The 71091-nt window shown below is 50.5% G+C and overlaps 3 protein-coding genes across 5 annotated transcripts in view; all 3 read right to left on the reverse strand.

The window, feature by feature from the left end:
* LOC132835304 (transmembrane protein 272-like) overlaps positions 1–1768 on the reverse strand; it is a 22381-nt gene extending 20613 nt beyond the window's left edge. The window contains exon 1 of one of the 3 annotated variants that reach the window (XM_060854740.1): positions 1485–1768. The gene's annotated coding sequence lies outside the window, so the exon portion shown is untranslated. The remainder of the gene's footprint in view (positions 1–1484) is intronic. The other 2 variants (XM_060854739.1, XM_060854738.1) reach the window with 2 other exon arrangements.
* A 31920-nt stretch (positions 1769–33688) lies between these two features.
* LOC132835232 (transmembrane 4 L6 family member 1-like) lies at positions 33689–59153 on the reverse strand. The gene is made up of 5 exons (XM_060854602.1): positions 58660–59153; positions 40022–40087; positions 39393–39550; positions 36951–37143; positions 33689–33918 (listed from the first exon to the last, which is right to left on the reverse strand). The coding sequence occupies exons 1-5, from the start codon at positions 58837–58839 to the stop codon at positions 33907–33909; spliced, it is 609 nt and encodes a 202-aa protein (XP_060710585.1). The 5' UTR covers positions 58840–59153; the 3' UTR covers positions 33689–33906.
* Positions 59154–67175: 8022 nt separating this feature from the next.
* The window catches only part of mblac1 (metallo-beta-lactamase domain containing 1), a 4528-nt gene continuing 612 nt past the window's right edge, over positions 67176–71091 (reverse strand). The window contains exon 2 of the mRNA XM_060854637.1: positions 67176–69387. Coding sequence (XP_060710620.1) covers positions 68644–69339 — 696 coding nt within the window. The 5' untranslated portion in view covers positions 69340–69387 and the 3' untranslated portion in view covers positions 67176–68643. The remainder of the gene's footprint in view (positions 69388–71091) is intronic.

Below are 71091 nucleotides of genomic sequence, written 5' to 3' on the forward strand. Positions count from 1 at the left end.
CATCTCCCACAATCCCATTCCTCTGCATTTTGTACAATAGCCTACTGTGGGGAATGCCTTGCTGAGATCCATATACACCACATCAACCGGTTTACTCTCATCTACCTGTTTGGTCACCTTCTCAAAGAACCCAATAAGGTTTGTGAGGCACGACCTACCCTTCACAAAACCGTGCTGACTATCCCTAATCAAATTATTCTTTTCTAGATGATTATAAATCCTTTCTCTGAGAACCTTTTCCAACACTTTACCAACAACTGAAGTAAGGCTCACTGGTCTATAATTACCAGGGTTGCGTCTACTCCCCATCTTGAACAGGGGAACCACACTTGCTATCTTTCAGTCTTCTGGCACTATTCCTGTAGACAATGAACTGCTGAGGCTGTGTGAGGGCTCTGGTCAGAATGCATTTGGAAAATTGTGAGCTGTTTCGGGCCCCGTAACTAAGGGAGGGTGTGCTGGCCTTGGAGGGAGGGGTTCTGAGGAGGTTTACAAGAATGGTCCCGGGGGGTGAAGGGCTTGTCATATGGGGAGTGGTTGAGGACTCTGGGTCTGTACACAATGGGGTTTAGAAAGATGACGGGTGCTGAGGGGGGGAGGGGAGTCAGATTGACACTTACAGGAGGAGTATTTGCCAAGCGACCCAACAAGTCCAACTCTCTGAGGAGCATCCCTACCCTATCCCTGTCTCCTCCATGGCTTAGCCACACATCCCTGGACACTATGGGCAATTTAGCACAGCCAATCCAGAAACCAGAGGAAACCCACGCAGACACGGGGAGAATGTGCAAACTCCCCACAGACAGTCGTCCCGAGGTTGGAATCGAATCCAGGTCCCTGCCGCCGTGAGGCAGCAGCGCTAACCACTGAGCCACTGTGCTGCCTATTGAGTGACGTGGATAGAGTGGACATTGAGAAGTTGTTTCCAACGATTGGAGAGACTGGAGCCCGAGGCCACAGCCTCAGGGTGAAGGGATGGACAGAGATGAGGGGGGTTTCTTCAGCTGGAGGGTGGGGAGTCTGTGGAACTGATTGGCCACAGTGGACCGTGGAGGGAAAATCTCTGAGCGTCTTTGAAACAGAGGTAGATAGGTTCTGGATTAGTCGGGGGGGGTTCGAGGGTTACAGGGAGAAGGCAGGAGAATAGGGTTGAGAAACATATCAGCCATGTTCGAATGACTGATGGGCCGAAAGGCCTCATTCTGTTCCTAAACATCATCCTCTTATGGAACAACTAATGCTTACCCTCTCAGAAATAATGTACGGATGGTCTGAGGGGAGAAGAGGGGGTTATTTTCTGTTCAGAGATATCATTGCACACTCCTGGAGCAGGTGGGCTGTTGGCCCAGAGGTGGGGAACACCGGAATTCGAGATGTTAGTCAGATGAGGAACGAAAGGAGAGCAGTGTCACGACAGCCGTGAAAGCAAAGCGGATGACAGCTCGGTCTTAGAGTTGAGACAGAACGCCAGTAAATTAACAAACCTGTCTCCCTCCGCAAAGGCTGGGCCGAAACGAGAAAGGACAGCTGAGGACGGTGGACGTTACCTGCGAGAGTTAATCAGAATCACCAGGCATCTGAAGAGAGGTCCGACTGAACGGAGGTATGCGGTTCAAACAGCTACATTTCCTCTTTCCGTTTATCATGTGGAACGTTGCTTAAAAAGGAAACGGCCTCAGGGCAGTTAGTTATCCTTCGCCAACACCACTTCGATCAGAGACAACACAGGAAAGAAGAGCAAATTCTCAATGATTTATTTTTCACCAAGCCCTAATGTTAAGGACCAGACCTCCCCCTCTCCGCAAAATATTATCAAGAGAAAGCCAGGACCCGAACTTTTATATTTACTTAAAGGCAAGTGTTGTGTTCCAAATCACTGGAAACACTCAGCTGGACTGGCAGCATCTGTGGAGAGGAATCAGAGTTAACGTTTCGGGTCCTTCCTCAGAACTTTCACAATATCCACAGTTCTTTCACTTGTTAATGGGTTGGAGATGTCCACCCCTTAGGCTTTAACCGAAATACAAGGTAACAACAATGACTGCAGATGCTGGAAACCAGATTCTGGATCAGTGGTGCTGGAAGAGCACAGCAGTTCAGGCAGGATCCAAAGTGCAGCGTCCTAAGTACACTCTATTCTGACAATGCTGAGGCTGGCACGGTGGCTCTGTGGGCAATGCTGCCTCATGGCGCCAGGGACCCGGGTTCGATTGCAGCCTCAGGCGATTGTCTGTGTGGGGTTAGCACATTCTCCCCGTGTCAACATGGATTTCCTCCCACAGTCCAAAAATGTGCAGGTTAGGGTGGATTGGCCGTGCTAAATTGTCCCATAGTGCCCAGGGATGTGCAGGTTAGGGTGGATTGGCCGTGCTAAATTGTCCCATAGAGCCCAGGGATGTGCAGGTTAGGGTGGATTGGCCTTGCTAAATTGTCCCATAGTGCCCAGGGATGTGCAGGTTAGGGTGGATTGGCCGTGCTAAATTGTCCCATAGTGCCCAGGGATGTACAGGTTAGGGTGGATTGACCGTGCTAAATTGTCCCATAGTGCCCAGGGATGTGCAGGTTAGGGTGGATTGGCCGTGCTAAATTGTCCCATAGTGCCCAGGGATGTGCAGGTTAGGGTGGATTGGCCGTGCTAAATTGTCCCATAGTGCCCAGGGATGTGCAGGTTAGGGTGGATTGGCCGTGCTAAATTGTCCCATAGTGCCCAGGGATGTGCAGGTTAGAGTGGATTGGCCTTGCTAAATTGTCCCATAGTGCCCAGGGATGTGCGGGTTAGGGTGGATTGGCCCTGCTACATTGTCCCATAGTGTGCGGCACCGCTCTGACTGCGTTTGGAATACTGTAAGCACTTTCGGGCCCCATAATCTACGGAAGGATGTTGGAGGGGGCTCAGAGGATGTTTATGGCAATGATCCCGGGGGTGAAGGGCTTGTCACATGGGGAGCGGTCGAGGACTCTGGGTCTGTACCCGATGGGGTTGAGAACGATGATGGGGGGGTGGGGGAATCGGATTGAAACGTACAGAACACCGAGAGGGCTGGGACAGAGTGGGGAGGGGGGGTGGGGGGAAGGTGTTTCCACCGCTCAGAGAGACGAGGAACCCCAGGGCACAGCCTCAGGGTGAGGGGATGGACTGAGGTGGAGAGGAATCTCTCCAGCCGGGGGGTGGGTTCTCTGTGGGACTCACGGCCCCAGAGTGGGGTGGAGGGGAAGACATGGAGTCTTCAAGGATCGAGAGAGAGAGAGAGAGAGAGAGATAGGTTCCTGATTAGTGAGAGGGATTAAGAGTTATCGGGAGAATACAGAAGAATAAGGTTGAGAAATATACCAGAGCTGAAAATGTGTTGCTGGAAAAGCGCAGCAGGTCAGGCAGCTTCCAAGGAGCAGGAGAATCGACGTTTCGGGCATGAGCCCTTCTTCAGGAATGTGCTGCGCTTTTCCAGCAACACATTTTCAGCTCTGAACTCCAGCATCTGCAGTCCTCACTTTCTCTGAGAAATATACCAGCCAGCATTGAAGGGGAGAACAGACTGGATGGGCTGAATGGCCTGAACTCACCCCTATATCATATGGTCTTCACAATCACATAATCTCAGCATGGACTGGTTGGACTGAAGGGATTTTTTTTTGTGTTTTATGACTCTGTGTCCCAATGCACTGTACAGCTAATCAGATATCTTTTGAAGTCTGGTCAGAATTGAACACAGTATCTCAAAGATTGCCTCATCAATGTCCTGTACAGCCGCAACGGCTACACTCTGGCAGTGGCTGGTCCTAAGGATCAATGTATAGGAGGAGAGAGAGAGATAGGTGGAGAGATTTAAGGAGATAGTGAGGTCTGCAGATGCTGGAGATCAGAGCTGAAAATGTGTTGCTGGAAAAGCGCAGCAGGTCAGGCAGCATCCGAGGAGCAGGAGCATCAACGTTCCGGGCATAAGGTTTCCATCAGGAATCCTGATGAAGGGCTTTTGCCCGAAACCTCAATTCACCTGCTCCTCGGATGCTGCCTGACCTGCTGCGCTTTTCCAGCACCACACCCCCGGCTAAAGACTTGGTCACCAATGGGAGAGATGGGCATTACTGAGGCATGTTCAGGAGGTCAGGGTTGCAGATGTACAGAGATGACGAAGAATCGCAAAGCTGGAACTAGAGGTGACAACAGGGAGAGGCTGTGGAGTTATTTGAAAACGAGAATGAGGAATTTCGAATTGAGTCACGGTTGGATGGACAGACAAGGGAAGTGAGTGAGTCATAAAGCCTACCAGTGAATGCGGTTTGGTGTGAGTTATGGACAGCAAGGTTTAAGACTCAGGCGAGAGTCTTAAGCCCTCAGTGGTTAGTGCTGCTGCCTCCCAGCGCCAGGGATCCGGGTTCGATTCCAGCCTCGGGTGACTGTGCGGAGTTTGCACATTCTCCCCACGTCTGCATGAGTTTCGTCCCACAGTCCAATGATCTGCAGGTCAGATGGATTGGCTATGCTAAAATTGCCCCATAGTGTGCAGGTTAGATGGGGCTAGCCATGGGAAATGCAGGATTACAGTGATAAGGTATGTGTGTGGGTTAGTGTGAGATGCTCTTTGGGACTCAATGGGCTGAATGGCCTACTTCCACATTGTGGGGGACTCTATGAAGAGAGATACATAGTCCGGTATAAAAGGAACTCTTTTGAGTTAAAGCAATCACATCCCCATACTTTAGACTGAACTTTTAAAAATCCATAATTATTGTGAGATAATTTCCAAAGAAATCTTGAAATTACAATGAATAAGTTGCTCAAGATGATGCTAAAACTGTTGGAATATTGTGTGCAATTCTGGTCTCCTTCCTATCGGAAAGATGTTGTGAAACTTGAAAGGGTTCAGAAAAGATTTACAAGGATGTTGCCAGGGTTGGAGGGTTTGAGCTATAGGGAGAGGCTGAACAGGCTGGGGCTGTTTTCCCTGGAGCGTCGGAGGCTGAGGGGTGACCTTATAGAGGTTTACGAAATCACGAGAGGCATGGATAGGGTAAATAGGCAAAGTCTTTTCCCTGGGGTCGGGGAGTCCAGAACTAGAGGGCGTAGGTTTAGGGTGAGAGGGGAAAGATATAAAAGAGACCTAAGGGGCAACTTTTTCACACAGAGGGTGGTACGTGTATGGAATAAGGAAGTGGTGGAGGCTGGTACAATTGCAACATTTAAGAGGCATTTGGATGGGTATATGAATAGGAAGGGTTTGGAGGGATATGGGCCGGGTGCTGGCAGGTGGGACTAGATTGGTTGGGATATCTGGTCGGCATGGACGGGTTGGGCCGAAGGGTCTGTTTCCATGCTGGACATCTCTATGACTCTATAAATCATTGGTAAAAACACCATGTCATTAACCTCCTATGGGGAAAAGGATTTTTAAATGAATTCGATCAGATTATTCATCTTAATATCCAGTTTGGTTGATGGAGGTTATTGTACTGAGGGAAAAAAAACAATGTTTAGTTTTCCTTTTTCGCCTTTGTGGCACAGTTTATAATCCAATCCTTGGAGAGACCCAATAAACATCATTCCAGGGCTTCAGGATTTATCAAGTCCAGGCAACAACTCATCGGGAGGTCTGGAAGCTTTGTCTTCTTAACAACAGCCTCCTCACCCGATAATCCTGCCAGTAACTGCAGAAGGTTATGACCAGATAGACGGCGTATGAAGTAAGGTGGGTGTAGAGCGCGAAAAGGTACAGGGATCTATCACAGAATTCTGGGGAGTCTCGGCTGTCATAGTCTGGCTCGTGTATGGAATAGATGAGGGCATTTCCTGTGTTAAAAATGAAGAGAAGGACATGGTTAAAGATCATTCAAATGCCACCTCCATTGAGTTCAGTAGATGGGGGGGATGTCAGTCCATCCTGTCCAGAGCTCTGTGTACTTTTGGATGCTGTGAAAAATCTTATTGCTTAAAAAAAAAGTGTCAGTGGAGGCTGCACTCCCTCCTCTCGCTAAATTAACAAGATTTTTCACAGCTTTTGACGTAGCCACTGAAGCAGTTTTGAGGCACGTTGCTCTGGCATTGGGAGACTTTCTGTCGGACCAGGTCACACACAATCCTGTCTCAGAACTGCCTTCCCCTCGTCATTTGGTCAACTCCACTTCTTTACTCACCCCACAGGACCTGGGTGTCACTGACTGGGCCCAGCATGATCGCCCCTCCCTTGCTACCCCCTGAGAAGGTGGGGGTGAGCTGCCTTCTTGAACCTCTACGGTCCCAGGTGCTGTAGGGACGCCCACACAGCACCGAACCGCAAGGGATGCTGGGTACACTGGCCAAGTGAAACTCTGTAGTCACTAAAACCCACCCACCCGGACACAGTGCTGTTAGGGAGGGTGCTCCAGGACTCCGGGTCATCATTAGAATGGTGCTGGAAAAGCACAGCAGGTCAGGCAGCATCCGAGGAGCAGGAGAATCCACATTTCAGGCAAAAGCCCTTCATCAGGAAATTCCAGGATTCTGACCCAGCGACACTGAAGGAAGGGCAATATATTTCAAGGCTGGATGGTGAGGGGGGTGGGGGGCACTTGTGGTGTTCCCATCGAATCTTTTGCCCTTGGGCTTCTAGCTTCAAGAGGTTGTGGGTTTGGAAGGTGCTGTTTAAGGAGCCTTGGTGAATTTCTGCAGTGAGTCTTGTGGTTGGTACGCACTGTTGTGACTGAGTGTCGCTCCCTAACCTTGCTGGGCCCTGGGTATCCCTACACCAAATGACTTCAGTGGTGACTCAGGAAGGCCATTGACCACCGCCTTTCTGCAGGGGCTATTAGAGACGGCCAATACACACTAGGCCCAGCTAGCAACACCCTCAACTCAAGAGTGAAGTGACACCAACTCTCGCCCCTTCAGGCAATGCATCCGTGAAGGGAATAATGATAACTCGTTTCTGGGATGTGACCTTTGCTGGAAAATTGGGAAGGGGTTTTTGACTGGGAGAAATGGCAATGTGTTTCTGAGCTTTGTTCATTCAGAGTGGATGTCAGTAGGGTACTGCATACTGAGGGGAGATGGTGGAGTTGTGACGCACGATCTACCCTGATCTTGTTGAATAGAGAACTCTTCCAGCCCCCCCCATTTTCATTCACATATATGTTCCCGTTGCACCTACTCTCACTGTGTTACCATGCTGTGAATGTAGCTCATTTAGGAACTTCATAGAGTCATACAGCACGGATACAGACCCTTCGGTCCAACTCGTCTGTACTGACCGGACATCCCAATCTGACCTAACCATCCAGATGCTATTCAAAACATGGCCTAACCAATAGGAGGCTGCAACATGACCTCCCAACTCCTTTCTCGGGCGACACGGTGGCTCAGTGGTTAGCACAGCTGCCTCACAGCGCCAGGGACCCAGGTTCGATCCCACCCTCGGGAGACTGTCTGTGTGGAGTTTGCACATTCTCCCCGTGTCTGCGTGGGCTTCCTCCGGGTGCTCCGGTTTCCTCCCACAGTCCAAAGATATGCAGGTTAGGGTGAACTGGCCATGCTAAATTGTCCCATAGTGCCCAGGGATGTGCAGGTTAGGGTGGATTGGCCGTGCTAAATTGTCCCATAGTGCCCAGGGATGTGCAGGTTAGAGTGGATTGGCCGTGCTAAACTGTCCCATAGTGCTCAGGGATGTGTAGGTTAGGGTGGATTGGCCGTGCTAAATTGTCCCATAGTGCCCAGGGATGTGCAGGTTAGGGTGGATTGGCCGTGCTAAACTGTCCCATAGTGCCCAGGGATGTGCAGGTTAGAGTGGATTGGCCGTGCTAAACTGTCCCATAGTGCTCAGGGATGTGCAGGTTAGAGTGGATTGGCCGTGCTAAACTGTCCCATAGTGCTCAGGGATGTGCAGGTTAGGGTGGATTGGCCGTGCTAAATTGTCCCATAGTGCCCAGGGATGTGCAGGTTAGGGTGGATTGGCCGTGCTAAATTGTCCCATAGTGCCCAGGGATGTGCAGGTTAGGGTGAATTGGCCGTGCTAAATTGTCCCATAGTGACCAGGGATGTGCAGGTTAGGGTGGATTGGCCGTGCTAAATTGTCCCGTAGTGCCCAGGGATGTGCAGGTTAGGGCAGATTGGCCGTGCTAAACTGTCCCATAATGCTCAGGGATGTGTAGGTTAGGGTGGATTAGTTAGGGGTAATAATAGGGTAGGGGAAAGGTTACTTTTCGGAGGGTGGACCTGTTGGACCGAAGGGTCTGTTTCCATGCTGTACATCTCTATGACTCTATGAATACTCAGTGCACTGACCAATAAAGGAAAGCATACCAAACACCTTCTTCACTATCCTATCTACCTGCAACTCTACTTTCAAGGAGCTATGAACCTGCACTCCAAGGTCTCTTTGTTCAGCAACACTCCCTAGGACCTTACCATTAAATGTGTAAGTCCTGACCTGATTTGCTTTCCCAAAATGCAGCAGCAGCTCACATTTATCTAAATTACACCCCATCTGCTGCTTGTTAGCCCATTGGCCCATCTGGTCCAGATCCTGTTGTACTCTGAGGTAACCTGCTTCGGTGTACACTACACCTCCGATTTTGGTGTCTTCCTCAAACTTACTAACCATACTTCCTCTGTTCATATCCAAATCGTTTCTGTGAATGATAAGCGACAGTTGGCCTCAGCGTGATCCTGAGAGCACTCTGCCCCAAGGTCACAGTCACCCACTCCAAAACGTCCACCATTCGCTGCCTCCTTTTTAACATGCTCCGCCAAACCCTTCTCCAACGGTCCAGCCTTACAATCGATAGCAGAGAACACACACCGCTGTGACATCGAACGGGCAAAGTACCAACCCAACAGACCGCTCTGTTCCGGGAAGTCTCGAGTTCCTCGGGAAGAGCATTCCCTTGCCTTCCTGACGCGTGCCCAGAGCTGGTCGAGACGCTTTCAGGATTGCAAGGGAGAGCCGTCTTTCTTGGATGGGAGCATCAGGGAAGATAACGAAGCTCTCACTTGTTAGGGGTGGTCATGTGCCTGGCATCACGGGGACACGAGTGTAGATCTATTTCTTTATGTGAGAATACTGACTCACAGAATTGTTCCATCTCAAAAAACTGGAAGGATTGGTTAAGTATTGATAGAAATATTTTTTAAAAATGAGCTGGAGGAGGCCCTTCGGCCCTTCAAGCCTGCCCCACCATTCAATATGATCACTGCTGACCATGCAATCTCAGTATCCTATGCCCACTTTCCCTCCCTTGATCCCTTTAGCCAGAAGAGCCACATCTTGTATACTTCGACTGAACTATCCCCGACAGCTTCCTGTGGGAGAGAATTCCGTGGGTTCCCAACTCTCTGGGTGTAGAAATCCTTCCTCATCTCCCGTCCTGAATGGCCTTACCCCCTTATTCTTAGACAGTGACCCCTTCCCCAACATCGGGAACATTCTGCCAGCATCCAACCTGTCCAGTCCCGTCAGGATTTTGCATGTTTCTGTAGGATTCTGCCCCCCCCATCTTTCTAAATTCCAGTGAGTACAAGCCAATCGATCCGGCCTTTCCTCATATGTCAGTCCTGCCATCCCAGGAATCAGTCTGGTATTCCTTTGCTGGATTCCCTCAATAGCAAGAACGTCCTTCCTCCGACTAGGAGACCAAAATGGCGCACAATACTCCGGGTGTGGCCTCACTAAGGCCTTGTATAACTGCAGGAAGGCATCCTTACTCCTTACTGCAGATGCTGGAAACCAGATTCTGGATGAAGGGCTTTTGCCCGAAACGTCGATTTTCCTGCTCCTCGGATGCTGCCTGAACTGCTGTGCTTTTCCAGCACCACTCTAATCCAGAATCCTCACTCCAATACTCAAATCCCCTCACTACATGAGTACGGTAACAGTGTTACTAGAATCTTAATCACCATAGCCTTACCAGCAGAACCCTATCAAACCATAGACCTGTTGTTCTCTTTACAGGGAGATGACTGAAGGTGGTTTAAATCCACTGGACTTGATGCTGGAGATCAGAATCAAGATGAGAGCGGTGCTAGAAAAACATCCGAGGAGCAGGAAAATCGACGTTTCGGGCTCCCCAGGAAGCTTTTTTCCAGCACCACACTCATCCTGAAGGTGGTTTAAGCTGAAGGTCACCTTGCCTCAGGCGAGGGGTGACGTTGGGAAGGTGAATCCTTGGCTGGTGTGGGAGTTGAAGCCTTGCTGCTTACCTCACACACCTGAGCTAACGGTTAGTATAACCAGTCTATTTCGACTGAGTCGACTGTAAAAACAATACAAGTGCTTTTCAGCGGAGGGTCACTTCGAATGTCCTGACAGGGCCTCAACTCACAAGTTCCCCTCTGAGCCATTTCTCCCTCCCATAAAGTTTGTAATATAGCGGCCTTCCCTTCAGTGTCTCGGGATCAAAATCCTGGAATTCCCTCCCTCATGGCACAGCGGGGGCGTCCCTCCAGCACACAGACTGCAGCGGCTCAAGAAGGCAGCTCACCTCACGGGGAAACTAGGGACGAGGAAATAAACGCTGGGTCCAGCCGGTGATGCCCAGGTCCACAAGGACGTGGTTAGTTGCTTCGTCATCGACAGCGATCAGGAAACCTCAAACAGACAATCTCGCTATGATTAATATTCAAACCGTGCAACCCAGTGAAATGTCTACCTGCCGCAAAAAGGAAAAAGTTGACACGATCTGGGACATATTTCCAGGACTCAGCAAATGCGTGCGATAGGCTGAAGGAGAGTATCCCTTTTGATTTGTCCCAACCATCACGGGTCTGTGGGATCAGTGAAACGACGGTGAACATGAGATCACAGCTGCCACAGAAGATCAGATAGTAAGGTAGTGACCGTCCCTTTGTACAGGAGTCGTGGTACTTGATACCTGCAAGAGACAGTACAACTTCATTCGTACAAATTAATGGGAAGATTCTGCAACTTGCTAACTTCACCTCCAAACCCATTCAGTCAGCTCTGAATTCCACTTATAGAGTCATAGACTCTCCACTGAAAAGCATTTGCATTGTTTTTACAGTCGACTCAGTCAAAATAGACTGGTTATACTAACCGTTAGCTCAGGTGTGTGAGGTAAGCAGCAAGGCTTCAACTCCCACACCAGCCAAGGATTCACCTTCCCAACGTCACCCCTCGCCTGAGGCAAGGTGACCTTCAGCTTAAACCACCTTCAGGATGAGAGTGGTGCTGGAAAAAAGCTTCCTGGGGAGCCCGAAACGTCGATTTTCCTGCTCCTCGGATGCTTTTCCAGCACCGCTCTCATCTTGATTCTGATCTCCAGCATCTGCGGTACCCGCTTCGGCCCAGTTGATTTAAACCACCTTTCGGGGTCTGTGCTGACCACAATCCCAAACTAAACTAGGCCCACCTGCCTGCTCCTGGCCCATATCCCTCCAAACCTTTCCCGTTCATGTGCTTATCCAAACGTCTTTTAAACGTTGTAACTGTCCCCACATCCACCACTTCCTCAGGAAGTTCATTCCACCCACAGACCACCCTTTGTGCAAAAACATTGCCCCTCATGTCTTTATTAAATCTCTATCCCCTCACATTTAAAACATGTCCCCTAGTCTTCAAATCCCCCACCCTAGGAAAAACATACCTGTCATTTCCCCTATCCATGCCCCTCATGATATTATAAACCTCTATGAGGTCACCCTTCAACCTCCTACACTCCAGGGAAAACAGCCCCAGCCTATCCAGTCTCTCCTTGTAGCTCAAACCTTCCATTCCCAGCAACATCCCGGTAAATCTCTTCCGGACCCTCTCCAGTTTAATAATATCCTTCCGATAACAGGGAGACCAGAACTGGACACAGTTCTCCAGACGAGGCCTCACCAATGTCCTGTACAACCCCAACATGACGCCCCAACTCCTGTACTCAAAGGGCTGAGCAATGAAGGCAAGCGTGCTCAACACTTTCTTAATCCCCCACCCCGTCCTCATGTGACGCAAACATCTGAGAATCACATACCCGAACCCCTAGGGATTTTCTCTCAGATTTATTTGATAAGGGTTGAGAGTGTGGTGCTGGAGGAGCACAGCAGGTCAGGCAGCATCTGAGGAGCAGGAGAATCAACCGTTTCGGGCTTAAGCCCTTCATCAGGATTGACGGCTGATGCTGGAGATCAGGATTGACGGCTGATGAAGGGCTTAGGCCCGAAATGTCAATTCTTCTGCTCCTCGGATGCTGCCTGACTGCATGTGCTTTTCCAGCAACACACTCTCGACTCCGATCTCCAGAGTCCTCACTTGCTCCCACCATCCCTGCCAAGGCTACTGGAGCCGACTTCGTAGAGCGGAGTGGACCAAATCATCTTCTTTACCCACTCAGCGCCCGTTCCCTCAATTTCTCTCAAACTCTCTCTTCATGGTAACTCATCCTATCCCTTTCTCATTCTCACTTTATTCCTCCTTCCTCTTACTCCACTGCCAACTCTGCCTCAGGGTGGGTACCAAGGTTGACTCGGTGTCTGTATAGAGTGACTCTGACAAAATATCTGGACTGACGCCCCCCTCCCTCCAGCCATTTTGTCTCCAGCTTTATCATTGTTACTCACCAGTGGCGATGTACGCAATATCCACCATCGAGGTAAGGAATCGCAGGAATTCTGTGGAAACGGAAAATCCCAATGAACATCTTTAGCAAGTATGCTCTGCTTCAGAGAAATGTCTACCACCCTGCATTTATTTAGTGTCGCTGGTGGACCAACTGTGATACCCCACAGATTGAGCACTAAGCAGCATTGGAAGAAGTGACCATGCGACGTAGGAGTGGAATTCGGCCCATCGAGTATGGCCCACCATTCGACCGCAGCTGGTATGTTTCTCAACCCCTATTCTCCTGCCTTCTCCCTGTATAGCCCTCGACCCCACCCCCCCCAACCCCCTCCCGTGACTAATCAATTACTCATCTGTCTATGTCTTAATAACGGTAGGGTCCTGGGGAGTGTCGCTGAACAAAGAGGCCTTGGACTGCAGGCTCAGAGTTCCAGCCGCAGGTAGACAGGATAGTGACGAAGGCGTTTGGTGTACCTGGAGACAGTGAGGACTGCAGACAGTGGAGAGTCAGAATTAAGAGTGTGGCGCTGGAAAAGCACAGCAGGTCAGGCAGCATCAGAGGAGCAGGAGAGTCGACGTTTCGGGCATAAGCCCTTCATCAGGAAATGTTTCACTTACTCCTTTGGTCATTGCATTGAGTATAGGAGTTGGGAGGTCATGTTGCGGCTGTACAGGACATTGGTTAGGCCAGTGTTGGAATATTGTGTGCAATTCTGGTCTCCTTCCTATCAGAAAGGTGTTGTGAAACTTGAAAGGGTTCAGAAAAGATTTACAAGGATGTTGCCAGGGTTGGAGGATTTGAGCTACAGGAAGAGGCTGAACAGGCTGGGGCTGTTTTCCCTGGAGCGTTGGAGGCTGAGGGGTGACCTTATAGAGGTTTATAAAATCATGAGGGGCTTGGATAGGGTGAAAAGTGAAGGTCTTTCTTCTCAGGGTGGGGTAGAGTCCAAAATTAAAGGGCATAGGTTTAATGTGAGAGAGGAAAGGGACCTTGGGACAATTTTGTCACACAGAGGGTGGTACGTGTTTGGAATGAGCTGCCAGAGGAAGTGGTGGAGGCTGGTACAATTACAACATTTAAGAGGCATCTGGATGGGTATATGAATCGGAAGGGTTTGGAGGGATATGGGCCGGGTGCTGGCAAAAGGCATTAAGTCAGATTGGGATGTCTGGTTGGCATGGACCAGTTGAACTGAAGGGTCTGTTTCCGTGATCATATGACTCTATACTCAGTGAATTGGATTGAATTGAATTTATTGTCATGTGTACCGAGGCACAGTGAAAGGCTTTGTCTTGTGAGCAATCCAGGCAGATCACAGAGTTAAGTAACATCGATAATAAATAATAGGTAAGCAGCGGGAAAAACAAAAACACGGGTACAGGTGAATGTTAAGAGTTTGTGGGTCCATTCAGTATTCTAACAACAGTAGGGTAGACACTGTTGTGAAACCGCTGGTGTGTGTGTTCAGGCTTCTGTACCTTCTCCCCAATGGTAGAGGTTGTAGAAAAACGTTGCCAGGGTGGGATGGATCTTTGAGAATGGCTTGTCTCCACAGCCCTCCGCTCCACAGCTTCACCAACCTCTGGCTGAAGACATTGCTCCCCATCTCAGAGTCATCCCTTCTCTCTGAGGTGGAGCCCTAGGGTCCTAATCTCTCCTGCTGGTGAAAACACCTTAAAGGCCGTGACTAATGACCAGAGATGCAGGATCAGGGCAGGGTATTGCAGCTGAAGAGGGAGGTTACAAACTGGAGAGAAAGTTCCAGAGAGAGTTTCGGGTTACAGAGGAGTGAAGGCTCCTGTCCCACTAAAATGAAGCAAAATACTTGGGGGAGAGCAGCACACAGCTATGTGGAGATAGGTAGGGACAAAGTGACAGAAGGCATCAGTGTTGGCTCCTGTTCGAAACTGCATTAAACTCCTGAGCAGTTTCAAGCCCAAATCATTAAGAAGATTGTTCAGCAGAAGGTACTATATAAATGGAATTTGAATATCACTGGAATATTTCTGAAACTCACACTCCATCAGGACTACATGCAAGAATGCCAAGTTTCAAAAAGATTGCGACAATTTAGATTACGGAGACTTCAGGAACCCATAATTCCCTGCCGTTCAGGCAATCTAAGTCTCCTTCCATCCAGTTGGCCCCCTTTCCTCCTGTGGTATAAATTGTTGTGAGTGGAATTTGACATTCTTGCATTGTGTCCTGACGAGCGCTAGATGAAAGATTTTGGTAACATGTTTCATGTTACAGCAACATTTACCACCAAGTGACAGTATGTATTAGCTGTTATTGTTTGTGACTGAGCCCCTAAAATACTCTTTATCATTAAGAGGATTGCAAAGGATGGTAAAGTGTCCAGCATGAACAAGGCTGATCTCATCTCAGCCTCAACTCCATTTCCCTGTCCTCTCTCCCTCACCCTTCAACACATGGGAAACTTATCTATGTTCGGGAACATAGACCATGACAGCGCAGTACAGGCCCTTCGGCCCTCAATGTTGTGCTAACCTGTGGAACCAATCTGAAGCCCATCTAACCCACACTATTCCATTCCCGTCCATATGTCTATCCAATGACCATTTCAATGCCCTTAAAGTTAGCAAATCTGCTACTGTTGCAGGCAGAGTGTTCCATGCCCCCTACTACTCTCTGAGTAAAGAACGTACCTCTGACATCTGTCCTATATCTATCATCCCTCAACTTAAAGCTATGTCTCCGCGTGCTAGCCTTCACCATCCAAGGAAACAGGCTCTCCCTGTCCACCCTACCTAACCCTCTGATTACCTTATATGTCTCAATTAAGTCGCCTCTCAAACTTCTTCTCTCTAACAAAAATAGCCTTAAGACCCTCAGCCTTTCCTCCTAAGACCTTCCCTCCATACCAGGCAACATCCTGGTAAATCTCCTCTGCACCCTTTCCAAAGCTTCCACATCCTTCCTATAATGCGGTGACCAGAACTGTACACAATACTCCAAGTGCGGCCGCACCAGAGTTTTGTACAGCTGTAGCATAACCTCCTGGCTCTGAAACTCAATCCCTCTACCAGTAAAAACTAACACACCATATATCTTCTTAACAACCCTGTCAACCTGGGTGGCAACTTTCAGGGATTTATGTACATGGACACTGAGATCTCTCTGCTCATCTACTCTACCAAGAGCCTTACCATTAGCCCAGTACTCTGCATTCCTGTTACTCCTTCCAAAGGGAATCACCTCACACTTTTCCACATTAAACTCCATTTGCCACCTCTCAGCCCAGCTCTGCAGCTTATCCATGTCCCTCTGTAACCTGCAATATCCTTCACCCTATCTACAACTCTACCGACCTTAGTGTCATCTGCAAATTTACTAATCCATCATTCTATGTCCTCATCTAGGTCATTTATAAAAATGACAAACAGCAGTGGCCCCAAAACAGATCCTTGTGGTACACCACTAGTAACTGAAGTCCAGGATGAACATTTCCCATCAACCACCACCCTCTATCTTCTTTTGGCTAGCTAATTTCTGATCCAAACTGCTAAATCACTTTGAATCCCATGTCTCCTTATTTTGTGTAATAGCCGACAGTGGGGAACCTTATCGAACGCCTTACTAAAATTCATATACACCACATCAACCGTTTTACCCTCATTCACTGGTTTGGTCACCTTCTCAAAGAACTCAATAAGGTTTGTGAGGCATGACCTATCCTTCACAAAATTGTGTTGACTATCCCCAATCAACTTATTCCTCTCTAAAAGATTATAAATCCTATCTCTTATAACCCTTTCCAACACCTTACTCACCGTAAGGCTCAATGGTCTATAATTTCTAGTATTGTCTCTACTCCCCTTCTTGAACAAGGAGGACATTTGCTATGCTCCAGTCTTCTGAAGACAATGACATAAAGATCAAAGTCAAAGGCTCTGCAATCTCCTCCCTGGCTTCCCAGAGAATCCTAGGATAAATCCCATCCGGCCCAGGGGACTTATCTAATTTCAGAATTTCCAGAATTGCTAACACCTCCTTCTCACGAACATCAATCCTGTCTAGTCTCGTCGCCTGTATCTCAGGATTCTCCTCAACAACAGTGTCTTTTTCCAGGGTGAATACTGACAAAAAATATTCATTTAGCCCTTCCCCTATCTCCTAGGACTCCATGCACAACCTCCCACTCCTATCCTTGTTTGGCCCGAATCTTTCTCAGATGAAGGACTCTTGCCCTTCATTGTCAATTCTCCTGCTCCTCGGATGCTGCGCTTTTCCAGCACCACACTTTCGACTCTGATCTCCAGCATCTGCAGTCCTCACTTTTTCCTAATCTTTCTCCAGTCCTTCTTTTATTTCTGACATACCTATAGAAAGCTTTAGGGTTTTCCTTGATCCTATCCGCCAAAAACTTCTCATGACCCCTCCTGGGTTGTCTTAGCTCTCTCTTTAGGTCTTTCCTGGCTAACGTGTGGAACTCTGAAGCATCTTAACTGACCCTTCATGTCTCATGCTAATATGAGCCTTCTTCTTTCTCTTGACAAGAGATACAACTTCTTTAATAACCCACGGCTCCCTTGCTCAACCATTTCCTCCCTGCCTGACTGGTACATGCTTATCAAGGACACGCAGTAGCCAAACCTTGAACAAACTCCACATTTCAACTGTGCCTGTTCCCTGCAGTTTCCTTCCCCATCCTGTGCATCCTAAATCTTGTCTAATTGCATCATAATTGCCTTTCCCCCAGCAATAACTCTTGCCCTGCGGTATATACCTATCCCTTTCCATTGCTTCTCTCTCTCTCTCTCCCTTTTCCTCCCCTCTCACCCCTCTCTGTCTCTCACTCTCTCTCTCTCCCCCTCCCCTTTTGTCTCCCTCTCTTTCCCCGCCCCCTTCCCTCTTTCTCTGTCTCTTTCTCTCTCTCTCTCTCTCTCTCCCCCTCTTCTCCTCTCTCCCTCTTCCCCCACTTCTTCTCTCTCCCTCCCCTCCCGTCCCTCTCTCTCTCCCCCTCTCTATCCCTCTCTCCTCTCTCTCTGACTCTCTCTCTTTCTCCCCTTCTCCATCTCTCTCCCTCTCTCTCCCCTCTCTCCCTCTCTCCTCCCCTCACTCTCTCTCCCTCTCTCTCCCCCCCTTCCTCCCTTCCCTCTCTCTCTGTCTCTCTCTCTCCTCCTTCTCTCTCCCTCCCCTCCCTCTCTCTCCATTGCTCTCTCTCCCCCCTCTCTCCCTCTCTCTCTCCTCCCCTCTTTCTCTCTCTCTCCCCCTCCCCCTTCTCTCTCCCTATCTCGCTCCTCCCTCTCTCCCTCCCCTCCCTCTCTCTCCATTGCTCTCTCTCCCCCCTCTCTCCCTCTCTCTCTCCTCCCCTCTTTCTCTCTCTCTCCCCCTCCCCCTTCTCTCTCCCTATCTCGCTCCTCCCTCTCTCCCTCCCCTCCCTCTCTCTCCATTGCTCTCTCTCCCCCCTCTCTCCCTCTCTCTCTCCTCCCCTCTTTCTCTCTCTCTCCCCCTCCCCCTTCTCTCTCCCTATCTCGCTCCTCCCTCTCTCCCTCCCCTCCCTCTCTCTCCATTGCTCTCTCTCCCCCCTCTCTCCCTCTCTCTCTCCTCCCCTCTTTCTCTCTCTCTCCCCCTCCCCCTTCTCTCTCCCTATCTCGCTCCTCCCTCTCTCCCTCCCCTCCCTCTCTCTCCATTGCTTTCTCTCTCCCCCTCTCTCTCCCTTCCCACTCTCTCCCCCTCCCCCTTCTCTCTCCCTCTCTCGCTCCTCTCTCTCTCCCTCCCCTCCCCTCCCCCCTCTCCATTGCTCTCTGTCTCCACCCCCCCTCTCCCTCTCTCTTCTCCCCTCTTTTTCTCTCTCTCTCTCTCCCTCCCTCCCTCCTTCTCTCTCTCCCTTCCCTCCCACTCTCGCCGTCAATCCCTCTCTCTCTCAGCACCCATGATGCCCGAGAAGCCCAGTTTGTGGCAGTGTTTTCTTTCCATCTTTCTGCAGACCTTTGAGGGAGAGAAATATATGATTCAGAGCATAAACGGACATAAAACCTCATCCTCAAGACCCAGGAACATCACCCACCCGCCCGGGACCATCACAAGGTATGACGTTGAGTCACATGAGGAGATGAAAATGTGTTGCTGGAAAGCGCAGCAGGTCAGGCAGCATCCAAGGAACAGGAAATTCGATGTTTCGGGCATGAGCCCTTCATCAGGATTATGCCTGACCTGCTGCGCTTTTCCAGCAACATATTTTCAGCTCTGATCTCCAGCATCTGCAGACCTCACTTTCTCCTCAAAGATGTTTTCACGAGAGGAGATGGTAAGGTTATTTTTTAAGTTGTGTAAAAGAGAGCTTCAGGGAGGGAAATCTAACGCCTAGAGGCCTATGGAGCTAAGGCCTGGCCACTTACAGTGGACTTGCTAAAATAATGGATATAGAATCTAATCTAACCACCACTCGTGGTTAGAGTCAATGGATTCAGTGGTGTTATCGTCACTAAATCTGCCTTATCAACATCCTGGGGGTTATCATCGATCAGAAACTTAACTGGACTCACTGCACAAACACATCAGCTACAAGAGCAGGTCAGAGGCTGGGAATCCTGCAGCGAGTAACCCCCCTCCTGAAGCCTGTCCCACCAGCGACAAGGCACAAGTCAGGAGGGTGAGGGAATACTCCCCACTTGCCCCTTGATGGGGGCAGCTCCGACAACACTCGAGAAGCTCGACACCATCCCAGGACAAAGCAGCCCCCCCTGCTTGATTGGCCCCACATCCCCAAACATTCCCCTCCCCCCCCTCCCCCACTGACGCTCAGTAGCAGCAGTGTGTACCAGCTACAGCAGTTCACCAAAGACTCTCAGGCAGGCACCTTCCAAACCCATGAACTCTACCCCGTGGAAGGACAGGGGGCTGCAGATACATGGGAACACCACCCCCCCCACTGCAAGTTCCCTCCGAGCCACTCGCCGTCCTGACTTGGAAATATATCACCTTTTCTGCATCACCGCTGAGTCAGGATCCAGGAATTCCCTCCCAAATGGCATTGCTGGCCAACCCCACAGCAGGTGGACTGCAGACGTTTGGGTTTGTCATTGGGCCTCTTCCCAATGCAGTTCCTGCAGGAGCGTGGGATTGTCAGAGGGACCATGTTGCTGGTGCAACATTAAAATGAGGACCCCCCACCCCTTGGGTGGGTGTGTGGGGGTGGAGAGGAATTCGATCTCACACTGGTATTCATCCGTCGGTTGGCATACCTTGGGCTCACGATGGCTTTTGTGGGACACCTTGCTGTGGGCAAATCGACTGGCACGTTTCAGGGAGCATTTCATTGGCTGCTCAACCCTTCCCTTGATTGTGGAAGGTGCTATCAAAATTAAGTGATGCAACAGGAGGGGCTTTTGACCAGCACTTGGGAAGCATCTTGGAATACCAGGACATTGCAGGTGACGGTCCAAGTGCAGGAAAACGGGATTATTCTGGATCGGTGATTGTTGGTCAGTGCAGACGCTGTGATGACCCCAGAGGCTGATTTTTAAGAATCTACTGTCGATTTTCTCAGACTACTCATGTTCCTGCAGTCAAGACTGAGAGGCTGTACTCACTGCGTTTATATGATGTCTTCCCCATCCAGTTCTGTCGCCGGGACTCATCTGCGGTTCTCCGGAAGGGCAGAGTCACGCAGTGTCTTTTGCCCCCAAATGCCCACCCCACCCCACCCCGATGTGGTTTTATGTTCCTCTTGCGAGTCGGGTTAATGAGGGGGTTACACGCACAGTAGATTGTGACATCAGTGGGACTTAAATGGTCCAAGGCTTTTAACACATGGGCCACTCGCAACACCAGCGACCACACACACACAGGCTGCTGGTTAGCCCGTGGGCATCGTGGCGTAGTGGGAGTTCCCTGGGACTATCTCACCACGCCATCCCCCCACCCTTTCCTGAGGCCTCAGGCCTGAGGGGGCTCTGATCTGGGAGATGCCAGGCAAGGACAGCACCTTGTGGGGGAGCTTGGCAGAGAGAGAGGGGCATGAGATCGGAGCTCGCGGTCGTAATGGGGGAGCCCCGCGTTTGGGGGCATCGACAGTGCCAACACGATGGGCAGAATAGCCTGCCACCACTGCCGCGCGCCCATCCCCCCACCCCCACCCCCTTGATGATTCAGAGCGGTGGTGAAAAAAAAATCACGGGCACTGTCTTGAAATTCAGTTTTAATGCGCAAACCATTTCATGACCCAGAGAGGAGGACTATGGGAAACGGCAGGGGAGGGGGGATAGCGGGGTCTACTGAGCCCCTCTTGCAGAGAGCAGCGGGCTAGCACAGACAGGATGGCTGATTGGTTTCCGTTGAGGATGTTCGACGGAACATACTGGAACGCAGAGAGAGGGCAAGTTTGCCCCCATTGGAGTCAATGGGCGAGGGAACCCCAAGCCGTTTTGTGTACACAGCCACAGAATCATAGAATCCCAACAGTGTGGAAACAGGCCCTTCGGCCCAACAGGTCCTGGCCAACCCTCCAAAGAGTAACCCACCCAGACCCATTCCCCATACCCTATTACTCTACATTTCCACCTGACTAACCTGCACATCCCTGGGCACTATGGGACAATTTAGCACGGCCAATCCACCCTAACCTGCACATCCCTGGGCACTATGGGACAATTTAGCACGGCCAATCCCACCCTAACCTGCATATCCCTGGGCACTATGGGACAATTTAGCACGGCCAATCCCACCCTAACCTGCACATCCCTGGGCACTATGGGACAATTTAGCACGGCCAATCCACCCTAACCTGCACATCCCTGGGCACTATGGGACAATTTAGCACGGCCAATCCACCCTAACCTGCACATCCCTGGGCACTATGGGACAATTCAGCACGGCCAATCCCACCCTAACCTGCACATCTTTGGACTGTGGGAGGAAACTGGAGCTCCTGGAGGTAACTCACCCAGCCATGGGAGAGAACGTGCAAAGACAGTCCAGAAAATCAAACGCAAGAGAAAAGTCCACTTAGAACGGAGGGTAAACAGAGAGAGGAAGCCGTGACTGAGCGGAATACAATTTATACGTCATCATTAATTTCAATACAACGGTGTTCTGGGTCAGGGAGGAGATCTCCCCCATGTGGACTCCCCCACTCCCCATCGGTTCCAAAGCCAAGTCGCGGTCAGACTGGTTTGCGCCGGCTTTCCGGTTTCGGCCGGTGCCTCTTCTTGCGGTGGCCGCGTTTCTGAGAGATGCTCGACATGGTGGTCTGCAGTTCCACCGCTGTCTGGGAGGGCAAGAGTTGGACCCCCATGGGGGGCGGTGCCGGTGGCGCTCTGGGTGCCACCACCTGCCCTGCGCCCGGCAGCGCCGCCTGCCGTCTCCGTGGGCATAACCGGAGGCAGAGCTCCAACAGCAGCGAGCCCACAAAGGTGATGTAGGACAGCGCCACGGTCACCAGGCAGAACGTGTAGAAGACGTGGTCGCAATAATCCGGCCGCATTTCGCTGATGGCGTAGGGCGGATAGATTTCGTAAATCCAGTAGGAACCTGCACAGAGAAGCGACAGTTAACGAGGGGAGAGTCCGACCGCTAACGGTATTGCCATCGCCGAACCCCTCGCCCCCCCCCCCCCCCCCCCTCCATGATCAACATCCCAGTTGTACCCATCCACATCAACACAGCAGCTGCGAGAGGGGCTGGGTCATCCTGCAGCCAGTCACTCCCCTCCTGACTCTCCCCTAACCCACCATCCACAAGTCAGGAGGGTGAGGGAATACCCCCCCACTTGCCCCTGGACAACACCCGAGAAGCTCGACACCATCCAGGGACAAAGCAGCCCCCGCTGGGTTGGCACCACACCCACAAACATGCCCCCTCCCTCCACCGTTGATGTTCAGTAGGCGCCATGAGTACCACCTACAAGGTGCACTGCGGCAAATCACCAAGGCTTCTTAGACAGCACTTTCCAAACCCACGGCCTCTATTATCTGGGAAGACAAGGACAGCAGATGTATTGGAACACCACCCCCCCATGCAGGTTCCCCTCTGAACCATTCACCCTCCTGACTTGGAAATATCTCAGCCTTCCCTTCACAGACTTTAACTGGCGCTTGCAAGAGGTTCACATTTCAATCACCCAGGGTTCCCTAACTCTTGATATTTCTGTTTCCCTTTCTGTTCTCGTGTGTAAAACCTTTCATGGGTCTTGCTTTATCCAGTTCTGATGAGAAGCCACCCACCTGAATCTGTTTCTAACTGAATCTCTAGCCTGACGGGCTGAGCATTTCCAGAACTTTCTGTCTCACCGACGTCAAAGCTGAGGAGTCACGTGATGAGCAGCGGGTCGAGGATTATTGGGAATGGACGTATCACGTCGAAGGACTTCGTGTTTGCGCCTATCAGGACACCATTGCAAGAATGCACAATTCCCAAGGGGACAACAATTTACGCTGGGCACGGGAAGGGTACTGATTGGGCGGCAAGTAGACGCTGATCGATTGAGGTGTTGACATCAATGATATACAAGTTACTCAAAAGTTTAGAAAAACCAATTGGCTGTGATTATTTGAGATAACACAAGCACCAAGAATATTTCCAGGTATGGAATTTTTCTGAATTGAGCAAAAACTTCCCCACGACAACACAGCACCCAATCAAGATTCACCTGGGTTTTTTTTTTGGTTTTTGAAGAAAAACTTGAAGGAGTACTCGTCCTTTGAAGCATCCCCCCAAACCAATCAGAGTCCACTTCACTGTGAAATTTGGTACTCTTGCGATTGTGTCCTGATGCGTGCAAGACAAAAAAGCCTCGACAGTGCAATGTCTTCTTTCTCCCCACCCCCTCCCCCAGGAACCCACTCAACATTATCGAACCCCAAATTACCTGTTATGAGCCAGGCCCCCTCGATGATCTTGGTAAGTACAGCCCAAAATCTGTAGCATGTTTTGGGGCACTTGTGACCATAAAGTTCCACAAACATGGTTGCAATGTTATAAAAAGCAGAAACAATATTATAAAGGGGGAGTAATTGACCTTTGGGGCAAGAATCCTTATAGAACACAGCTGAAAGAGAAGATGAGAAAAGAATGACAATCAAAATAAAGCAGCAGGGCTGATCATTTAATTAATGCGCTACTAATCTTATTTTTCGACATAAAATGGTTGGAGTTTTGTCTCTTAAAATCTGAGATCTCTGTTACACATTCGATTTCATTTACTGTCGTCCCACGTCCCTCGAAAAGTTCTGTTTTGCGTGCAACGCAGACAGGGCATACCGTACAAAGTGCGTTAGAGCGAGGAACACGATGTTGTAGAGAAAGAGCGAGACCGACATGAAATGTGAAATGTGAGAGGTCTGTTCAGCATGCTAATAACAGCAGGGGGGGGGAGGGTGGGGGGAAGGAGCTGTTCTTGAATCTGTTGTCGCACGTTTCGCATCTTCTGCCCATCGACCAGAGGTTGGAGGAGTTGCCGACTGGGTGGGGAGGGGTCTTTGATGACGTCGGCTGGGATGGGCAGAGGGCAGGCAGACGTGGGATCGAACACCAATTGCCATCCCCAGCGGTTCGCCCAGTCGCAAGTTTGGTTGTGTTCTCTCCTCTTGGGACTTACCAACACTGACGTATCCCAGATTCATCAACGTGAAAAGAATGAATAAGGACTCTGCGGAAGCAAAGGAGCGATTAACAGAATGTGCCAGCCCCAGTGAGACCTGAGACCTGTGTTACTTCCATCCATGAGACACAGTGTGAAGGCGCAGCTGTGTCCTGAGACAGCAGCAAAGTGTCCATAGCTAGAGATGTGACATCCACTGAGGACCCAACTAGTGTTTGGACACTTCCTCTGGCACCCTCCCCATCTCTCTCTCTCTCTCTCCCCTTGTGAGACAGAAGTCCCCAATTCATTCAGAAACCCCCTGCTCCCACCTCCTTAGCTCTCATAAACAAAACCCAACGTGGAGCGTTTTCACAATAATTCACAGGGAATCATATCTTTATAATCCTCATTGGGGTGTGGTGTTGGGGGAGGAAGAGGATTGGGGGGGGGCTCATTTGGTTCATTATTTGCCAGGGATGTCAGTCACAAATAGAATTAACTCATCCCCTCCAATCCCTCCAACCCTGCAGTAACTCACTTTCCAACTGGCGTTCAGCTGTCATAAATAATCATTGTTCATCCTTTAGCCTTGAGTAAGAAAATCACACTTGGGTTACCTTCTACTTTATGAGGGTTTGTATCTGTTTCAGGTGGGATGGGGCGGGAGGTGGTGGGCAGGTTGGGGAAGAGAGTGGGGGGCGGGGGCTGGGGGGGGATGGAATGCAGGGGTATTGGGGGTGTGGGGGCGAGACGTTGCTTTTAGCTCATCGCCCCGGCAACTGGGGCTGTAATTGTCTGTGATTGGTCACTTGGGCTGTGTTAGTTTCTATGACGCTGGGCGATACTGGCAAGTGGGAAATGGAAGATGGGGGTGGATGGGGCCTTAGTTGACAGGGATTATCTAAGTGTTAGGTACAGAGCGGTAGTTCTGGGTGGGATGGGGGCGTTGAAACATAAATCTAACTTTTGAGTGGGTAATTTGTATAACTCATTATCACGTTTGTTCAAGGATAAGAGACACAGGAGGGGACTGTGACCAAATGTTTTATTGTCACTGTCAGAGAAGGTTTGGGAAGTTTGCTGTCTATTGCTCATCTATTTTCATCAAACCACAGCTAAAACTGAAAGGGTTCAGAAAAGATTTACAAGGATGTTGCCAGGGTTGGAGGGTTTGAGCTCCAGGGAGAGGCTGAACAGGCTGGGGCTGTTTTCCCTGGAGCGTCGGAGGCTGAGGGGTGACCTTATAGAGGTTTACAAAATCATGAGGGGCATGGATAGGGTAAATAGACAAGGTCTTTTCCCTGGGGTGGGGAGTCCAGAACTAGAGGGGCATAGGTTTAGGGTGAGAGGGGAAAGATATAAAAGGGACCGAAGGGGCAACTTTTTCACACAGAGGGTGGTACGTGTATGGAATGAGCTGCCAGAGGAAGTGGTGGAGGCTGGTACAATTACAACATTTAAAAGGCACCTGGATGGGGATATGAATAGGAAGGGTTTAGAGGGATATGGGCAGGGTGCTGGCAAATGGGACTAGATTACGTTAGGATATCTGGTCAGCATGGACAAGTTGGGCCGAACGGTCTGTTTCTGTGTTGTACATCTCTGTGACTCTATAAATGACACAAGACAGGAGGGGTACATTCAGCCCATCTTCTCCATGTTGACCCAGATGTCCTTTCTAATCCCATCTTCCTGGACACAGACCATTGCCTGACACTTAAGGTACAGCTCCAGGTACTTTTTTGAAGGGGTTAGCGTCTCTGTCTCTACCACCAACCCAACCCACCCTAACCTGCACATCCCTGGGCACTATGGGACAATTTAGCATGGCCAATCCACCCTAACCTGCACATCCCTGGGCACTATGGGACAATTTAGCATGGCCAATCCACCCTAACCTGGGCACTATGGGACAATTTAGCACGGCCAATCCACCCTAACCTGCACATCCCTGGGCACTATGGGACAATTTAGCACGGCCAATCCACCCTAACCTGCACATCCCTGGGCACTATGGGACAATTTAGCATGGCCAATCCACCCTAACCTGGGCACTATGGGACAATTTAGCACGGCCAATCCACCCTAACCTGCACATCCCTGGGCACTATGGGACAATTTAGCACGGCCAATCCACCCTAACCTGCACATCCCTGGGAACTATGGGACAATTTAGCACGGCCAATCCACCCTAACCTGCACATCCCTGGGCACTATGGGACAATTTAGCATGGCCAATCCACCCTAACCTGCACATCCCTGGGCACTATGGGACAATTTAGCATGGCCAATCCACCCTAACCTGGGCACTATGGGACAATTTAGCACGGCCAATCCACCCTAACCTGCACATCCCTGGGCACTATGGGACAATTTAGCACGGCCGACCCACCCTAACCTGCACATCCCTGGGCACTATGGGACAATTTAGCACGGCCGACCCACCCTAACCTGCACATCCCTGGGCACTGAGGGACAATTCAGCACGGCCAATCCACCCTAATCTGCACATCCCTGGGCACTATGGGACAATTCAGCACGGCCAATCCACCCTAACCTGGGCACTATGGGACAATTTAGCATGGCCAATCCACCCTAACCTGCACATCCCTGGGCACTATGGGACAATTTAGCATGGCCAATCCACCCTAACCTGCACATCCTTGGACTGTGGGAGGAAACCGGAGCACCCGGAGGAAACCCACGCAGACACATGGAGAATGTGCAAACTCCACACAGACAGTCGCCTGAGGCTGGAAACGAACCTGGGTCCCTGACGCCATGAGGTAGCCGTGCTAACCACTGAGCCGCCATACCACCCTCATCGCTACAACTCTCCAGCCCTGGCCAACATTCGAGTAAATCCTCTCTCCACCCTCTCTCGAGCAGTCACCTCCTGCCCGTTTTAGGTCTCTTGTCGTATTCCCCTGTCTGTGAGGGTGTGTGTTGGGTTATTGACACTAGACTATGACTCCAGATATTATGGTGCACCTGAGCTTATATCCTATTGTTGCAGTTCGTAGAATTTGAATTTAATTATTAAAAGGAAATCAATCTGCAATTCAGAGCCTCAACGATGGCGGCTGTCGATTGTTAGAACATTCCACTGTGTTTACAAAAGTTCTTTGGGGAAGGAAATCTGCCATCCTTACCCGGTCTGGCCTACAGTCACATCATTGACTCTATACTGCCCTTTTGGCAATTCGGGATGGCCAATGAATCTTGGACTAGCCAGTGACAGCACGGAAACAGACCCTTCGGTCCAAACAGTCCATGCCGACCACAATGCCAAACTAAACTAGCCCCATGCAAGGACTGCACAAAACACTACATAGGACAAACAGGAAGACAGCTAACAACCCGCATCCATGAACACCAACTGGCCACGAAATGACACGGCCAGCTATCCCTAGTAGCCATACACTCAGAAGACAAACAACATGAATTCGATTGGGACAACACCACCATTATAGGACAGGCCAAACAGAGAACAGCCAGGGAATTCCTAGAAGCATGGCACTCATCCACGAATTCGATCAACAGACACATCGACACAGACCCTATATACCGACCACTGCAGCGGACAGCTACTGACAACCGGAAGCGGCAGATTCAAACCACTACAAATGCCGGAGGAATCAGCTCAGAAGCGCTTCACAGGAGGCTCCCAAGCACTGAAGATGTCACCTAGACAGGGGACGAAACGTTTGCAAGAAAAACTCCCAGCTCGGCGAACAGAACCACAACAACGAGCACCCGAGTTACAAATCTCCTCACAAACTTTGAACTAGTTCCCACCTGCCTGCTCCTGGTCCAAATCCGTCCAAACCTTTCCTATTCATGAACTTACCTGAATGTCTTTCAATGTTGTAACTGTCCCCACATCCACCACTCCCTCAGGAAGTTCATTCAACGCACCAACCATTCTTTGTGGGAAAACATTTGCCCCTTCATGTCCTTTTCAAAATCTTTCTCCTCTCACCTTAAAAATGTGCCCCCTAGTCTTGAAATCCCCCACCCTCGGGAAAAGACACCAACCATTCACCTTCTCCACACCCCTCAGGATTTTATAAACCTCTATAAGGGTCATCCCTCAAACTCTTACGCTCCGGTGAAAAAAGTCCCAGTCGTAGAGATGTACAGCATGGGAACAGACCCTTCGGCCCAACCCGTCCATGCTGACCAGATATCCTAACCCAATCTAGTCCCACCTGCCAGCACCTGGCCCATATCCCTCCAAACCCTTCTTATTCATATACCCATCCAAATGCAGACTTCCCTTTATAACTCAAACTTTCCAGACCTGGTAACATCCCGGTAAATCTCTTCTGAACCCTCTCCAGTTTATGCTTTCCTAAACTAAAAATGCTTCGCCTCTTTGCAGTCCATGCCCCTTAGTCCCTAAACTATTCAGAGATCTGTCAAGGTGTATCTTAGCTGTCTCTATTTCCACCAGCTCCCCTGGCAGTATAATCCAGGCACTTCCCATCCTCTGTTTTAAAAAAAACCTGCCTCTGACATCTCCTTTAAACTTACCCCTCTTTCACATTAGATTTTTTTTAGATTACTTACAGTGTGGAAACAGGCCCTTCGGCCCAACAAGTCCACACCGACCCGCCGAAGCGCAACCCACCCATACCCCTACATTTACCCCTTACCTAACACTACGGGTAATTTAGCATGGCCAAGTCACCTGACCCGCACATCTTTGGACTGTGGGAGGAAACCTACACAGATACGGGGAGAATGTACAAACTGCACACAGTCAGTCGCCTGAGGCAGGAATTGAACCCGGGTCTCTGGCGCTGTGAGGCAGCAGTGCTAACCACTGTGCCACCGTGCTGCCCACCGTTACCTTCGAACTATGCCCCCTACAAATTGACAATTTCTTCCCTGGGAAAAAAAGACTCTGACTGTCCACATTATCATAATTTTGTAAAACATCTATCACATCTTTATAGAATATAGAATATAGAATATAGAAGGATACAGCGCAGTACAGGCCCTTCGGCCCTCGATGTTGCGCCGACCGAATCCTACCTAACCTATACTAGCTCAATAACTTCCAAATGCCTATCCAATGCCTGCTTAAATGACCATAAAGAAGGAGAGTTCACCACTGATACGGGCAGGGCATTCCATGAACTCACAACCCGCTGTGTGAAGAATCTACCCCTAACATCTGTCCTATACCTACCACCCCTTAATTTAAAGCTATGTCCCCTAGTAACACCTGACTCCATTAGCGGTAAAAGGTTCTTAGTATCTACCCTATCTAAACCCCTAATCATCTTATACACTTCTATCAGATCTCCCCTAAACCTTCTCTTCTCCAATGAGAACAGCCCCAAGTGCCTCAGCCTTTCCTCATAAGATTTTCCTACCATTCCAGGCAACATCCTGGTAAACCTCCTCTGCACTCGTTCTAAAGCTTCCACATCCTTCCTATAGTATGGCGACCAAAACTGCACACAATACTCCAGATGAGGCCTCACCAGAGTCTTATACAACTGCAACATGACCTCAGGACTCCGGAACTCAATTCCTCTGCCAATAAAGCCCAGTACACCATATGCCTTCCTCACAGCACTATTTACCTGGGTGGCAACTTTCAGAGATCTGTGTACATGGACACCAAGATCCCTCTGCTCATCCACACTACCAAGTAGCCTACCATTAGCCCAGTAATCCATCATCTTGTTATTCCTACCAAAGTGAACGACTTCGCACTTAGCTACATTGAATTCCATTTGCCACATTTCCGCCCAGCTCTGCAACTTATCTATATCCCGCTGTAACCTACCACTTCCTTCCTCACTATCCACAACTCCACCGACTTTCGTGTCATCCGCAAACTTGCTTACCCAGCTTTCAAGTCCTTCCTCTAGATCATTTATAAAGATAACAAAAAGCAATGGTCCCAAAACAGATCCTTGTGGTACACCGCTAGTAACTGCGCTCCAAGATGAACATAATCCATCAACTACTACCCTCTGTCTCCTTCCAGCCAGCCAATTCCTAATCCAAACCTCTAATGTATCCTCAACGCCATACCTCCGAAGTTTTAGCATTAGCCTACCATGGGGAACCTTATCGAACACCTTACTAAAATCCATATACACAACATCTACTGCTTTACCCTCGTCCACTTCCTTAGTCACCTTCTCAAAGAACTCAATAAGGTTTGTGAGGCACGACCTGCCCTTCACAAAACCATGCTGGCTATCCCTGATCACGTTATTCCTACCCAGATGTCCATAAATCTTATCCCTTACCATTCTCTCTAAGACTTTGCCCACCACTGAAGTCAGACTCACTGGCCTATAGTTACTAGGGCTATCCCTACTCCCTTTCTTGAACAATGGGACCACATTCGCTATCCTCCAGTCCTCTGGTACTATTCCCGTTGACAATGACGACATAAAAATCCAGGCCAATGGCTCTGCTATCTCCTCCCTAGCTTCCCATAGGATCCTGGGGTAAATGCCATCAGGCCCAGGAGACTTATCTATATTCATCCTTTCCAATATTCCCAAAACCTCTTCCCTGCATATTTCCAGGGCATCCATTCTAATTATTTGTGATTCCATATTCACATCAGCAACAGTGTCCTGTTCCTGAGTGAATACTGATGAAAAGTACTGATTTAATGTCTCTCCAATCTCCTCCACCTCCACACACAACTTCCCACTACTATCCTTGACTGGACCGATACCTACCCTAGTCATCCTTTTATTCTTGACATACCTATAGAAAGCCTTTGGGTTTTCCCTAATCCTACCAGCTAAAGACTTTTCATGTCCCCTTCTCGCTTCTCTTAGCTCCTTGATCTTTGATCTTTGTAAACTTAGTAAACTTTGTAAACTTCTCTTAGCTCCTTGATCTTTGTAAACTTCTTTCGTGTCGTTCCCTCAACCTTTGACCTTGAAGAGAGAAACCGCATCGGAGATTAGCTCTCAACGCCAGATTTATTCGTTTGGTTTAAATTCTACCGGGCGTCCACCTGAGATTTGAACCGGTGTATGCCCAGGAAGCTGCCAAGACCATCCCCCTTCCCATGTGCAGGGGGTACAACAGCTGCCCCTTCACCTCCTCCCTGCTCACCATCCAACAGGTCAAGCAGGATTTCACCTGCTCCCCCTCCAACCTGGTCTATTGTATTCACCGCACCCAGTGCGGCCTACTCTACATTGGAGAAATCAGACGCAGAACGGGAGGGTGACCACTTTGCAGAACGCCTCCGGTCCCTGCTGAAGCATAACCCCCACACCCCCTGCCACCTTCCGGTCACTTTGACGCAGGGTCCTGCTCATGTGTCTATCCTTGGCATGCTGCAGTGTTCCAGTGAATCCCAGCACAAAATGGAGGGACATTATGGGCGGCACGGTGGCACAGTGGTTAGCACTGCTGCCTCACAGCGCCTGAGACCTGGGTTCAATTCCCGCCTCAGGCGACTGACTGTGTGGAGTTTGCACGTTCTCCCCGTGTCTGCGTGGGTTTCCTCCGGGTGCTCCGGTTTCCTCCCACAGTCCAAAGATGTGCAGGTCAGGTGAATTGGCCGTGCTAAATTGCCAGTAGTGTTAGGTAAGGGGTAAATGTAGGGGTATGGGTGGGTTGTGCTTCGGCGGGTCGGTGTGGACTTGTTGGGCCGAAGGGCCTGTTTCCACAGATTTGTGGACTTCCACATTGTGAACCTGCACTCCCATTCCTTCCCTAACTTTCAGCTTCGCTTGTTCCATGTTCTGTCACCGTGTCCTCTCCCAGCCCTCCACTCCAGTGGGACTGCCCAGTCTGAGGGGGGAGGGCGGGGCAGTTAGACAGGCTATTGTACAACCATTCTCACATTCCAATCGCTCAGTCTACACTAATCAATATCCTTTCTCCCCCAGCACTGCATCCTCCCACACAAATGCTGTCACCCTTCACACCTCACGGGGAGAAAGTGAGGTGTGCAGATGCTGGAGACCACACGTTTCGGGCTTTAGCCCTTCGTCAGGAGGAGTTTCTGCTCAAAATGTCGACCCTCCTGCTCCCCGGATGCTGCCTGAGCGGCTGTGCTTTTCCAGCACCACACTCTTCGACCCTCCACACTTCCAATCAGCTCTGATGGAAGACTCATCTGGACTCGAAATGTCGGCTTGTCTCTCTCTCTCTCTCTCTCCATGGATGCTGCCTGACCCAATGTGACCTTTGCCTCCAGCCCAAGCTGGGCCTGTGGATTACCAACTTCATGACAACACCAATATCCCACTGACACCTCCCCCAAAATACGCAATCCAGGTGAAACATGGACCAGAATACTAAATATTTTCCGAACCAACCTATTCAGAGATATTATTACATACTTCAGGGACGGGTGGGATTTGAACTCAGGTCTCACAGGAAGGGCCACTACACCGCAACAACCCCTTTCCAGAGAATCATAGAATCCCGACAGTGTTGAAACAGGCCCTTCGGCCCAACAAGTCCACACCGACCCTCCAAAGAGTATCCCATCCAAACCCACTCTCCTACCCTATTACTCTACATTTACCCCTGACTAATGCACCTATGCTACACATCCCTGGGCAATTTAGCACGGCAAATCCACCCTAACCTGCACATCCCTGGGCAATTTAGCACGGCCAATCCACCCTAACCTGCACATCCCTGGGCACTATGGGACAATTTAGCACGGCCAATCCACCCTAACCTGCACATCTCTGGGCACCATGGGACAATTTAGCACGGCCAATCCACCCTAACCTGCACATCCCTGGGCACTATGGGACAATTTAGCACGGCCAATCCACCCTAACCTGCACATCCCTGGGCACTATGGGACTATTTAGCACGGCCAATCCACCCTAACCTGCACATCCCTGGGCACTATGGGACAATTTAGCACGGCCAATCCACCCTAACCTGCACATCCCTGGGCACTATGGGACAATTTAGCACGGCCAATCCACCCTAACCTGCACATCCCTGGGCACTATGGGACAATGTAGCACGGCCAATCCACCCTAACCTGCCCATCTTTGGATTGTGGGAGGAAACCGGAGCACCCGGAGGAAACCCACACAGACACAGGGAGAATGTGCAAACTCCATACAGTCAGTCGCCTGAGGCTGGAAACGAACCTGGGTCCCTGGCGCCATGAGGTAGCAGTGCTAACCTCTGAGTCACCGTGCAGTCCCATGGAATGGATAACCATGCTGGATTTACAGTGATAGCTGCCGGAGTCCTGTGCGTCAGGAATGAACGGGGAGACACTGAGAGCACTCAGACCCCTTGTGAATGCTGTGGCGGAGCAGTCAGTCGGCTGGACGTGGCTGGTTTGTGAAGCGTTGATGTCAATCCCTGCAATGGACGCGGTTACCTGTGAAGGACTCTCCTTCACAACGTCTCCCCTCGCCCCGAGACGGTGACCCTCGGGTTAAAACTGCCATCAGTCGTCTCCCTCTCGAACGAGCCTGGTACGTTTGTGGCGATGTTACCTGGCTAAACAGTGTGTTACGTTGTTTGAATGAAGTAAACTTGACGCAATGAATGCTGGACGTGATTGGCCAAGCCTTTGACGCCAACACCCTGAACGAAAAGAGAATCCGTAGACTAAAGGTAGACATCATGATCTGTGATTTATTAAAGATTGCTTTGAAAATACAAGCTCTTTCAAATAGTTTGTACAAACAGGAGAAAAGGGAACTTCCTCAGAACGAAGGAGATGCAGAATGGAAAGCCAAGGACAATAAATGAACTCATTCTTCAGTAAGAGGTTTGGCACGAGTGAATTTGATAACTTTTACCCAGTGGTAAATCAATTTACGTCTTCCCTGGCTCATCACATTTTACACAGGGCCCTGTGAACAGAACAGAATCACACAATGGTCATATTGCAGCCATCAAATGCCTACCCGCTCTCTGCAAGGGCGTCCCACCTAGTGGAGGAGAAAGTGAGGACCGCATTAAAAAAAATGAGGAAAGTGCATCCAGGCAGGCTAAGATAAAAGGTAGGGAGGAGGGACTTGGGGGAGGGGCGATGGAGATGCGACAGGTGGAAGGAGGTTAAGGTGAGGGTGATAGGCCGGAGTGGGGTGGGGGCGGAGAGGTCAGGAAGAAGATTGCAGGTTAGGAAGGCGGTGCTGAGTTCGAGGGTTGGAACTGAGACAAGGTGGGGGGAGGGGAAATGAGGAAACTGGAGAAATCTGAGTTCATCCCTTGTGGTTGGAGGGTTCCCAGGCGGAAGATGAGGTGCTCTTCCTCCAGCCATCGTGTTGCTATGGTCTGGCGATGGACCTTGTGGTTGGAGGGTTCCTAGGCGGAAGACGAGGCGCTCTTCCTCCAACCGTCGTGTTGTTATAGTCTGGCAATGGAGGAGTCCAAGGACCTGCATGTCCTCGGTGGAGTGCGAGGGGGAGTTAACGTGTTGAGCCACGGGGTGGTTGGGTTGGTTGGTCCGGGCGTCCCAGAGGTGTTCTCTGAAATCCTTCCTGAAGAAAGGCTCATGCCCGAAACGTCGAATCTCCTGCTCCTTGGATGCTGCCTGACCTGCTGCGCTTTTCCAGCGACACATTTTCGTCCCACCTAGTCACCCTCACCTTGCCTGCACCCCATCACCCTGCGAACGTTTCTTGCTCCCCCCTCTTCAGATGACCTCTGTCTGAAAGCTAGTCTCGAGTTCAGTCTTGACCACATACTCTCAGGTGGTCCAGATCCTCACCCCCTTCCTGTGTTCTTTGGCTGAATCACCTCAGGTCTCTCCCCTTCGGTTTTCAATCCTTCCTGCCTCTCCCTCTCGACGCTGTCCAAGCCCATCATGGTTTTGAAACCCTCTGTCAGCCTTCCATTCTCCAAAGGGCACAGTCCCATCTTCACAGCTGTATGAGCTTTCAGTGTGACCTCTGACCCAACAGTTCGGCCTCATTTGGACACCTCAGTTCTGGTCGCCGCACTATAGGAAGGACGTGTCGTCATTGGAGAGGGCGCAGAAGAGGTTTACCAGGATGTTGCCTGGATTGGAGCGTATTGGCTATAAGTAGAGCTTGACAGACAGGAGGTTGGAAGAACACAGCAAGACAGGCAGCATCAGGAGGTGGAGAATCAACATTGCGGGTATAACCCTTCCTCAGGACTCTCATGAGTAGAGGTTGGACAAATTTAGATTGTTTTCATTGTAATGTCAAAGGCTGATGGGAGTCTATAAAGTATGGATAGCAAGGGTAGTCAGAGTCTCTTTCCCCAGGGAGGCATGGGGTTAAGGTGAGAGGGGGAATGTTTAAGGGAGATGTACCAGGCTGGTTTTTAACACAGAGGGCAGTAGGTGCCTGGAATGAGCTGCCGGGGGAGGTGGGAGAAGCAGATATAATAGCAACGTTTGAGAGGCCTCTCGACAGAGGCATGAACAGGCAGGGTACAGAAGGACACGGACCATGTGCTGGCAGCTGGGGTGAGTTGAGAATGGCATCATGGACAATACAGATATGGTGGGATTTGAACACGTGAACCAAGGGAGGCACGGTGGCTCAGTGGTTAGCACTGCTGCCTCACAGCGCCAGGGACCCCGGTTCAATTCCAGCCTCAGGCGACTTCTGTGTGTGCACGTTCACCCCGTGTCTGCGTGGATTTCCTCCAGGTGCTCGGGTTTCCTTCCATAGTGCCCAGGGATGTGCAGGTTAGGGTGGATTGGCCGTGCTGAATTGTCCCATAGTGCCCAGGGATGTGCAGGTTAGGGTGGATTGGCCGTGCTAAATTGTCCCATAGTGCCCAGGGATGTGCAGTTTAGGGTGGATGGGCCGTGCTAAATTGTCCCACAGTGCCCAGGGATGTGCAGGTTAGGGTGGATTGGCCGTGCTAAATTGTCCCATAGTGCCCAGGGATGTGCAGTTTAGGGTGGATTGGCCATGCTAAATTGTCCCACAGTGCCCAGGGATGTGCAGGTTAGGGTGGATTGGCCGTGCTAAATTGTCCCACAGTGCCCAGGGATGTGCAGGTTAGGGTGGATTGACCGTGCTAAATTGTCCCATAGTGCCCAGGGATGCGCAGGTTAAGGTGGATTGGCCGTGCTAAATTGTCCCATCGTTCCCAGGGATGTGCAGGTTAGGGTGGACTGGCCATGTTAAATTGTCCCATAGTGCCCAGGGATGTGCAGGTTAGGGTGGACTGGCCGTGTTAAATTGTCCCATAGTGCCCAGGGATGTGCAGGTTAGGGTGGATTGGCCGTGCTAAATTGTCCCCTAGTGTCCAGGAATGTGCAGGTTAGGATGGATTGGCCGTGCTAAATTGTCCCATAGTGCCCAGGGATGTGTAGGCTAGGGGCATTAGTCAGGGGTAAATACAGGATTGCGTTTGGGTGGATCGGTGTGGACTTAAATTAGATTGCCTATAGTGTGGAAACAGGCCCTTTGGCCCAACAAGTCCACACCGACCCTCCGAAGAGCAACCCACCCAGACCCATTCCCCTACATTCATCCCTGACTAATGCATCTAACACTATGGGACAATTTAGCACGGCCAGTTCACCTAACCTGCACAGCTTTGGATTGTGGGAGGAATCCCATGCAGACACGGGGAGAATGTGCAATCTCCACACAGACAGTTGCCCGAAGCAGGAATTGAACCTGGGTCCCTGGCGCTGTGAGGCAGCAGTGCTAACCACTGAGCCACCATGCTGCCATCCCACCCACTTTTTGGGTGGACGGACCTACTTCCACACTGTAAGGGTTCCATGGTTCATCGCTGGGTTACTAACCCAGCGGTATTACCACGACAGTTGAAGATGCAAGGCTGCTGTGGGCCGATCGGAGGTCAGGCCTGGTCCTTGAATGAGGAAGCGCACAAATTGCATGCGTGCTTGCTTCCTCGGTCAATGCTGACTGTGACGTCCAAAACTCACCGCTCTGGTCTTGCCACACGTCCCACAGAGGCACCCGAAGAGACCGTTGATCATCTGAAGCAGGCAGAGTACCAGCTCGATTCCGCTGAATCCGATCAGTAAGCCAAAGAGGACCACATTGAAGACAATCACGTCTTTAGGCTTCTGGCACAGTGAGTCCCATATGTCGGGATGGAAGAGATAGCTTTCCTCACTGCGGGATGTAGAAATGATCCGTTAGATTAAGCGCATTGTAATGGACCAGGCCAGATTCGCCCCCAACCCCACCCCCTCAAAATATTTTAAGAAGGTAATCTAGGCCCTAACGGTTTCTTATTTTAAAGGCAAATATGAAATACTGTGTTTTAGGTGCAATTTGATTGGTCAAACATTAAGTAAAACAATTTATTTAAGCACTGTGGTTAAAATACAACCAATGAAAAAGGAATTTAGAATAACTTCACTCTGTTGCAACCCCTAACAGAATAATAGATATAGAAACTATTACTGACTAACTGTGGTCGCCTTCCACAAACACCTCCCTGAGCAAAAGGTCAAATGAACCCAGCAGGAGAGAGAAGCCCCAGTTTCTGGCTGTAACTGAGAGAGGGGAAGAGATAGCATCTACTTCTTGAAGCCCACAACAACAACAACAACTACTTAAAGTGGAACCGAGAAACTAAAACAACACTAGAAACCCTGTGAGAGCTGGTCACACCCAGCCAGGCTGCTTCTATTGTTTCACCGTTTTAAAAAAAAAGCCAAGGCCTCACAAGCTCCGGTGGTTTTGGGCACATTGACCTTACAATCTCTCTTCAAACAAAAGCAAAAACAGGACAAAGTAACCTGACCATCATCACAGGATGAAACACTTCATAGAGTCATAGAGAGGTACAGCACGGAAACAGACCCTTCGGCCCAACCCGTCCATGCCGACCAGTTATCCCAACCCAATCTAGTCCCACCTGCCAGCACCCGGCCCATATCCCTCTAAACCCTTCCTATTCATATACCCTTCCAAATGCCTCTTAAATGTTGTAATTGTACCAGCCTCCACCACTTCCTCTGGCAGCTCATTCCATACATGTACCACCCTCTGAGTGAAAAAGTTGTCCCTTAGGTCTCTTTTATATCTTTCCCCTCTCATCCTATACCCTCCAGTTCTGGACTCCCCCACCCCAGAGAAAAGATTTTGTCTATTTATTGTATCCTGGCCCTCAGATTACAACAGGATCTTGATCAGATGGGCCAATGGGCTAAGGAGTGGCAGATGGAGTTTAAGTCAGATAAATATGAGATGCTGCATTTTGGGAAAGCAAATCTTAGCAGGATTTATACACATAACGGTAAGGTCCTAGGGAGTGTTGCTGAACAAAGAGACCTTGGAGTGCAGGTTCATAGCTCCTTGAAAGTGGAGTCGCAGGTAGATAGGATAGTGAGGAAGGTGTTTGGTATGCTTTCCTTTATTGGTCAGAGTGGCTGAACAGGGTGGGGCTGTTTTCCCTGGAGCGTCGGAGGCTGAAGGGTGACCTTATAGAGGTTTACAAAATCATGAGGGGCATGGATAGGATAAATAGACAAAGTCTTTTCCCTGGGGTGGGGGAGTCCAGAACTCTAGGGCATAGGTTTGGGGTGAGAGGGGAAAGATATAAAAGGGACCTGAGGGGGCAACTTTTTCACACAGAGGGTGGTACGTGTATGGAATGAGCTGCCAGAGGAAGTGGTGGAGGCTGGTACAATTACAACATTTAAGAGGCATCTGGATGGGTATATGAATAGGAAGAGTTTGGAGGGATATGGGCCAAATGTTGGCAAATGGGAATAGATTAGGTTCGGATATCTGGTTGGCATGGACGGGTTGGGCCGAAGGGTCTGTTTCTGTGCTGTACATCTCTATGATGCTGTGAATGTAGGAGCAGACTGAAAGGGGCTGAGTGGCCTTACTGATCACAGAGACTGCCTCCCCTGCTGTTTATCTCTCTTGCTAACTATAACTATTGACCTCGAAAATAAAGAAATGTACATTGTGTTTGTTTATGTCCTCAGGCGCAGTTTACTTTCGATGGGTTACACTTGAGTTGTCATCACCCTTGAGCTGATGTCAGAGGCGAGGCAGCCAATTGACGTGCAGTAAGGCTCCCGAAAACGGGGAATGCCATTGGGAATCTTTCTGGTTCCCTAGACCGATGAACGTGGGTCCGGTCGGAGAGTGGGGCTCAGGACACACGATCCTGCCCCTTCCTCAGAATGGGAATCGTTTGCCTCCATTTTCCACAGGTGTGTGTGTGGGGGGGAGGTGGGCTGCATCAGGGCTGAAGCACCCCCGGCAGCGCAGCCCCTCCCCTCCCCACCCCCATTCCCGTCCCTCCCTCCGCCTCGGCCTGTGTCAAACGTGATGGCCAGGGGAGTCAAGCCAGGCCCGGAGTGTGCCCCTCCGTTTTTCCCACCACCCTTGAGTCTTACGTCAACTCCAAGTCCTCCAGGTCGGTGAAGAAGGGCTGTGACCAGTTGCCCGCGTTGGTCAGACACATCGGTCCGTTCACCAGGCCCAGCGAGGAGACAATCAGGCAGTAGCCTGCACCCAGAGCCCCCACGGCAGCGAACGCAATGGAGAGGAACATCTGAAAGAACAGCGAGATCGGTGAGAACAATCGAGCAAACTCTGACACTTCCATGAGGAGCGTGACGCGGAGACGATAGGCTTTCTCTCCCCGAGCTGAGCCCGACACAGAGGCAGGTTTTCTCTTGGATACATCACGTTGCAATTTCCCGTCACACTCTCCGTGGGGAGAGGTGCGAACCCCACACAGGGGAGTCACCCCCGGGGTGGCATTGAGGCTTCAGTGCTGAGCACTGGGCCGCATTTCCAGGTTTTTTTCACCAAATTCGAACATTCCCACAGCGTCAGCCGCATTATCAGTTGAGTCACACCGGCACGACGCCAACACATCCCTCTCCGACCTACCGACGCTCTGGTGAGTTCTATTATCCTTCCCCCCGACCTCTCCCCCCACTTCCGTGACCCTCTCATGTGCCCTTCCCATCCTTTCCAATAATCAGGGAGAGCGGGAACAGAGAATAGAGGAACCTACCCCACATCGGTTCGCACAGCAACCTCTACTCCCCGTGGCGTGGATGTGAATCGCTGGAAACAATATCTGTTGGTAGAGGTGGTTAAGAAAAACAAAGTGATTAAAGCTACACCAAGAGCAGGTTCCTGAGTCAACAACGAGTAAGGGATCCATCGAAAAATTTGACATTCTCTCACAAAGATTTCAGGTTGTACACTGTTGTAATGTTAGTGATTGACAGTTCACTGCTGAGCTTTCTTCAGATGTTTCCGCGCAAGGCGGAGAATTCCTGGGATTCGGGTCATTGACCTGGATGTGGAGAGACGTAGGTAGAGAGAAAAACTGAAAAGTTCTTCCAAGGTACTTGAGGAGATTGTGCGATCATAGCCTCCACGGGTCATTTTACAAGAAATCGGGCTATAAGTGTCTCCGTTTTCTCTGAGTTGGTGAGTTGCTGTTCAGTTTCTTTTGAGTTGGGCAACTTAAATCAAAGCTTGGCAGTTAACTGTCAATCACTCATTGCTGCATCCTCCATAGTACTACCTCTTCCTATTAGAATCCGCCCAGCCAACCAATCAGCATTCTCATATTGAATGCCGGTTTTCACCTTTGTTGATATTCTTGCGAATTGTCCTGACGAGAAAGCTTCAACAACATGTCTCTTTTTCCGGCAATGGTCAATTTGTTTTCTGACCAATCAAATTCCTAAGGGAACGCCACTAGGCCCCATCACGTCCACACTGGCTCTTGAAAACATTGATCCCACATTGTCTACATCGCTGAGAGGACATCCCGCCGGGCCTGAGACATTTCATCAGGACACCCGCAAGAACGCCAAAATCCCCAACCGGTCGCGTCCATTGCTACCGCAGGGGAGAAGGGCTGCTGATTGGTTAGCAGGTTGACTCTGATTGGCTGAGGTGTTGCCATGGGAAGCGCATCGTGAACCTCCACCCCACAACCTGCCACCACCGTCTCGAGGGGGCAACTAGGGACAGGCAATAAACGCTGAGCCCAGCCAGAGGCACCCATCTCCCATGGGGTGAAAAAAAAACAAAGAACTTAAGGCTGTCTAAACTCTCAGGAGATTCAAAACAGGAGATGGAGATCTTCTTAGAAATCTGAAACAGGTTTTGTTGGGGGGCGCTAAATGGCCTCCTGTTTCTTATCGCCTTTATCACAACTTGAGAGTTGCAAATCACACACACCACGGAGGACTATTGCCCTTTTCCTGGGGAAAATCCCACTTGATAAGTTGCGCACACGGTTTATTGTGTCCCTGGGGGGACTGTTTTGTTAATGGCTGACTTTATGATAAGGATGTTAATATTTAATATTTAACCGCAGATGAACTCCAACAGTTGAACTGCAAGGCTAGATCAGTTCCTGCAGATCCTTTTCAAATCAGCGTCACAGAAACCTGCGGACCGTATCAGCACTGGCTCATTATTCTCAGCATTTCGGTGAAATCTCTGACAGAAAGCGGAAATTACAGTCATGGGGATACACTACACGGAAACAGACCCTTCAGTCCAACCCCTCCATACCGACAAGATATCCTAACCCAATCTCGTCCCATGTGCCAGCACTTGGCTCATATCCCTCCAAACCCTTCCTATCCATATACCCACCTAGATGCCTTTTAAATGTTGTCTTTGTACCAGCCTCCACCACTTCCTCATTCCATACACGTACCACCCTCTGTTTGACAAGTTGCCCCTTAGGTCTCTTTTATATCTTTCCTCTCTCACCCTAAATCTATCCCCTCGAGTTCTGGACTCTCTCACCCCAGGGAAAAGACCTTGTCTATTTACCCTATCCATGCCCCTCATGATTTTATAAACCTCTATAAGGTCACCCCTCAGCCTCCGACGCTCCAGGGAAAACAGCCCCAGCCTGTTCAGCCTCTCCCTGTAGCTCAAATCCTCCAACCCTGGCAACTTCTTTGTAAATATTTACTGAATTCTTTCACGTTTCACAACATCTTTCCGATAGGAAGGAGACCAGAATTGCACACAATATTCCAACAGTGGCCTAACCAATGTCCCGTACAGCCGCAACATGACCTCCCAACTCCTGTACTCAATACTCTGACCAATAAAGGAAAGCATACCAAACACCTTCTTCACTATCCTATCTACCTGCGACTCCACTTTCAAGGAGCTATGAACCTGCACTCCTAGGTCTCTTTGTTCAGCAACACTCTCTAGGACCTTACCATTAAGTGTATAAGTCCTGCTAAGATTTGCTTTCCCAAAATGCAGCACCTCACATTTATCTGAATTAAACTCCATCTGCCACTTCTCAGCCCATTGGCCCATCTGGTCCAGATCCTGTTGTAATCTGAGGTAACCTTCTTCGCTGTCCACTACACCTCCAATTTTGGTGTCATCTGCAAACTTACTAACTATACCTCTTATACTCGCATCCAAATCATTTATGTAAATGACAGAAAGTAGAGGACCCAGCACCAATCCTTGTGGCACTCCACTGGTCACAGGCCTCCAGTCTGAAAAACAACCCTCCACCACCACCCTCTGTCTTCTACCTTTGAGCCAGTTCTGTATCCAAATGGCTAGTTCCCCCTGTATTCCATGAGATCTAACCTTGCTAATCAGTCTCCCATGGGGAACCTTGTCGAACGCCTTACTGAAGTCTATATAGATCACATCTACTGCTCTGCCCTCATCAATCTTCTTTGTTACTTCTTCAAAAAACTCAATCATGTTTGTGATTTCCCATGCACAAAGCCATGTTGATTATCCCTAATCAGTCCTTGCCTTTCCAAATACACATACATCCTGTCCCTCAGGATTCCCTCCAACAACTTGCCCACCACCGAGGTCAGGCTCACCGGTCTATAGTTCCCTGGCTTATCTTTACCGCCCTTCTTAAACAGTGGCACCACGTTTGCCAACCTCCAGTCTTCCGGCACCTCACCTGTGACTATCGATGATACAAATATCTCAGCAAGAGGCGCAGCAATCACTTTTCTAGCTTCCCACAGAGTTCTCAGGTACAACTGATCAGGTCCTGGGGATTTATCCACCTTTATCCATTTCAAGACATCCAGCACTTCCTCCTCTGTAATCTGGACATTTTGCAGGATGTCACCATCTATTTCCCTACAGTCTATATCTTCCATATCCTTTTCCACAGTAAATACTGATGCAAAATATTCATTTAGTTTCTGCCCCATTTTCTGTGGTTCCACACAAAGGCCGCCTTGCTGATCTTTGAGGGGCCCTATTCTCTCCCTAGTTTGTCCTTAATGTAATTGTAAAAACCCTTTGAATTCTCTTTAATTCTATTTGCCAAAGCTATCTCATGTCCCCTTTTTGCCCTCCTGATTTCCCTCTTAAGTATACTCCTACTGCCTTTATACTCTTCTAAGGATTCACTCGATCTATCCTGTCTGTACCTGACATATGCTTCCTTCTTTTTCTTAACCAAACCCTCAATTTCTTTAGTTATCCAGCATTCCCTATACCTACCAGCCTTCCCTTTCACCCTGACAGGAATATACTTTCTCTGGATTGTTGTTATCTCATTTCTGAAGGCTTCCCATTTTCCAGCCGTCCCTTTACCTGCGAACATCTGCCTCCAATCAGCTTTCGAAAGTTCTTGCCTAATATCGTCAAAATTGGCCTTTCTCCAATTTAGAACTTCAACTTTTAGATCTGGTCTATCCTTTTCCATCACTATTCTATAACTAATAGAATTACGGTCGCTGGCCCCAAAGTGCCCCCCCACCAACACCTCAGACACCTGCCCTGCCTTATTTCCCAAGAGTAGGTCAGGTTTTGCACCTTCTCTAGTAGGTACATCCACATACTGAATCAGAAAGTTGTCTTGTGCACACTTAACAAATTCCTCTCCATCTAAACCTTTAACACTATGGCAGTCCCAGTCGATGTTTGGAAAGTTAAAATCCCCTACCATAACTACTCAATAATTCTTACAGATAACTGAGATCTCTTTACAAATTTGTTTCTCAATTTCCCTCTGACTATTAGGGGGTCTATAATACAATCCCAATAAGGTGGTCATCCCTTTCTTATTTCTCAGTTCCACCCAAATAACTTCCCTGGATGTATTTCTGGGAATATCCTCCCTCAGCACAGCTGTAATGCTATCCCTTATCAAAAATGCCACTCCCTCTCCTGTTACCTCCCCCTGTCCTTCCTGTAGCATTTGTATCCTGGAACATTAAGCTGTCAGTCCTGCCCATCCCTGAGCCATGTTTCTGTAGTTGCTATGATATCCCAGTCCCATGTTCCTAACCATGCCCTGAGTTCATCTGCCTTCCCTGTTAGGCCCCTTGCATTAGGGTAAATGCAGTTTTAACTCATCAGTCCTACCTTGTTGACTGCTTTGTACCTGCCTGACCTGACTGCTTTGACTCAGTCCCTTTCCCAACTGTACCAGTCTCAGATTGATCTCTTTCCTCACTATCTCCCCCCACCCCCCACCTTACTAGTTTAAATCCTCCTGAACAGCTCTAGAAACTTTCCCTGCCAGTATATTAGTCCCCTTCCAATTTAGGTGCAATCCGTCCTTCTTGTACAGGTCACTTCTACCCCAGAAGAGATTCCAATGATCCAACAATGTGAATCATTCTCCCATACACCAGCTCCTCAGTCATGCATTCGACTGCTCTATCCTCCTATTCCTGCCCTCACTAGCTCCGAGCACCGGGAGTAATCCAGATATTACTACCCTCGAGGACCTCCTTTTTAAATTCCTGCCTAACTTCCCATTGCTGGAGAAACTCAGCAGGGCTGGCAGCATCTGTGGAGAGAGAGAGAGAGAAAAACAGACTGGATGTTTCGGGCGTCCAGTAACCCTTTGTCACAAGCCTCCCTCTTATCTTTCTCTACCTTCTCCAGGATAAAGGACCTGAAAGTGGCCATTCAGCCCTCAATCCTGTCCCACCACTTGATGCGATGAGATGTACAATTCTCCAAAGGGGGCCAGGCAAGTTGAAACAGTTATTACGAAGGCTTATAGGATCCTTGGGTTTATAAACAGAGGCAGAGAGTTTAAAAGCAAGGAAGTGATGCTACACCTCGACAAATCTTTGGTCAGACTACATTTGGAGGATTGTGTCCAGTTGTGGGCGCTTTATTTGAGGAAGGGTGTTAAAACTCTGGAGAGGGTTCAAAGGAGGTTTACTAGAGTGAGGCATTTTCAGTACAAGGAGATAGCTGAGAAACGTGGGCATATTCTCCTTGGTGCGGAGCAGGTGACCTTATTGAGATTTTCAAACTTACAAACAACTTTGACGTGATAAAGAAGTGTATTTTGTTCCCAGTAGTTGGTCTGTCCGTGACGAGGAGTCTTGCCAGGTGAGTCTAGATCAGAGAGGTGCTGGAAAAGCACAGCAGGTCAGGCAGCATCCGAGGAGCAGGAGAACCGACATTTCGGGCATAAACACTTCATCAAGAATGACAGGTGAAGGACTCCTGCCTGAAACGCTGATTTTCCTGCTCCTCGGACGCTGCCTGACCTGCTGTGCTTTTCCAGCACCACTCTAACCTAGACTCTGATCTCCAGCATCTGCAGTCCCCACCTCTGCCTGGTCTTCCATTTCACCTGCTCCCCCACACCCCTCAACCTGGTCAATTCTATTTGCTACATCCAATGTGGCAGACTTGGGGGGTGACCACTTGGTGGAACACCTCCTGTCCGTGCGTAAGCAGGGGGCCCCCCCAGACCTTCCTGTAGCCAGTCATTTTAACACAGCATCCTGTTCATTTTGTTTCAGATTAGATTAGATTACTTACAGTGTGGAAACAGGCCCTTCGGCCCAACGAGTCCACACCGACCCACCGAAGCGCAACCCACCCATACCCCTACATTTACCCCTTACCTAACACTACGGGCAATTTAGCATGGCCAATTCACCCTGACCCGCACATCTTTGGACTGTGGGAGGAAACCGGAGCACCCGGAGGAAACCCACGCAGACACGGGGAGAACGTGCAAACTCATGTGTCTGTCCTCGGTGTGCTGCAGTGTTCCAGTGAATCCCAGCGCCGACTGGATGGGCACCACCTCATCTTCAGACCGGGCACCGCTGGACTTAACCTTGAGTTCAACACCTTCAGGGTGTGAACCTGCTCCCATTCCTTCCCACTAGCTCGACTGGTTGCACGCTCTGTCACCACCTCCTCCCGCCCCCTCACGCCACTCCGCTGAGACTGTGCGCTCCTTCCACGATGTGGAGGGGCCGGTGTTGGACTGGGGTGGACAAAGTTTAAAAAAAAACACGTAACACCACGTGTGTAATCCAACAGGTTTATTTGGAAGGAGACAGTGAGGTCTGCCGATGCTGGAGATCAGAGTTGGAGTGTGGTGCTGGAAAAGCGCAGCATCCGAGGAGCAGCACAATCAACGTTTTGGGCCGGAGCCCTTCATCAGGAATTATTTGGAAGCACTAGCTTTCGGAGTGCTACATGATCCTATTCCTGACGAAGGAGCGTCGCTCCGAAAGCTAGTGCTTCCAAATAAACCTGTTGGACTCTAACCTGGTGTTGTGGGATTTTTAACCTAGTTCCTTAGACACACCATTGTTCTGCTATCCTCACATTCCAGTTCCTTAATCTAACCCATCAGCACTCTTCCTCCCCCATTCCACCACCCACCCCTCCCCCCTACTATTGCATCAATACCTGCCCCCTCCACACTTGCCGTCAGCTCTGAGGAACAAGTCATTGAGAGGCAAAATGTTAGCTTGCTCTCTCTCTGTCCACGGACACTGCCTGACCCACTGTGATGTGGAGGATTTTTCGTAATCAGTAAGAGAGGTTGCAGTGAGATGAGGAGCAGGTTGTTAGGATTTGGAAGGTGCTGCCAGGGAGACTGATGGAGATAGAATACACAGAAGGTTTCCAAGTGAGCTAGATATATATTTGAAAGGCAAAAATTGGGAGGGCCAGGGAGATAGGACGAATAGTGATACAGACACGATGGGCCAAATGGCTCCTTCCGTACTTTAATATCTGACGATGTATGACCTAACTCTGTATATCTCCCCAACTCCTTGTCATCTCCTTTATTTCCTTGTGTTAATGGTGTGTTGATTGTACAGGAACACTGTGTAAAGATCAAGGTGAAGGTACATTGTTTGATTAGGGATTTGCGATAAGATATGCAGAGTCAGTGTGCCAAGGGATTGATTAAAGTTACAGATTCTGTCAAAGCCTAGGATTGAATCCCACTTTGGTAACACTCATTACAGCGAGCAATTGGAATCCAGGATCCATAAAACCCCCAACAGTGTGGAAACAGGCCCTTCGGCCCAACAAGTCCATACTAACCCTCTGAAGAGTAACACACCCAGACTCATTCACCGACCCAACTATTCTACGTTTACCCCTGACTAACGTACCCAACCCACACATCCTTGAACACCATGGGACAATTTAGCACGGCCAGGGTGGGTTGGCAGTGCTAAATTGTCCCATAGTGCCCAGGGATGTGCAGGTTAGGGTGGGTTGGCCGTGATAAATTGTCCCATAGCGCCCAGGGATGTGCAGGTTAGGGTGGATTGGCCGTGCTAAATTGTCCCATAGCGCCCAGGGATGTGCAGGTTAGGGTGGATTGGCCGTGCTAAATTGTCCCATAGTGCCCAGGGATGTGCAGGTTAGGGTGGGTTGGCCGTGATAAATTGTCCCATAGCGCCCAGGGATGTGCAGGTTAGGGTGGATTGGCCGTGCTAAATTGTCCCATAGCGCCCAGGGATGTGCAGGTTAGGGTGGATTGGCCGTGCTAAATTGTCCCATAGTGCCCAGGGATGTGCAGGTTAGGGTGGATTGTCCGTGCTAAACTGTCCCATAGTGCCCAGGGATGTGCAGGTTAGGGTGGATTGGCCATGCTAAATTGTCCCATAGCGCCCAGGGATGTGCAGGTTAGGGTGGATTGGCCGTGCTAAATTGTCCCATAGTGCCCAGGGATGTGCAGGTTAGGGTGGATTGGCCGCGCTAAACTGTCCCATAGTGCCCAGGGATGTGCAGGTTAGGGTGGATTGGCCGTGCTAAATTGTCCCATAGTGCCCAGGGATGTGCAGGTTAGGGTGGATAGGCCGTGCTAAATAGTCCCATAGTGCCGAGTGATGTGCAGGTTAGGGTGGATTGGCCGTGCTAAATTGCCCCATAGTGCCCAGGGATGTGCAGGTTAGGGTGGATTGGCCGTGCTAAATTGTCCCATAGTGCCCAGGGATGTGCAGGTTAGGGTGGATTGGCCGTGCTAAATTGTCCCATAGTGCCCAGGGATGTGCAGGTTAGGGTGGATTGGCCACGCTAAATTGTCCCATAGTGTTGGTGCATTGATTGGATAAATATAGGGGAGGGGAATGGGGCTGGGTGGATGACTCTTCGGAGGGGCAGTGTGGGCTTGTTTGGCCGAATGGCCACACTGTGGAGAATCTAATCTCATCAGTTCCAAGTCAGGACAGAGAGTGGCTCAGAGGGGAACTTGCATGGGGTGGGGGTGGGGGTGGGGGGGTGGGGCGGTGGTGTTCCCCTGTATCTGCTACACTTGTCCTTCTCCATGGAAGTGGCTATCAGTGGCTGTCTGGGGACCTTCGGTGAATTTGTTTTTGTCATAAGTGTTCCAAAGATTTGTAAGGCTGAGCCCGAAACGTCATCTCCGAGTCTCTGTCCACAGAAGCTGCCTGTGTCTTTCCCCGTAAGGTCTGTGTTTGCCTTGATTTTCCAACACCCACAGCCTTTTTATTTTGAAATGCCTCTTGCGTTGGGGAAGGAGTAAAGACCAAGGAATATGAAAGTTCTCAGGGCCAACACATTGACGTCCCCTGCATTGACTGGAGACGTTATTGTTGCTGGATTCGCTGGAGTGAGTGAAGAGTGTGGTGCTGGAAAGTTAGGGCTCATGCCCGGAAGGTCAACTCTCCTGCTCCTCGGATGCTGCCTGACCTGCTGCGCTTTTCCAGCGCCACACTCTCCTGACTCTAATCTCCAGCATCTGCAGTCCTCACTTTCACCCGACGGTTTACGAGCCCAGCTGCAATATCGAGTGAGATAACTTTCTCGCTGAGCAAGCCTTTCACACATAAGGACAGAGACGAAACAGTCGATGGAACGTGATAAAGTGATAGACTTTGGAAGGCCGCTGGATTTACAGGGAGGTGACCCTTGAATTAGGTGTCTCTAACCAGATTGTAGCCGGGAGGAAGATGGGAGCAAATTATAAACGTAGAAAATGAATAGGACCAGGAGGAAGCCATTCGGCCCTTCGAGCCTGTTCTACTGTTCAATACGATCAGGGCTGATCATCTAACTCAGTCCCCTGTCCCTGCTTCCTCCCCATCAACCCCATATCCTTTGATTCCCAAGGACCACAGCGAATTTCATCTGGAAAACACTCAATGCTTTGGCCTCGGCTGCTTTTTCTGAGGCAGGGAATTCATTAAAAATACACTTTAAGGTGGGGATAGGCCTTGTGGTGGGGTCAAAGGTTACGTCTGGTGGGAGCGTGGAACTCGGAGACACAAACCGATCTTACTGAGCAGGCTCAAGGGGAGGAATGGCCTGAAGTCAGTGTGGGTCAGAGCAGGGCAGCGGGGGGCTAAGGAGGACAGATTTACCCCTCCCTAAAGGGACGGTCAACAGCGATCGCCCGTTACAGCAGCTTTTAATTGCAAATTGTTGCTTTATTTAACTAAATCCAGATGTCACCATGTGTCCTGGTGGGATTTGAACCGACGTTTCCTACAATATAAACCTGGGGAAGGGGGTCCCTGGATTGCAGGGGGGGAAGTGAGGAGTGCAGATACTGGAGAGTCAGAGCGGAGGGTGTGTTGCTGGAAAAGCGCAGCAGGTCAAGCAGCATCCAAGGAGCAGGAGAATCGACGCTTCGGGCATAAGCCCTTCATCAGGAAAAGCCATTCCGAACTGTCGATTCTCCTGCTCCTCGGATGCTGCCTGACCTGCTGCGCTTTTCCAGCGCCACACTCTCGTCCCTGGATTATTGACACTACCACGACCAGGAGGTTCGCACTGTTTGACTCCTTAAGTCCTAATGATGGCAAATCACACCCCCGCTGGTGAGAACAGACGGAGCTGAATGGGCCGAAGGGCCACCTTTTGGATTGTCATGGTTCATTGCGTAAGCTGGAGGGGGTGGTCGTGGATCAAAGGTGACAGTGACAGAAAACCCTCATGATCAGCTCAAATTATTTCAAAACAGGTTTTGGGTACAGATTGACCCAAACAGTGTGGACACAGGCCATTTGGCCCATCGAGTCCATACAGACCCTCTGAAGAGCTTCCCAACCAGACTCATCCCCCTACCCTATCCCAAAAACGGTCAATCCACTCTAACCCGCACATCCCTGCGCACTATGGGACAATTTAGCACGGCCAATCCACCCTAACCTGCCCATCCCTGGGCACTATGGGACAATTTAGCACGGCCAATCCACTCTAACCTGCCCATCCCTGGGCACTATGGGACAATTAAGCACGGCCAATCCACCCTAACCTGCACATCTTTGGATCGTGGGAGGAAACCGGAGCACCCGCAGGAAACGCACGCAGACACGGGGAGAATGTGGAAACTGCACACAGACCATTGCCCGAGGGTGGGATCGAACCTGGGTCCCTGGTGCCAGGAGGCAGCAGTGTTAACGACGGAGCCACCGTGTTACACTGCAGCTTCCTGTTTCCCGAGATGTTGCAACTTTGTGAAAAGAGCAGGGAGACGGAAGAGAAGATTCCTTGGAGATCGAGTCATTGCTGCAAAATGTTGTGCATTCACTGAGCTGTTGTTCCGTATTGCTTCTGGAGCTTGCTCTGTCAGACCCTGCCTGGTGACCACTGGAGGCCACGGTCAGCGTTCTTTCTTAACCCTTCCCGTGCTGACTGTGCTAGCTGATTCCGAGCTGTGAAACATTCATGCCATTTGAGGACAGGAACAAAGGAACATCAGAAACAAGGAGAAGGATCTATGACCTATCGAAGTATTCTCTAGGTTGATTCAGGAGTGGAGAGGGTTGGCTTATCAGGAGGGATTGAACAGCCTGGGACTATACTCATTGGAATTTAGAATGATTTGGAGACACCGGTGTTGGACTGGGGTGTACACAGTTAAAAATCACACCACACCAGGTTAGAGTCCAACAGGTTTAATTAGAAGCACACTAGCTTTCGAAGCGACGATCACCTGGTGAAGGAGCATCGCTCCGAAAGCTTCCAATTAAACCTGTTGGACTCTAACCTGGTGTTGTGTGGGATTTTTAACTGGAATGAGCTGGGGGGGGAATCTTAGATCTGAAATGATGAGGGGATCGAAGCAGGGAGGCTGGATTCACTGGTGGGTCTAACTAGAACGAGGGGCATCGCCTCAAAATAAGTAGGGAGCAGATTTGGAACTGCGTTGAGGAGGAACGTCTTTCCCCCTAGAGGGTTGTGAATCTGCGGAATTCCCGGCCCATGGAAGCAGTTGAGGCTACCCCGTTGAATGTTTCTAAGGCAAAGATAGGTTTTTGACCAGTTAAAGGCGTTAAGGGTTAGGGTGAGCGGGCAGGTAAGTGGAGCGGAGGCCGTGATGGGGAGAGCAGGCTCGTGGGGGCCAGATGGCCTACTCCTACTCCTGTTTGTGAGGTCAAACCCGGATCACGGCTGATCTGATTGGTCCCCACGGCTCTCAAACCAAGTCAACGTCTGTCCGACACAAACCCTGGCCCTATTCAGTGGCTAGGCCCCCCGTGGTTCCACGGGGTGAGCAGGCCTCAGAGAGATGAGATCTCCCCCCTGTCTCAGATGGGGGATTTCGCCCCCTAGTTCTCGGCTTCGCTTCGTTGGGAAATTCCTCTCAAGGCACCTCCACTGTTCGATCCCCTCGTGGGCTCTTAAGTAAGATGTCCTCTCAAGCTGCTGAAACTCCAATGGGCGTGGATCTGCTCTGCTCAACCTCCCCCCCCCAACCACATACAACAAACCATTCTGTCTCAGGGACTTGTGCACGAAAGCTAGCACTCACGGGGCAGCAGGGAATCAGGAAGGGTCATGGAATATTGACCCTTATTTCATGGGGGTAAGAGTGGGGGAGGTGTGACTGGAACTGTCCAAGGTGCTGGGGGAGACCACATCGGGAGTACTCCGGGCAGTTCCTTATTTGGGGAAAGGTATCATTTCATTGGAGGCAGTTCAGAGAGAAGCTTCACTCGATGATCCCCGGGGGGGTGAGGGGGGCTGGGGGAGGGAGTGATCCCGGGGGGAGTGAGGGGGACGGGGGAGAGAGTGATCCCGGGGTGGGGAGGGGGTGAGGGAGTGATCCCCGGGGGGACGGGTGGGGGAGTGTCTCACGTACAAAGGCTGAACAGGTTGGGACTCTGCTCCCTGGAGTTGGGACGAATGGGAGGGTGGTCTCACTGGGACATATTAAGGGGCCTGACAGGGTCAATGCTGAGAGGGTGTTCCCCTCCCCACCCCCCTCCCCTCAGGGGAGAGGCTAGGACCCAGAGGGCACCCTCTCAGAATAAAGGAGGGTGGGGGGGGATTTCAGACTGAGGGAATTTACTCCCTCAGAGAGTGTGTGAGACTTTGCAACTGAGAGAGAGCTGTCGGGGATGGGGGGTGGGTCAAGTGTGTGTGTATTCAAGGCTGAGAGACTCGATCTATCGGGGAGTGACAGGGGAAAGGGCAGGAACTTGAGCAATGTCAGATCCGCCATGATCCCGTTGAATGACGGGGCAGGCTCGAGGGGCCGAATGGACTCCTCCTGTTCCTGTCTACGCTGAGCCAACGTTCTCCAAGGCTGGAGCCAATGTGAGCCCATCTCTCTTTGTGTTAAAATATGTGCACAGTGTCACTAATACCCCATCCAGAGTAAGGAGACTGTTTACAACATTCGCCCCCAGGGGATGGATGACACTGGCTAAGCCCGGACCAACCAACTCAACCACCTTCAACACTTCAACTCTCCCTCCCACCCCACCGAGGACATGCAGGTCCTTGGACTCCTCCATCGCCAGAACATAACAACACGACGGTTGGAGGAAGAGCGCCTCATCTTCCGCCTGGGAACCCTCCAACCACAAGGGATGAACTCAGATTTCTCCAGTTTCCTCATTTCCCCTCCCCCCCACCTTGTCTCAGTCGGTTCCCTCAACTCAGCACCGCCCTCCTAACCTGCAATCCTCTTCCTGACCTCTCCGCCCCCACCCCACTCCGGCCTATCACCCTCACCTTGACCTCCTTCCACCTATCACATCTCCATCGCCCCTCCCCCAAGTCCCTCCTCCCTACCTTTTATCTTAGCCTGCCTGGCACCCTCTCCTCATTCCTGATGAAGGGCTCTGGCCCGAAACGTCGAATCTCCTGCTCCTTGGATGCTGCCTGACCTGCTGCGCTTTTCCAGCAACACATTTTCAGCTCTGGCTAAGCCAGTCCCTATTCCCCAAGAGTCTGGAGTCACGTGTAGGCCAGACCGGGGAAGTTTTCTTCCTGGAAGGACATTACTGAACCGGATGGTCAGTGGTTACATGGCCTCATCCATAAATCCCAGAGTTTTCACCAAATGCAAACTTCACCATGGCGGCATTTATATATCGCCTTGTGATTGTGAGATGTCATTACCCCAAACTGCCAACTGCCGCTCTCTTCTCTCCCATTATTGACTTGAATGGAATTTAAACACATTGGCTACAAGAGCAGGTCAGAGGCTGGGAATCCTGCGGCCAGTAACTCCTCTCCTAAAGCCTGTCCCACCACCGACAAGGCACAGGTCAGGAGGGTGAGGGAATACTCCCCACTTGCCCCTGGATGGGGGCAGCTCCAACAACACTCAAGAAGCTCGACACCATCCAGGGACAAAGCAGCCCCCCCCCTGCTTGATTGGGACCACATCCCCTCCCTCCCCCACCGATGCTCAGTAGCAGCAGTGTGTACCAGCTACACCCACCAAAGACCCTCAGACAGCACCTTCCAAACCCACAGCCTCTTCCATCGAGAAGGACGAGGGCAGCAGCTGCACGGGAACACCATCCCCCTGCAGGTTCCCCACCCCACCCATCCTAACTTGGAAATGTATTGGAAGTTCCTTCACTCTCACTGGGTCAGAATCCTGGAATTCCCTCCCTAAGGGACATTGTGGGTCTACCCTACAGCACATGGACTGCAGTGGGTCAAGGAGGCAGCTCACCCCCACCTTCTCAAAGGGGGCAGCTGTAGGGACAGGCAATAAGTGACACCCATATCCCACACAGAATTCAAGGAATTAATGTTATTGTCACAGGTACGCATGGGTACAGTGAAAACGCACAATGGCGCCATCTGAGATAGAAAGGTATCTCGGTTCACGTACCTGAGCAAAGATTAGCCTTCCAGAAAATGCTGACTGCCGTCACAGGTATGAGTGGTCAAGGAGGTTACAGAGATAGGGAGGGGGTATAGGGGCTGGAGGGGGTTACAGAGATAGGGAGGGGTGTAGGGACTGGAGAGGCTTATAGAGATAGGGAGGGGGTATAGGGGCTGGAGGGGGTTACAGAGATAGGGAGGGGTGTAGGGACTGGAGAGGCTTATAGAGATAGGGAGGGGGTATAGGGGCTGGAGGGGGTTACAGAGATAGGGAGGGGTGTAGGGGCTGGAGGGGGTTACAGAGATAGGGAGGGGGTGTAGGGGCTAAGAGGGGGTTACAGAGATAGGGAGAGGGGTAGGGGCTGGAGGGGGTTACAGAGATAGGGAAGAGGTGTAGGGGCTGGAGGGGGTTACAAAGAGAGGGAGGGGGTTTAGGGGCTGGAGGGGGTTACAGGGATAGGGAGGGGGTGTAGGGGCTGGAGAGGGTTACAGAGATAGGGAGGGGGTGTAGGGGCTGGAGGGGGTTACAGAGATAGGGAGGGGGTGTAGGGGCTGGAGAGGGTTACAGAGATAGGGAGGGGGTGTAGGGGCTGGAGGGGGTTACAGAGATAGGGAGGGGGTGTAGGAGCTGAAGGGGGTTACAGAGATAGGGAGAGGGTGTAGGGGCTGGAGGGGGTTACAGAGAGAGGGAGGGGGTTTAGGGGCTGGAGGGGGTTACAGAGAGAGGGAGGCGGTGTAGGGGTTGGAGGGGGTTACAGGGATAGGGAGGGGATGTAGGAGCTGGAGGGGGTTACAGAGAGAGGGAGGGGGTATAGGGGCTGGAGGGGGTTACAGAGATAGGGAGGGGGTGTAGGGGCTGGAGAGGGTTACAGAGATAGGGAGGGGGTGTAGGGGCTGGAGGGGGTTACAGAGATAGGGAGGGGGTGTAGGGGCTGGAGGGGGTTACAGAGATAGGGAGAGGGGTAGGGGCTGGAGGGGGTTACAGAGATAGGGAGGGGGTGTAGGGGTTGGAGGGGGTTACAGAGAGAGGGAGGGGATGTATGGGCTGGAGGGGGTTACAGGGATAGGGAGGGGATGTAGGGGCTGGAGAGGGTTACAGAGATAGGGAGGGGGTGTAGGGGCTGGAGGGGGTTACAGAGAGAGGGAGGGGGTGTGGGAGCTGAAGGGGATTACAGAGATAGGGAGGGGGTGTAGGGGCTGGATGGGGGTTACAGAGATAGGGAGGGGGTATAGGGGCTGGAGGGGGTTACAGAGATAGGGAGAGGGAGTAGGGGCTGGAGGTGGTCACAGAGATAGGGAAGGGGTGTAGGGGGTTACAGAGATAGGGAAGGGGTGTAGGGGGTTACAGAGATAGGGAGTGGGTGTAGGGGTTTACAGAGATAGGGAGGGGGTGTAAGGGGTTACAAAGATAGGGAGAGGGTGTAGGGGTTACAGAGATAGGGAGAGGGTGTAGGGGGTTACAGAGATAGGGAGAGGGTGTAGGGGTTACAGAGATTAAGAGGGGATCTAGGGTGCAGACAGTCAATCCCTGTAACATTTTATAAATTCCTAGTTTGGAAATAGACCAGTCTGACTCAAGACTGGGATACAGACAGCTCCTAACCTCACACCTTTAATACATTGTCTGAGCTGAAATGTCATCATTTTTTAAAAAACTTAAGTTATTGCGGGAATGCGACTGGAAATAAATTCTGGGATTTACATAGTCATGAAATGAAACCTGTAACCCACTCTGAACGATGAAAGACTTAACAACAATCCAGGTTTGTTCAATATATCATTCCAGTTGCAATAGACAATAGACAATAGGTGCAGGAGTAGGCCATTCTGCCCTTCCAGCCTGCACCACCATTCAATATGATCATGGCTGATCATTCCTAATCAGTATCCTGTTCCTGCCTTATCTCCATAACCCTTGAACCCACTATCCTTGAGAGCTCTATCCAACTCTTTCTTAAATGTATCCAGAGACTGGGCCTCCACTGCCCTCTGGGGCAGAGCATTCCACACAGCCACCACTCTCTGGGTGAAGAAGTTTCTCCTCATCTCTGTCCTAAATGGCCTACCCCGTATTTTTAAGCTGTGTCCTCTGGTTCGGCACTCACCCATCAGCGGAAACATGTTTCCTGCCTCCAGAGTGTCCAATCCTTTAATAATCTTATATGTCTCAATCAGATCCCCTCTCAATCTTCTAAACTCAAGGGTATACAAGCCCAGTTGCTCCAGTCTTTCAGTGTAAGGTAGTCCCGCCATTCCAGGAATTGACCTCGTGAACCTACGCTGCACTCCCTCAATAGCCAGAATGTCTTTCCTCAAATTTGGAGACCAGAACTGCTCACAATACTCCAGGTGTGGTCTCACCAGGGCCCTGTACAGCTACAGAAAAACCTCTTTGCTTCTATACTCAATCCCTCTTGTTATGAAGGCCAGCATGCTATTAGCCTTCTTCACTACCTGCTGTACCTGCATGCTTGCCTTCATTGACTGGTGTACAAGAACACCCAGATCTCTCTGTACTGCCCCTTTACCTAAATTGATTCCGTTGAGGTAGTAATCTGCCTTCCTGTTCTTGCCACCAAAGTGGATAACCATACATTTATCCACATTAAACTGCATCTGCCATGCATCTGCCCACTCACCTAACCTGTCCAGGTCGCCCTGTAATCTCCTAACATCCTCATCACATTTCACCCTACCACCCAGCTTAGTATTACCAGCAAATTTGCTAATGTTATTGCTAATACCATCTTCTATATCATTTATATATTGTAAAAAGCTGCGGTCCCAGTACTGGTTCCTGCAGTACCCCACTGGTCACTACCTGCCATTCCGAAATGGAGCCGTTTATCACTATTCTTTGTTTCCTGTCAGCCAACCAACTTTTAATACAAGTCAGTACTTTGCCCCCAATACCATGTGCCCTAAGTTTACTCACTAACCTCCTGTGTGGAAATTTATCAAAAGCTTTCTGAAAGCCCAGGTACACTACATCTACTGGATCTCCCTCGTCCATCTTCAGAGTTACATCCTCAAAAAATTCCAGAAGATTAGTCAAGCATGATTTCCCCTTCATAAATCTATGCTGACTCTGTCCTATCCTGTTACTACTATCCAGATGTGTCGTAATTTTATAATAGACTCCAGCATCTTTCCCACCACTGAGGTCAGACTAATTGGTCCATAATTTCCTGCTTTCTCTCTCCCACCTTTCTTAAAAAGTGGTACAACATTAGCCACCCTCCAATCCGCAGGAACTGACCCCGAATCTATCGAACCCTGGAAAATAATCACCAACGCATCCACGATTTCCCGAGCCACCTCAGGTATGACACTGTGACCTTCTGCACTATATTCTGTGCCTTATGACCCTGTCCCACTGGTTACCCTGATGAAGGAGCAGTGTTCTGAAAGCCAGTGCTTCCAAATAAGCCTGTTGGACTATAACCTGGTGCTGTGTGATTTTTGACATTGTGTATGTTTCAAGCACATCTTGTGATCAAGGGAGAGAGTTCCTGAAAGAAAATTCTGTTCACTTCGAAAATACAACCCTCCTAATTTCCCCTCTTGACTCCTCCACTGAGTTCGGTTCTGTTACCTTACTTTTGCAAGGTATGATTTACATTGTTAGCACATAAAACAATACTTGTCACTGTATCTCAGTACATGTGACTAGAATCAACCGAATCATAAGTGCCCTCTAAACTTTGCTGCCAGATCCTGTCGGACGTAGAACTGGCTTGGCTTCGAATTTGATTTTATTCCCTCCCAACAGTAATAGGTTAAACGGAAAAGGTGTGGAGTGTGCTCTGTTTTTAAATGCTGGGGTTATTTTCCTCCCTGATTTATTTGCAGAAGGTTCCTGACTCTCGGGAATTGGAAACGCCCTTTCTCCCCTCCATGGCGTGTTTATGGTCACAGAATTGGTCTGACTGGACAACACTACGAGGGGGGGTAGGGGGTCAGAGGCATACAGCACAGAAACAGACCCTTCAGTGCAACTGTTCCATGCTGACCAGGTTTCCCTAGTTCCACCTGCCAGCACCCGGCCCCTATCCCTCCAAACCCTTCCAATTCATGTGCCCACCCAGATACCTCTTAAATGCTGTCATTGTACCAGCCTCCACCACTTCCTCTGGCAGCTCATTCCACACACGTACCACCCTCTGCCACTCCGGGGTTAAAAAAAACCCTCTTCTTGCAACTCAAAGCCCTTCAGACACCCTGGCTAACCCCTCCTCCAATTTAATAATAGCCTTCTGACAGGAGGGCGACCAGAAGTGGACAATGTCGACCCCACTGGCAGCCTAGAGGACAGAGAGGAATAAGAATTCTCACCATGATTCCACCTCCGAAGATTCCTCCCAGGTACAAAACCTCCGGTGTCAGCTTGGTCGTGTCCTGCACATATTCCACCTCAAAGTTGGGGAAGAAGAGGAAGAGGTTTGCCACGATGCAGCCGAACGCGAGAGGGTACAGCGACGCCCCGATACACTTGGCGCACTTCCCCGTGCACATCGTCTTGCAGAGCTGAAAGCGGGTGCACGCCGAAATGAGGATCCACGGGCAGTAACCACCAGGGTTTTATAGATCCAGGACGCGACAGGGATTCGATAAGCCAGCTGGTTACGTGTCCTGTCAATAAACTGCTGGCTTCCAAATCAGGTGAGCAGTACAGTTTGGGTTGTCTCTCTCTCTCTCCTTCCTTATCTTCGTTTGTTTTGCTTCCTGGTGGTGTGGGGACAGGAAGCTGGGGGAGGGGGGAGGAGGATGTACAGAAGCACAGAGGTACAAAGGTTCCAAAGTGAAGCCTTGAACCTGCAGATAAAGCGATCGATGCTCTCAGCCCTATAAAGGATTCAGCGTGCCCTCGCGGTGAGCTCACTGGCACAGCTGGAGGGCGATGACGCACTCTGGAGAGATCCCCCCCTCTGCACCAGAAACAGCCAACGCCGCCCTCTCGCTCTCCAGGAATCCGTGGGAAAAGATGGGGTGGGCAGAAGGACCAGACAAAATTGGCCTTGCAGGGGGGGACTATCACAGATTTGACGGGCCGAATGGTCTCCTTGCGCGCTATAACCATTGAGCACGCTAGTGGTTCCCAGGTTCTGTTTATTTATAAAGACATTAGAGTAAATCCCAGTGAGATCCCACTGACCACATCCCTGTCACTCCATCACTTGGCTCGAGTCTGATTAAAAGCAGATTTGAACATTAATAGCCCAAAGATGGTGCTTCCCAAAGGCCAGCTGCCCGAGGATGTGGTGGGGGCTGGTACAATTACAACATTTAAGAGGCATTTGGATGGGTATATGAATAGGAAGGGTTTGGAGGGATATGGGCCGGGTGCTGGCAGGTGGGACTAGATTGGGTTGGGATATCTGGTCGGCATGGATGGGTTGGGCCGAAGGGTCTGTTTCCGTGCTGTATGTCTCAATGACTCTATCCATCTCTCTTTTTCCAGTCACCAACACAGGAACAGACCATTCGGCCCATCTACTCCATGCTGGTGTTTCTGCTACACACAACTGTCTCCCATTCCTCATTTATCAACCCACCCTTAGACCCAGCTTCCTCTCAGACGGATTGATACCCTTCACCTTGTCCGCTCCCTGTGGGAGAGAATCCCACATTCTCACAACAAAAGGGTTTCTTCTGAAGTCCCCACAATTTATTTGTCCGATGCCAATAGGGAGGGCCTCAACCGGGACCTTGGGTTCATGTCACACTACAGGTGACCACCATTGCACTACACACACACACAGACACACAGACACACACACACTCTCTCTACCTCTCTCTCACACACACACTCACACTGACACACACTCTCTCTACCTCTCTCTCACACACACTCACACAGACACACTGACACACACTCTCTCTACCTCTCTCTCACACACACACTCACACAGACACACTGACACACACTCTCTCTACCTCTCTCTCACACACACACTCACACAGACACACTGACACACACTCTCTCTACCTCTCTCTCACACACACACACACACACAGACACACTGACACACACTCTCTCTACCTCTCTCTCACACACACACACACACACACAGACACACACAAGGACACACACTCTCTCTACCTCTCTCTCACACACACACTCACACAGACACACACTCTCTCTACCTCTCTCTCACACACACACTCACAGACACACACTCTCTCTACCTCTCTCTCACACACACACACACACAAGGACACACACTCTCTCTACCTCTCTCTCACACACACACTCACACAGACACACACGCATACACACACACACTCCTGCAGACCCTTACACTCACGTAGACCCTCTCTCCTACACTCACACATATACTCCCACACAGCCTCTCACAGACCTATACCCCTTTACATATACATACACACATTCTCTCACAGACACTCATAACCACCCTCCCACCCCCCCCACCCTACATACACAGCCACAAACAGACACTGACATATAAGTTTGTGGGGTGAATTTCTACTTGTTTTACTTTGCTCAAGAACTGCATGAATCCATGTAAGATTCTGTAAATCCCTTTATTGGATTAGAATCAGTCTGACCATTGGGGCAGAGACAGCCTCACACAGGGAAGCTCACACCTTCTATACATTATCTGGGACGATATGGCACCGACTGTTAAAGTTCACTTGAGAATTTTAATTTTAAGAAAGTTCTGGGATTTACATATGAAAAAACAGAAACCAACATGGTCATTCTAAAAGATGAGAGATCTAACAAGCAATCTAGGTATTTTTCAATGTATAATTTCAGTTACTGTAAAGATTTCCTATAAATTCTGTGTCTTACAAATGAGCCTTCCACAACCACCTGATGAAGGAGCGTCACTCTGAAAGCTAGTGCTTCCAATTAAACCTGTTGGACTATAACCTGGTGTGGGATTTTTAACTTTGTACACCCCAGTCCAACACCGGCATCTCCAAATCATGGACTTATTTGTGACCATCTCAATATTATCGGACCTTATTCCCACCTCCCCACGAAAGGGGACATTTTTTCAATACCTGCCCTGTCAAAATAATTTTAAAGAAACAGAAAAAACCCAGAAATCATTGGAGAAACACAGCAGGTCTGGCCGTGTCAGTGCAGAGAAAACGATCACCGACGCTGGCAGCCCTGCTGAGTTTCTCCAGCAATTTTGATTTCCCATTGGTTTCAGATCCCAGCAGCCCAGTTTTCCAGAGGAAATAGTTCCACTTCTTAATTGGCACTACAGTCTCTCAGCACGGTGGCTCACTGGTTAGCACTGATGCCTCATGGGGCATTTTAGCCTCAGATTAACTGTGTGGAGTTTGCACATTCTCCCCGTGTCTGTGTGGGTTTCCCCCGGGTGCTCCGGTTTCCTCCCACAGTCCAAAGATGTGCAGGTTAGGGTGGATTGGCCGTGCTAAATTGTCCCATAGTGCCCAGGGATGTGCAGGTTAGGGTGGATTGGCCGTGCTAAATTGTCCCATAGTGCCCAGGGATGTGCAGGTTAGGGTGGATTGGCCGTGCTAAATTGTCCCATAGTGCCCAGGGATGTGCAGGTTAGGGTGGATTTAGCATGTCTTTGGACTGTGAGGGAAGGGACTAACCCAAAATGGGTCTGGAGGGGGTGAGATAATGCACTGTACGGCCCCGTGCTGCCCACCTCTGTCTCTAAAGGCATTCGGAGGGTTCATGGAGCTGCATTCTCCCTCTCCAGGATACCCGGGCACAAACATCATCGGGTGGGGAAGAGGGGCAGGTGGTTGGCAGAGATGACCCTGTGTCTCCGGCCTACTGCCTAGGCTTGGGCATCGCTGTGCTGGCTAGGCCCGGGGGCAGACCCTCCCCAAAGATCCTCGGCACCGGGTGTCCGAAGCGTGGGACTGAAGTACGACCAGGAAAATGACAAAGGACTTTCTCAAATAACTGAAACAGGGAGTGAGGGTGGGGGGGGGGGGGGGGGATGCAATTGCACACAACCAATACACCCACCGTTCCACAGTGCCAGTAAATGGACAGCTGAGCTTGGGTGGGACGGCTGTTGTCTGTGATTATGAGGGCTGCTTTGAAGTTGCACGTTAGAATCTCGTTACGAAATAGCACCTTTCAACCAGTCAGCAATTAATACAGTTTAATTGCTCAGTCTCTGACTAAGCAGAATGCAGTTATCAGAGCTGACGACACAATGATTGCAGTGTGCCCTCCCACTGGTGTGAACAATTCTTATCCTGAGTGTCAACTATTTCCCAGGTTTAATGTGTTTCTTTTATAAAATGCCATAAATGAAGCTGCCTATTCTGACCTCAAATTTGTCTCTATATTCACTCCTGCAATGGAGGTGTCACTGGCCCTTATTTAATCACCGGGAGGGGAGGGAATTCATAGGGAAAAGTGAGGACTGCAGATCAGAATCTAGATTAGAGTGGTGCTGGAAAAGCACAGTAGGTCAGGCAGCATCCGAGGAGCAGGAGAATCAACGTTTCGAACAAAAGCCCTTCATCAGGAATTAGTTAATAAGCCAACCAATAGTCAATAGTGTCTATACCTGCTTCAATTTTTTAAATGGAGCTTGAGATTTAATTGTCTCAAACCCGACAGCATGCTCCAGTCCCCAAAATAATTTGAAATTCTCACCAAAAACCAAAGCCCACTGACAGTGGGTTCCTCCGTTACAGTTAATAGGATGTGGGTCTGGAGTTACGTGTAGGCCAGACCAGGCAGAGTTCCTTCCCTGAAGGATTCCTGTTTGCATTCCCTGGCGGACCGTTTAGATTAGATTAGATTCCCTACAGTGTGGAAACAGGCCCTTCGGCCCAACTAGTCCACACCGACCCTTCGAAGTGCAATTCACCCAGACCCATTCCCTTATATTTACCCCTTCACCTAACACTACGGGCAATTTAGCACGGCCAATCCACCCTAACCTGCACATCCCTGGGCACTATGGGACAATTTAGCACGGCCAATCCACCCTGACCTGCACATCCCTGGGCACTACGGGACAATTTAGCACGGCCAATCCACCCTAACCTGCACATCCCTGGGCACTATGGGACAATTTAGCACGGCCAATCCACCCTGACCTGCACATCCCTGGGCACTATGGGACAATTTAGCACGGCCAATCCACCCTAACCTGCATATCCCTGGGCACTATGGGACAATTTAGCACGGCCAATCCACCCTAACCTGCATATCCCTGGGCACTATGGGACAATTTAGCACGGCCAATCCACCCTAACCTGCACATCCCTGGGCACTACGGGACAATTTAGCACGGCCAATCCACCCTAACCTGTACATCCCTGGGCACTATGGGACAATTTAGCACGGCCAATCCACCCTAACCTGCACATCCCTGGACACTACGGGACAATTTAGCACAGCCAATCCACCCTAACCTGCACATCCCTGGCACTACGGGACAATTTAGCACGGCCAATCCACCCTAACCTGCACATCCCTGGGCACTATGGGACAATTTAGCACGGCCAATCCACCCTGACCTGCACATCCCTGGGCACTACGGGACAATTTAGCACGGCCAATCCACCCTAACCTGCACATCCCTGGGCACAATGGGACAATTTAGCACGGCCAATCCACCCTGACCTGCACATCCCTGGGCACTACGGGACAATTTAGCACGGCCAATCCACCCTAACCTGCAAATCCCTGGGCACTATGGGACAATTTAGCACGGCCAATCCACCCTGACCTGCACATCCCTGGGCACTACGGGACAATTTAGCACGGCCAATCCACCCTAACCTGCACATCCCTGGGCACTATGGGACAATTTAGCACGGCCAATCCACCCTGACCTGCACATCCCTGGGCACTACGGGACAATTTAGCACGGCCAATCCACCCTAACCTGCACATCCCTGGGCACTATGGGACAATTTAGCACGGCCAATCCACCCTAACCTGCACATCCCTGGGCACTATGGGACAATTTAGCACGGCCAATCCACCCTAACCTGCACATCCCTGGCACTATGGGACAATTTAGCACGGCCAATCCACCCTAACCTGCACATCCCTGGGCACTATGGGACAATTTAGCACGGCCAATCCACCCTAACCTGCACATCCCTGGGCACTATGGGACAATTTAGCACGGCCAATCCACCCTAACCTGCATATCCCTGGGCACTATGGGACAATTTAGCATGGCCAATCCACCCTAACCTGCACATCTTTGGACTGTGGGAGGAAACTGGAGCACCCGGAGGAAACCCACGCAGATACGGGGAGAACGTGCAAACTCCACACAGTCAGTCGCCCGAGGTGGGAATTGAACCTGGGTCTCTGGCACTGTAAGGCAGCAGCGCTAACCACGGAGACACCTCGCTGCCCACGGAACCAGCACTTGCTGCCCGTCTCCCGAGTTGCAAAAATTGGGGGCAGAAAGTGTGTTTCCTGCAGGTGAGGTCACCTGCAACAAGGTGTCGCCATGTTCAGGAGAAATGGTGGCAGATTGACAACACGGGTGAGGAGATATCGCCTCTCGCTAAAGGAATTCCTTCCCCCCAGAGTGCAACAGAGGCATCGAGTAAATCTGAAGGGGGAGAAAGATTTTTAACAAGTGTCAGGTTGAAGGGTCAAGGGGAGGGGGGCAGGTGAGTGGAGTTGGGCCCGGAATGATATATTCAATGGCGGAGCAGCTGGATGGGGCTGAGTGGCCTGTTCCCGCTCCAAGTTCTGAAGGGAAGCTTGAGATTTAATTTCAATTTGATCGGCTCAAAATGTGCTTCAGTCCTGAAACCATTCTCACCAAGAGGGTCTCCCGTCCGAGACGCAGTACCTACAGGAGGGTCTAAAGGACACATGAGCTCCACTGGAGAACTCATGGGTGAGATGAAGACGGAAGTTTCAACCTAAATATACAGAATAATTATCGCAGGGTCATAAATGAGGATCTGTACATTCCCAGGGCTGATAACATTCTCACAGGACTCATGTACCCAGAGCACGGGTCACTGAACCTTCAGCTGCTCATGATTTCAGTTCCGGGAGGGCTCCCTGAACAACAACAGGCCCCTGTAGACATGTACCAGCCCTCCCCGAGATCCGGGAGGGAGTTTGCTGCTGACAATCTCCCACCTGGACCCAGCCAACTCTGAAAGTTACAATCCGACAAGAATGCAACTCGCTCTCCTCCACCCACAACGGGTACATTCACGGAGCCAAGTGAGGCTTACAGCATAGGAGAGAGGCCGTTCGGCCCACAGGCTGCCTGCAACACTACTAACCCACTGAGATCTGCAGCACACTGTGGGTGTGTGTGCATCCGACACAGAGAGAGGTCGCTCCTGGTTACCAGATTCTCACCAGCGATTATCCCATCAATTCCTCTTTCACCGCTCGACAAATTATTTTTAAATCTATCCCCCCACCAATTGACATTCTCTCTTAGTTTTTACAGATGTACCGTAGAGAGCATCCTACCCAGACCCATCAGAGACTGGGGGTGGGGACTGCTCTGTCCTGGGCTCTCAGAAACAGCAGAGAGTGGGGAACACAGCCCAGTCCATCACCAGCCCCCCATCCACTGACTCCGCCTACACTTCCCACTGTCCCAGACACCATCATCAAAGACCCCTCACACCCTGGTTATAATCCCCATCCCACCCCGGTTATAATCCACTCCCACCCCGGTTATAATCCCCCCTCCCACCCCGGTTATAATCCACTCCCACCCCGGTTATAATCCCCCCTCCCACCCCGGTTATAATCCCCATCCCACCCCGGTTATAATCCCCCTCTCACCCCGGTTATAATCCCCCTCCCACCCCGGTTATAATGCCCTCCCACCCCGGTTATAGTCCCCTCCCATTCCGTTAATAATCCCCCACCCTGGTAATAATCCCCCTCCCATCCCGGTTATAGTCCCCTCCCACCCCGGTTATAATCCCCTCCCACCCCGGTTATAATCCCCCTCCCACCCCAATTATAGTCCCCTCCCACCCCGGTTATAGTCCCCTCCCACCCCGGTTATAATCCCCTCCCACCCCGGTTATAGTCCCCTCCCACCCCAATTATAGTCCCCTCCCACCCCGGTTATAGTCCCCTCCCACCCCGGTTATAGTCCCCCTCCCACCCCGGTTATAATCCCCCTCCCACCCCGGTTATAGTCCCCTCCCACCCCGGTTATAAACCCCTCCCACTCCGGTTATAGTCCCCTCCCACCCCAATTATAGTCCCCTCCCACCCCGGTTATAGTCCCCTCCCACCCCGGTTATAGTCCCCCTCCCACCCCGGTTATAAACCCCTCCCACCCCGGTTATAGTCCCCTCCCACCCCGGTTATAAACCCCTCCCACCCCGGTTATAGTCCCCTCCCACCCCGGTTATAAACCCCTCCCACCCCGGTTATAGTCCCCTCCCACCCCGGTTATAATCCCCCTCCCACCCCGGTTATAGTCCCCCTCCCACCCCGGTTATAATCCCCTCCCACCCCGGTTATAGTCCCCCTCCCACCCCGGTTATAATCCCCCTCCCACCCCGGTTATATTCCCCTCCCACCCCGGTTATAGTCCCCCTCCCACCCCGGTTATAATCCCCCTCCCACCCCGGTTATAGTCCCCTCCCACCCCGGTTATAATCCCCCTCCCACCCCGGTTATAGTCCCCTCCCACCCCGGTTATAATCCCCCTCCCACCCCGGTTATAATCCCCTCCCACCCCGGTTATAGTCCCCTCCCACCCCGGTTATAAACCCCTCCCACCCTGGTTATAGTCCCCTCCCACCCCGGTTATAATCCCCCTCCCACCCCGGTTATAGTCCCCTCCCACCCCGGTTATTATCCCCCTACACACACCACTCCCCCCAAACACACACACACCCACAAATCCAGACTCTTAGACAGAACGCCCACTGAAAAACGCCCATTTAATGGACCAGCTGAAAGACAGTGCCTCTTGTAGCTCCATCATCTCCAATGACTCCATTAACCACTTGTGCCACGTGAATGCATTCATGTGGGATTACCAGGGGACAGCTCCAGATCCTGGTTGGCAGGTTAATCACTAGGAGAAAGTGAGGTCTGCAGATGCTGGAGATCAGAGCTGAAAATGTGTCGCTGGAAAAGCGCAGCAGGTCAGGCAGCATCCAAGGAGCAGGAGAGTCGACGTTTCGGGCATGAGCCCTTCTTCAAGTTAATTTCTAAGCAGCTTTACCAATGGTTCCATGAACACGTTTAGTTGATAGTGGACAGGTTAGAGTTAGCACACAGCCCCCATCCAGCCTGCACAGGACCACTCAAAGATCAAACCCACAACTACCTGACCAAGGGGCAACTGAGAGATGGCATTGGCTCATGGGGGGAGGGGCGACCCTGAGGAGGGTGATTGGCTCATGGGGGGGGAGGGGAAGGGGTGACCGTGAGAAAGGTGATTGGCTGAGGGAGGGGGAGGCGTAACCATGCCGAGCGTGATTAGGCCCGGGGTGGGGTGGGGGGAGAGATAACCATGAGGAAGGTGATTGGCTGAGGGGGGGGAGGAGGAGGTGACCATGAGGAAGGTGATTGGCTGAGGGGGGGGGGGGGGTGGGGGGGGAGGAGATGACCATGAGGAAGGTGATTGGCTGAGGGGGAAAATGACCATGAGGAAGGTGATTGGCTGGGGGGGGGGGGAGATGACCATGAGGAAGGTGATTGGCTGAGGGGGGAAAATGAAGATGATCATGAGGAAGGTGATTGGCTGAGGGGTAATGACCATGAGGAAGGTGATTGGCTGAGGGGGGAAAATGAAGATGATCATGAGGAAGGTGATTGGCTGAAGGGGAGATGACCATGAGGAAGCTGATTGGCTGAGGGGGGAAAATGAAGATGATCATGAGGAAGGTGATTGGCTGAAGGGGAGATGACCATGAGGAAGGTGATTGGCTGAGGGGGGGAGGAGGAGATATGACTATGAGGAAGGTGATTGGCTGAAGGGGGGGGGGGGTAGAGGGGAAAGATGACCATGAGGAAGGTGATTGGCTGGGGGGGGTGGGGGAATGAGCATGAGGAAGGTGATTGGCTGGTGGGGGGAGGGGGAGGGGGGAAAGGATGACCATGAAGAAGGTGATTGGCTGTGGGGGGGGGGGGAGAAATGACCATGAGGAAGGTGATTGGCTGAGGGGGAGATGACCATGAGGAAGGTGATTGGCTGAGGGGAGAGATGACCATGAGGAAGGTGATTGGCTGGGGCGGAGGTGACCATGAGGAAGGTGATTGGCTGAGGGGGGGAGAGATGATCATGAGGAAGGTGATTGGCTGAGGGGGGAGATGACCATGAGGAAGGTGATTGGCTGTACAGGGCTGCAGGAGGTGAAGGGTTAACCGAAGCCGGTGCTGGTGTTGGTGGGGGTCACAGTGGAGCAGGCTGACCTGTCCTTTATGACCCGGAAGGGCGGCCCGTGACCTGGGACGATGACGTTGGCCATCTCCAGCACTCTCCCGCGGTGCTCCGCCTGGAGCGCGGGGGCTTCACTCAGGAGCTGCCAAGCCCCGTCATCACCCTCCCTCTCGAACAGGTCCCCAGCCACCACCACCGCACCCTCCCGCGTGCCCCTCACCAGGACGCTCACGTCGCCGGCGCAGTGCCCGGGCGTGGGGAACACCTCCACCCAGTCGTCCACCCGGTACGGGAGGCCTGAGCCCAGCCCCTGGCTGAGGTAGACGTCCCCTCGCCGGCAGACGTCGTGAGACACCACGATGGTGGCCTCGGGGAACAGGTTGAGGTTGCCGACGTGGTCCGAGTGGCCGTGGGTGCAGACCACCAGCGAGACGTCTTCAGGCTCCAGGCCGTGGGTCCCCAAGCTCTGCAGGAGGTGGTCCCTGTCCCAGGGGTTACCGGTGTCCACCAAAACCACCTGGCACCCCTTCAGCAGCGTTATTGTGCCGTCCGCTCTGGTGTTACCGTCACCGTCTGTGTAGGCGTAGCCCTCCTTCAGCACAAACACCGAGTACGGGTCCCCTGGAATGGTCAAGGCGCCGAGGGGCTGAGTCCGTATGGTCGACGCGGTGCTCATGGTGATGGGGCCTCAGGAACCAGGCCTGTGTCCGATGCCAGTCGGGGGCTGGAAGACAGGAAGGAACGAAAATAAACTCAGCGCTCTAAAGGCCGAGCACTTTCGCGTTTGAACGTTATGTCGAACGTTTTACTGCCCGGCCCCAGGAGCCTGACGGAATTGATCAAATTTTCTAGATAGCCAAGTGTCCACCAGAACCACGTGCCTTTACCGAGCCTTTGGTGTTACCGTGGAAACCTGAGACCGCGTAGAAATGTAATCACACACACACACACACACACACACACACACACACACACACACACACACACACACACACACACACACACACACACACACTGGAAACAGACCCTTCGGCAATCTCTGTGATCAGTAAGGCCTTAAGAAATAGGAACAGCAGCAGGCCACTCAGCCCCTTTCAGTCTGCTCCTACATTCATTCATACAGTCATAGAGATGAACAGCACAGAAACAGACCACTCGGCCCAACTCATCCATGCCGACCAGATATCCTAACCTAATCTAGTCCCACCTGCCAGTACGTGGCCCATATCCCTCCAAACCCTTCCAAATCCCATTTAATTTGGGGTTTATTTTGGGGGTTAATCCTAATTATTTTGGGGTTTATTTTGAGGATTAGTCCTGTTTATTTTGGGCTTTAATCCAGTTTAATTTGGGATTCATTTTGGGGGTTAATCCTGATTATTTTGAGGGTTAATCCAGTTTAATTTGGGATTTATTTTGGGATTAATGCAGTTTAATTTGGGGTTTACTTTGGAGTTTAATGCAGATTAATTTGGGGTTTAATGCAGTTTAATTTGGGGGTTACTTTGGAGTTTAATGCAGATTAATTTGGGGTTTAATGCAGTTTAATTTGGGGGTTACTTTGGGGTTTAATGCAGATTAATTTGGGGTTTTTTTTGGGGTTAATCCAGTTTAATTTGGGGGTTATTTTGGGGATTAATGCAGTTTAATTTGGGGTTTATTTTGGGGTTTAATTTGGGGTTAATGTGGGGTTTATTTTGGGGTTAATGTGGGGTTTATTCCCTGATTATTTTGGGGTTTATTTTGGGGGTTAATGCAGTTTAATGGGGTTAATTTGGGGTTTATTCCCTGATTATTTTGGGGTTTATTTTGGGGGTTAATGCAGTTTAATGGGGTTAATTTGGGGTTTATTCCCTGATTATTTTGGGGTTTATTTTGGGGGTTAATGTGGGGTTTATTCCCTGATTATTTTGGGGTTTATTCCCTGATTATTTTGGGGGTTAATGCAGTTTAATGGGGTTAATTTGGGGTTTATTTTGGGGTTTATTCCCTGATTATTTTGGGGGTTAATGCAGTTTAATGGGGTTAATTTGGGGTTTATTCCCTGATTATTTTGGGGTTTATTTTGGGGGTTAATGTGGGGTTTATTCCCTGATTATTTTGGGGTTTATTCCCTGATTATTTTGGGGGTTAATGCAGTTTAATGGGGTTAATTTGGGGTTAATTTTGGGTTTAATGTGGGGTTTATTCCCTGATTATTTTGGGTTTAATGTGGGGTTTATTCCCTGATTATTTTGGGGGTTAATGCAGTTTAATGGGGTTAATTTGGGATTTAATGTGGGGTTTATTCCCTGATTATTTTGGGGTTTATTCCCTGATTATTTTGGGGGTTAATGTGGGGTTTATTCCCTGATTATTTTGGGGTTTATTTTGGGGGTTAATGCAGTTTAATGGGGTTAATTTGGGGTTTATTCCCTGATTATTTTGG

This window comes from Hemiscyllium ocellatum, chromosome 44, assembly GCF_020745735.1.
Source record: "Hemiscyllium ocellatum isolate sHemOce1 chromosome 44, sHemOce1.pat.X.cur, whole genome shotgun sequence".
NCBI classification, from domain to species: Eukaryota; Metazoa; Chordata; class Chondrichthyes; order Orectolobiformes; family Hemiscylliidae; genus Hemiscyllium; species Hemiscyllium ocellatum.

Bases quoted from the DNA above. Each gene is read 5' to 3' on its own strand.
- LOC132835232 (XM_060854602.1), bottom strand. From the start codon at position 58,839: ATGTGCACGGGGAAGTGCGCCAAGTGTATCGGGGCGTCGCTGTACCCT. The intron at 39,551-40,021 runs GTAGGTTCCTCT...CTGTTCTTTCAG, and splicing joins GCTGTGCGAACCGATGTGGG to ATGTTCCTCTCCATTGCGTT. The intron at 37,144-39,392 runs GTAAGACTCAAG...TACATCCCGCAG, and splicing joins CTGGAGGACTTGGAGTTGAC to TGAGGAAAGCTATCTCTTCC.